Source organism: Lolium perenne, chromosome 4 (assembly GCF_019359855.2).
Source record: "Lolium perenne isolate Kyuss_39 chromosome 4, Kyuss_2.0, whole genome shotgun sequence".
Taxonomy (NCBI): domain Eukaryota; kingdom Viridiplantae; phylum Streptophyta; class Magnoliopsida; order Poales; family Poaceae; genus Lolium; species Lolium perenne.
The window spans coordinates 146,509,055-146,581,143 of NC_067247.2; the positions used below are offsets into that span (position 1 = coordinate 146,509,055).

At 45.5% G+C, this 72,089-nt stretch overlaps 1 protein-coding gene and 2 long non-coding RNA genes across 6 annotated transcripts; 2 read left to right on the forward strand and 1 right to left on the reverse strand.

Moving 5' to 3' along the window:
• The first annotated feature begins 23,879 nt into the window (after positions 1-23,879).
• Positions 23,880-29,319, forward strand: LOC127294853 (B3 domain-containing protein Os11g0197600). Its single transcript, XM_051324753.2, has 4 exons — positions 23,880-24,558; positions 26,771-27,227; positions 27,937-28,100; positions 28,820-29,319. Exons 1-4 carry the CDS (start codon positions 24,406-24,408, stop codon positions 29,099-29,101), a joined length of 1,056 nt encoding a protein of 351 aa, XP_051180713.1. The 5' UTR covers positions 23,880-24,405; the 3' UTR covers positions 29,102-29,319.
• Positions 29,320-29,934: 615 nt separating this feature from the next.
• On the forward strand, positions 29,935-31,511 carry LOC127294855 (uncharacterized). Its single transcript, XR_007847160.2, has 2 exons — positions 29,935-30,391; positions 31,162-31,511. It is a non-coding gene; the product is annotated as an uncharacterized lncRNA (long non-coding RNA).
• On the reverse strand, positions 31,501-33,912 carry LOC127294854 (uncharacterized). 4 transcript variants are annotated; one of them, XR_011742883.1, is made up of 4 exons: positions 33,457-33,807; positions 32,086-32,520; positions 31,838-31,950; positions 31,501-31,746 (listed from the first exon to the last, which is right to left on the reverse strand). It is a non-coding gene; the product is annotated as an uncharacterized lncRNA (long non-coding RNA). The 4 variants fall into 4 exon arrangements; XR_011742881.1 differs by having other exon boundaries at positions 31,502-31,752; positions 33,457-33,806; XR_011742882.1 differs by having other exon boundaries at positions 31,505-31,752; positions 31,838-31,932; positions 33,457-33,806.
• Between the last annotated feature and the right edge of the window lie 38,177 nt (positions 33,913-72,089).

Genomic DNA, 72,089 nt, shown 5'->3' on the forward strand with positions numbered 1-72,089 from the left:
CTCTTCTTCTTCTTCTTCTTCTTCTTCTTCTTCTTCGTTTCCTTCTTCTTATTTTCCTTCTCCTCGTTCCCTTCTTTAGGAGGAAGAGGCTTGAAGGGAGGCTTCTCCACATAACCTGATTTATTTCCAGAAACAATAGAAGAAACTTGGGAGGATTCCTCCTTTTCATTAATAAGTTCAAAACACACAGCGGTCCTATCATATTTTGGCAAAGTGTCAACTTCTAAAATATTTTGTATGTAAGTATTTGTATGGCAATTATCAATTCAATAAGAAAGACACCCATGCAGGACACTATTAATATCAAGAGCACTCATATCCACCAAAGAAGCTTTTCTCGATAACTCTTCACACTCCAAAAATAATGTAAGTTCATCATGCTGATTAGGAATGATTTCATCATCACAATACAAATTTGCAGCACTCATGGGGTTCGAATTATCATTGGAGGAGCATTGAAAATTAAAATGACCCACTCTATGGCAAAGTTCACAAATAAAAGGATAGAGGGCACAAACTTTTTCACCAAGATCATCTAGAGCCCTAGACCACTTTCTAGTTTTTCCATTCCTGTGATGGATACAATATTCTTCTTCAATTTTAATCTTTTCACAAGGTCTATGAACTCCACAAAAATTAACATGCTTATTGGAAATAGCATTTTCAGAAGTTTGAGCATGTTCATTGTAATCATTAATAACAGTTTCATCCTTCATGCTGATGTCTTTAAAAGGTTCATGATACATGTACCAATTTTCTTTAGGAACATTAATATGAGAAGCAAAGGCTCTATAGCAATCGACCATAATTTGAGGATCAAGACCATATTTAGCACTAAGCTCTTGAAAATCAGCGGTTTGAGCGAAAGACCTAATGCATTCATATTCATAGTTTATACCTGATTCTTTACCTTTGTCGTTCTCCCAATCTTCAGTATTCTCCTGAATCCGATCAAGAAGGTCCCATTTAAACTCTTCTTTGTTGCGCGTGAATGATCCAGAACAAGTAGTATCCAGCAAGGTTTTATCTTGAAAAGAAAGTCTTGCATAGAAATTATCAATGATGATATACAAGGAAGCTCATGATTGGAGCATTTGAGCATTAAAGACTTCAATCTTCCCCATGCTTGGGCAATACTCTCTCCATCATGAGGCCAGAAATTATATATGCGGTTTCGGTCTTTGTGAATTTCACTTGGAGGATAGAATTTAGAATAAAATAGAGGCATAATATCCTTCCAATCAAGAGAATGCCTATTCTTCAGCAATTTATACCAATGCGCCTCTTTACCAGACAGGGACATAGAGAATAGTTTCTTCCTAACTTCATCCATAGAAATACCTGCACACTTGAATAATGTAACATCCCGGTTTTAATAAAACCTAGTTAGGGTTGTTTGTGCATCATGAGCATCATGATTTCCTAAGAAAAATGCATAATGAAAATATGTTGAAAACCCTAATGTTGGTTTGAATATCTGTGTGATTTCAAATGCTCAAAATGATTCAAAAGTTTCAAACTAAAATACATTGCACTTGTGCTTTGTAAAGATGTCCTTTTTTTACTTTGAAAGTTTCAGAAAAGTTTGAATCTCCAAATGATTTTGAAACAACAAAGTATTTTGAATACAAATGAGAGTATATAAGTTTGGAAAAAAGAAGAAGAAGAAGAAGAAAATCCATTCCCTGGTTTTGGGCGCAGCCCAACTCCTTTATCCCTCTGTTTTCCTCACGCAGCCTAGAAGGTCGGCCCAACCAGCGACCCAAAATCAGCCCACGTACCTCTCTACTCATCTTCAACCTCACGATGGAAGAAGGAGCTCGCTGTCGAGCTCCCGTCGCTCGCCTGCGCCACGATTCGCGCCACCGCCCGACGACGCCTACAAGAACCCTTACGCCGCCGCCGAAGCCAACCCTAGCCCCGCCACTTCTTCTCCCTCCTCCGTTTTCTCTCACGCGCGCAACAGGCCGAAACCCTGGTCGGCAGTAGCCGCGCTCCCTCGCCGTTCCTCGCCTCCCTCTGCTCCGGCGAGTAGCCTGGGAGATCCGCCTCGCCGCCAGGACCCTCCTCGTCGAAGGAATCGACGCGGGGTGCCGTGAATCGCCGCCGCCACCCCGTTCTTCTCCGCGTCCGGCCGCCGGCAACTGGCCCGATGCCGGCGCTACCGGCCTCCCCTCCCTTCGCCGTCGCCTCCATACGCTCCGTGGTGAGCACATGGTAAAACCTGTCGGAGACCCCGGGGGTCGTAGGCTAGACAAACCCAGATCTGCATCTGGCATAAGCCTAACCTAGATCTCTAGGGCCTACAGGGTGAGAATCGGTAACACAACAGTGACTCTACGACTCAAGAAGTAATACAAGCTCATAACTGAGCAAAGAACCAAAGTATTACAAGCAGAGGTCACTGACCTGACATTTCATCAATCAACGGAAGCGGAGTTATGCTATTCTAAATAGCAAGATAGCAAAAGGCCTAAGAGGCCAGGAGCATAACGGTGACGTCCCAGCCCATAGATTCCAGGCTGCCACCTGGGAATCCCAAGCTACTCGTCGATGTCGACCTAGAAACCTTCATCTGTTGGAGAGTCTTCGTCTGAAACAAAGCATGCAAAGCTGAGTACAGGGACTCAGCAAGACTTAGTACAACCTGTTAGCAAAGCTGGTATGCGAGGCTTTATGTGGAGCTTATTTTGCGGAAAGCCAGTTTTCCTTTGTAATCAAGAGGGAGCAGAAGCTCGTCTATTCAGATCATTTTAAAAAGGGATAAGAGAGCGATATCTCTAGCTCTACTGATCATCATATTGAATCCACCAAATCTTCATCATTAGCTGAACCTATCAACTAGGAGCACCCCCTCGATACCCTGAGGAGGGATCCTTATCACACATTGATTTCAAGTTTTACGATTAGATTAAAGTTGTCTATGATCAACACGTCCTTCCCCAAGTCGTCCGTAACCGTGGACACGGCTTTTCGAAAAGATTTACCCTGCAGGGGTGTACAACTTTACCCACACGCGCCGACCGACTCTTAGCGCCGTACGTTACACACTTCCTTGGTGTGCCGGCAGAGGGTGGTCGACCAAAACCTTTCCCTTGCTTCGCCTATTCCATGAGTCAATCTAACTGGGGAACTCCGTCATCGTAGGTAGCCATTCTCCGAGGCGGTCCCGGTCATTGTGCGCAGGGGATCCAGTTCAATGCCTCCAGCATCCTTCACCCCGGCCACGTCCCTGTATGATGCACCTTTGAAAACCTTTTCCACGCCTTCGCCATGCAGAATGCCAAATGGAACTCGCAAACTAATTGACTCATGGGTAAGCTAGGCAAGTTTGGGCCAAGGGGTTCCCATGGGCCCCGTGTGGCTGTACGCTCAGTCTTGGTTCCGAAGGCGAGAACCTCAGGTCCTAGTATCGGCGAGAACGAGTCAAATCACCACATCCCCATGTGGCGGTCCATCCAAGCCTTTAAGCATGTTTAATTATCATCACTGATCTTACCACGTCATCCTGCTATACTAGGTTCATTCGCATCTCTGATTCATCAACCGGATGGATCAGAATTCGTCAACTAAGCATGGCTAAGCATATTCGATATAACGGCTCTAGCGATGCACACATAGCTCAAACCTAGTCTTGCTAGGAGCAGTGGGTCAGAGTATTTAGGCTACAAGGATGGTAAATGCAACACACATAGGATAACTATATCTGCCGATAAAACATATTGGAATCGAATGCAATATGTAGGAACCAGAAGTAAAAGCATTTCGAAATCATAATATGAACCAGGCTAGGGCTTGCCTTTGTCCCTGACAAACCAATGTGGATCTTCGGAGATCCCATGCTTGAGTTGTTCGTCGGTGGACAGACATTGATCTTCGGTGTTGTCGATCTTCATCGTCTCGGCACTTGCTCTATCGATCGCGAAGAAGCAAACACCGGAAAGGTAGGACAACAATCAACACATGGCATCGATGCAATGCGCATACAAGAATGATGATATGACATGTTAATTAGATACTGAAGTTAACCCTAATACATCATCAATTTAACTGAGGTTCGACGGGACTAGGGTTAGTAGTTCCGGAACCGCAGAGGGGTTGATTATATTCTTCTAAAACAACTAGGGTTCAAAGTTGTTTAATAATGCATGATTTTGCTACCAAAATGTAGATCTCGTTTTTCTGAAAATTTTGATATATTATACATGTTTTTCTGAACTTATATGAAATAGTTATGTATTTTACAACTTCAGATATTTTCTAAAAACGGAAAATAGCAGATGGGAAAATTACTCTTTTAAACTCTCTGAACACATGTCTCGAATTTGTTAGTAAGCACTCAGTATAGATGTTTATTACTGTATCTTTTTGACTGAAAAACACATGGGCGCATCAGCTAACTTCAAACACCTGATGGTTTCCTAAGCTCCAATTCTTCTCTTAGAAACCTGAATATAGACACTGAACTACAACTAGCACCGCTAGCACTCTCATCTTTCTGCCTTGCTGTTGAATTTCTAATTGAACCGCTCCAGGCTGTATATGCACAACCGGAGAAGGATTTTCAGTGGCCTAATCATGCAAGTGCTGAACGTACTGTACTGGTTTCAGATTTAGTTTTCTCCTCGCAGCGATAGGGACTATGTGCAACTCCAGTACAGAGACCGTGTATGTACATGGATTAAACATGCACACCACTTGAGTAGAAATAGCTCCAGCCATTTAGAAGGATCATTTTACTAAACGCGGTGATTAAACTGACATAGCGGTATCTCCTTTGCTCTATGTTTCGTTAAACTGAACTTTGGCTGTAGCTTCAAACTGAAACAGAGCACACACGGACACAATAGAGCAGGCCGTGCGGGGCAGCGCTACGGGGCGCGTTCGACGCAGTAGTTCACAAGAAACCATCTGCGGGCGGCTCTGCTTGCAATAGGGAGCCGGAGAAACTCCAGCGATCATGTCTATGGCTGCGGACAGTGGCGCACGGCGACATGAGGTTACAGGAAGAGAGGAAGAGAACGGGGAGGTCCTGGAGGACCATGTGCTCACCACGGAGCGTATGGAGGCGACGGCGAAGGGAGGGGAGGCCGGTAGCGCCGGCATCGGGCCAGTTGCCGGCGGCCGGACGCGGAGAAGAACGGGGTGGCGGCGGCGATTCACGGCACCCCGCGTCGATTCCTTCGACGAGGAGGGTCCTGGCGGCGAGGCGGATCTCCCAGGCTACTCGCCGGAGCAGAGGGAGGCGAGGAACGGCGGGGGAGCGCGGCTACTGCCGGCCAGGGTTTCGGCCTGCTGCGCGCGTGAGAGAAAACGGAGGAGGGAGAAGAAGTGGCGGGGCTAGGGTTGGCTTCGGCGGCGGCGTAAGGGTTCTTGTAGGCGTCGTCGGGCGGTGGCGCGAATCGTGGCGCAGGCGAGCGACGGGAGCTCGACAGCGAGCTCCTTCTTCCATCGTGAGGTTGAAGATGAGCAGAGAGGTACGTGGGCTGATTTTGGGTCGCTGGTTGGGCCGACCTTCTAGGCTGCGTGAGGAAAACAGAGGGATAAAGGAGTTGGGCTGCGCCCAAAACCAGGGAATGGATTTTCTTCTTCTTCTTCTTCTTTTTTCCAAACTTATATACTCTCATTTGTATTCAAAATACTTTGTTGTTTCAAAATCATTTGGAGATTCAAACTTTTCTGAAACTTTCAAAGTAAAAAAAGGACATCTTTACAAAGCACAAGTGCAATGTATTTTAGTTTGAAACTTTTGAATCATTTTGAGCATTTGAAATCACACAGATATTCAAACCAACATTAGGGTTTTCAACATATTTTCATTATGCATTTTTCTTAGGAAATCATGATGCTCATGATGCACAAACAACCCTAACTAGGTTTTATTAAAACAGGGATGTTACAGATCTATCCCCCTTAAAAGAATCTCGTCCCGAGATTCCAAGGTAGGAATAGAGAAGTAACAAGGACTACACCGATCTTCAACGATATTGTCGATACCACGACAATGTGCCTTCTTGAAGAGGTTGATCCGTGACATCACGAAGAAGCTGATCTACAACACCATGAAGAGCTCTTCATATTGCTTTCTTCACCCTAAAGGAAAGAGGGAATGGCACCAGACGGCGGATCTTTACAAATATCGAGTATCTCGTGGTCAACTCATGGAAGGAGTGTTTAAAAACAACTCTTGAGCTAACAAACATGAAACACATCAAGGTAACGGAGGAGACGGAAGAAGTTTCAATTTTTTTTGTAGGCAATTGCTCCACGCTTGATAAGAATACGAAGGGACAAAGTAGCGAGGAGTTAAGATGCCTTTGATACCATAATGAGGCACTCTTAGATAGGGTGACTCGTAGAAGCACGAATAGTTATCCAACGAGAGCAACTTTGGATTTTCCAAAATCGTAGTCACTCTTCGGGCAAGGATACACCAAACGATTGAAGCGTACCCAAATGACTGGGGCCTAGATGACTGACGAATTCACACAACGTGTGAATTGATTAGAACTTCAGGTACAAATCAAAGGAAGGGGGAAAGCATTGTCAAACGACATAGCAAGGATCACCTGGAAAGTGAAATTTCTTCTGACGGAGTTGTTATCACCGGAGAAAACGGTTTCGAGTGATTGATCGAGAGACATTTAGCAACACTGCTTCTAATGTTCTCCTTGATGTTCTAGACACCAATATCAGGCTTCAGAATAGCCTTCAATAAGTCATCAAGTGAAGGTCAGACTTCGGAATTGAAAAACATCATAAGGGTAACTCCTAGAATAAGTCACATAAGATCCTTATGGAGAGTGGTTATTCTTGTTGCTTCAAGAGATTATGGAATTGGACCTTTCGACTAATTGTGTTAACCACAACAACAATCTTGCCAGATTTAGAAAGAGACCTATGTCATGAATCCTTGAGAAGCACTAACCATCGTTGCTGCTTGAGATTCAGCTTAGGTTAGGTGTAGAGATATTTCGGACTTAGCATGTCCGAATGAAAATTTGCTACAATTACCACAAAGATAAAGCTACTAGATTCTCAAGACAGGGACTATAATGTCAAGCTCCAAAAGATCGAGCTAGATTGCGTAATACATATGGTTGCGACCGTCGAAGACAATTGCGCACATATGAACTTGCAATGTAACACAACTGACTATTGGTGGGGACATCGAAGAAGATATTGAAGTTCTTAAACTTCTTCTCTTTCTTGAACCAACCAGTCAGTAACTTGGTGTGCATAGAGGAACATTTCAAGCAAATGGAGGTAACAACCTACCACTCAAGAATATTCCACACATGCATGACCGACTTGCGACGATTCCCGAGGAAAGAAAAGGGAACTCTACTTGGATCCACGGCGACATCTTTCAGCAAATGCACGTGAACCAGAGAAGGTCACTTCCAACATCCAGAACACATACTTCATGGTGACACAAAGATGGTTCTTAAAAGTTTTCAACATTAGTGCCAATTGTTCAATATGAACCTCTGTAGGCATGGAGAAAATAAGAATGTCATCGATGGGCTCAACGATAGACTTATCAAGATACTCCAAAGGGATTCATATGTTGCATGAACGAGGCAGAAGTATTGGTCAGACCAAAGGACATGAAGAGGTACTCAAGCGAAACATCATGAGTATAAACACCATCAAGATAGTCCTTCGAAACTGAGTTTGATTTGACGATAGCCCAAACTCAAATCAAAGATTTGGGAAGATAGCATATCCATAAAGGAGATATTTCCTTACTTCAACACTAACAAAACTAGACAACCCTTTTAGAAGGATCAAGTCGGATAGAGCTCTTGTCTTACAACTGTCCAAGTTGTTGCTTAAACTCAACCGACTAGTCCAGGATATCCAGTACGGTTTCTTGGAGAAGGAGGGATTCAGAGAACCCACTTACTCACGAACCTGACAACACGGTCATGTGGAAACATGGCGATTCTTCCAGAAAGACATCCAGAATATCACGTACCACCGATATATCACTTAGTTCGTAAGGGAAGCTTGCTTTACAGAGCAAAGGATGTGGTCTTGAGAGCTTCGGCGTGAACCTAACTCTTTGACCGAAGAAGGTTTGCCTAGATAGCAAACTAGGGAACACAGTCAAACTTTGCTTAGTGATCGGTTAACCAAGGTATGACGCAAATGTCCTTGGATTTTAAACCAATAAGAATTACTTAGAATCTCGGATGGACACAACAATCCATACACCCCAACATTCCCAAGCACGGACAGCTCGGAGGAAGGGCGAGTAAAGATATGTAAGAGCATCACTTCATCAATAAGGCCATGAGACTTAGCACGACCTATAGATATAAAAGAGTGTGATACTCAAAGGTAGAACATAACAGAAAGTGGATAAACCTCACATTCTGCGAATTACAACACTTCGACCGGGTCCTAGAAATGGACGAGGTACTGGAGTTTGTTTCTCCTGACATCTCGTAGTGAAATGTCTTTAAAGACCACAGGTGTAACATGCACTAGAAAATTCCAATGCACAATTACCACTTGGTTGCTAACTAGCAGACAAAGGTCGTTAAGAAACTAGGAGGAGGAACATGATCAAAATTAGAAATCCTGAGATGTAGATGCATAAGTTAACACTCTTGTGAAACTCATGCAGAAAAGAGAGGTGTGATAGAGTCACGAACATAGATGTGAGACTCACAAAGAGCACTCTTGTCGTGATCCATTTGGTTCCACTACAGAATCTCTGCCATAGCTAGTGGTAGGGAAGATGTTTTGTTGCCGCAATTCAATCACGACAATAAGCAAAAGCTTGAAGGCTAGCTGGATTTGAAGTTAGCCATCCTGATGTATGGTTTGACCAGTGACAACAGGGGTCAACGGAATGGATCTTGGCTTAAAGGTCAGCATCATGTACTAAGGTTCAAAAGAACCCAGCACAATCCGGGACCTTCGGTTCAAGTCCAAGAGTTAAAATACGGAGAAAGGAGTAACTACTATCTGAGTGACATAAAGGACACTACGAGGTAGTAATCACAAGGTAACTTTCGAGAAGCCATACCTAGCTTTAGAAGTAACCAAGAAAAAGTAAAGGGAAGGAGGCATCCAAGGTAAGAAGAAACCTTGAAGCCTAAAACAGAATTATGTGAAATCCGCAAAGTGAAAAGATCATGAGAAACAGATTCCTTGGAAAGGATTCAACTGAATGAGAACATCAACTGAATGGAAGGAACAAGATTCAGATCAACTGGTGCAACTTTAGGAACACCGAGTTAAGCAACCAAGTACGGAGTACTTTTAGAGAAAACAACCCAAACCCGTAGTTCCTAGATATTTGGAAATAACATGGTAGAGGTAAAAACTGTTTCAATCAAAACAAGGTAAGATGACTCAGCATTAGAGTGACACCAGGTAAGGAGTAAAAAGAATCCTATTCAGATGTTTTTGCAAATAATTTTAGGTTTCAAATAGTTTTCACAACTACTAGACTCAACATCGACCAATAGAAAGGGTTTCCTACAGGCAGTCCTGCTCTGATACCAAAACCTGTCGGAGACCCCGGGGGTCGTAGGCTAGACAAACCCAGATCTGCATCTGGCATAAGCCTAACCTAGATCTCTAGGGCCTACAGGGTGAGAATCGGTAACACAACAGTGACTCTACGACTCAAGAAGTAATACAAGCTCATAACTGAGCAAAGAACCAAAGTATTACAAGCAGAGGTCACTGACCTGACAAATAACCCGCATAATTCATGTAAAAACAGTAAATGATCTCCAGGATGGACAGTTCCATCCCCTTCATAGCGGTTATCCACAACACGTTCAATAATTTTCATAGGTATTTTATATGGAATACTTTCAACAGGTGGATTTGGAATATCACAAGCATCATTCGAATTACCACATATTGGAGACAAAGCATTATCAAGGCAAAATACTTCTTCCAAAGCTGAGGAGCAAAAAGTATTTTTAGATAAACTAGCTTCCCCAAGCTTGGGTTTTTCCATAGCATTAAAAATAATGGTGTCCAAAGAATTTATACTAATAACATTACTACCACTATTATGCAGACAAACTTCCATAGGTGTTTTAATTTTCTCTTCAAACACCTCATGTCCTAACTCAAGATAGATATTATAAAGATCTCTAATTTTTTTGTTGTTTTCCATTAAGCCTAACTAGTGAAATAAAAACAAGAAACAAAAAGATGCAATTGCAGGATCTAAAGGAAATAGCTTCAAGCACTCACACACCGGCAACAGTGCTAGGAAAGCTTAGTAGTCGGAGGATGTGAATACCTTTTACCTTACCTCCCCGGCAACGGCGCCAGAAAATAGCTTGATGTCTACGCACGCTTCTATTCCTGTAGACAGTGTTGGGCCTCTAAGAGCAGAGGTTTGTAGAACAACAGCAAGTTTCCCTTAAGTAAATCACCCAAGGTTTATCGAACTCAGGGAGGTAGAGGTCAAAGATATCCCTCTCAAGCAACCTTGCAATTAAGATACAAGAAGTCTCTTGTGTCCCCAACACACCTAATACACTTGTCAGATGTATAGGTGCACTAGTTCGGCGAAGAGATAGTGAAATACAAGTAATATGGATGATTGTAAGTAGTAATTGCAATCTGAAAATAAAAATGGCAGCAAGCAAACATGTAGCAGAACTTATTGGAAACGGTGTTTCAATGCTTAGAAATAAGGCCTAGGGATCATACTTTCACTAGTGGACACTCTCAACAATGATCACATAATTGAATAAAGCTACTCTTAAACACTCTCTTGTTGGATAACAAACACCATTCATTGTGTAGGGCTACAAAAGCACACCTCAAGCCGGAGTAAACAAGCTCCACAACGTCCGGAGTTCATATTAAAGTAACCTCTAGAGTGCGTAATAGACCGTTGCAATTTAGACCGAGTACTAACATGGCATACACACTGTCACCAATAGCTATGAAAGGGGGAACAGATCACATCAATACTATCATAGTAATAGTTAACTTCATAATCTACAAGAGATTACAATCATAACCTACGCCAAGTACTACATGATGCACACGCTGTCAACTTTACATCATGGAGGAGGAATAGACTACTTTAATAACATCACTAGAGTAGCACATAGATTAATAGTGATACAAAGCTCATGATCACATAAAGATCACACCATGGGAGAGAGAGATGAACCACATAGCTACCGGTAGAGCCCCCAGCCTCGGGGGAGAACTACTCCCTCCTCATCATGGGAGACAGCAACGGCGATGAAGATGGCGGTGGTGTCGATGGAGATGACTCTGGGGGCAATTCCCCGTCCCGGCGGCGTGCCGAAACAGAGACTTCTGTCCCCCGAAACTTGTCTTCACGATGGCGGAGGCTACGGAACTCTTCGTGGAATATCGTCGATTGTCCTAGGGTTTTCGGAGACGGAAGAATATATAGGCGAAGGGGCGGAGTCGGAGGAGCCAGGGGGTGGCCTCCCCACCTGGTGGCGCGGCCAGGGAGGGGCCCGCGCCCAGGTATGGTGTGGGTCCCCCTTGGCCCCCTCCGGCACTTTTCTGGCTCTCTGGGTCCGTCTCGGTAAAATAGAAGGTTTGGCTTTTGTTTCGTCCAATTCCGAGAATATTTCCTGTGTAGGATTTCTGAAACCAAACACAATTGAAAATAGGAACTGACGCTTCGGCATCTTGTTAATAGGTTAGTACCGAAAAATGCATCAAAATGATATAAAGTGTATATAAAACATGTGAGTATTGTCATAAAAGTAGCATGGAACATAAGAAATTATAGATACGTTTGAGACGTATCAAGGCCGACGCGTGTTTATGTTTCTCTGTAGGTACTGTCTATTGTGCGCAACTTCAGTAGTCTACGTGTTTCGAAAAAAAAGAAGAAAAAAAACTTCAGCTCTATCAATATGCAGGCAGTATTGTCGGTGGGGAGTAGAAAAAAATCTTGAATCGGTTAGTTCATAGAATTTGAGAATTCTTTAAAACAATTAATCCTGTTGAGATTGGTGGCTTCTCAGCGCTCGGCTGATGGCCTGATGATGTTTACATTGTTGTGTGGGCCTGCGGTGATATGTTCCTCCCGCTGCTTCCTTTGCCGATGCCGCTCGACGTGTGCCCCATCCCGGAGGTGGGCCCTTGCAGCGTCGCACCCCCATCCACTCCCCAGACCAAGCCCCGCACTCCATTTTTTTCCTCTTTCTCCTTAACGGCAGGGCACTCTAGGGTTTCTGGCCGGCGCCTGTCCAGTTAAGGTCGCCGCCCAGTCATCGGATCGGAGGTCCACGGGTGAGAAGGGAGTGGAGGAGGAGGGAGGTGCGCTGGAGGCCTTGAGCGCCTGCACGGCCGCTGTCCTTGGCGCCGGAGGGCTTGAGCTCCCGGCCTCGGCCGCCATCCACGGCTGCTTGTCTCTCTGCCAGTACGTATGTATTCGGTCATGGCAGCCTTCAGGCCCATCAATAACTGCAACGGCGCCGACGAAGATGAAGCCATCGCCATAAGGATCACAGCCACAATATCTGTTCGACGGGACGATTACAATGCAGTTCTGAAGGCAAACAGTACGGGCGCGTTTGGTAGCCTGCATGCGATTCTTGCACCATTGGCGCAGCGAGATGGGCCTCCCTACGCGTCGCTAGCGGGCCATGGGCCATGAAACGCGGGTCGTTTGGTAGCCTGTGCGGCCTTTTACGCGCCGGAGAAGGAAGCCAGGCCTATCGTTTGGTTGCCCGTTTCCAGCCCAACTTGCACGCAGGAAAACATGAATAAACTGTTTGGTTGCTCAAATCATAGTTCCATATCCTTACCACAATTCAAATAGGGTGAGATTACCATGCCATGGCATGTTACATACGATCAAAGGCCACTCAGAAGAACAAGATCCTCACGATCACCATGATGAGGAAGAGATGGTGTAATCTTTGACCCGGCTAGAACGTACCTCCAACGGTGGTCCTTGTAGAGCATGTACTTCCTCCGGAGGCAGCTGTTCTAATGGAACTACCTCATCGATGGCCTGATCTTCCAGGAACTCCTCTTCCAGGAAGGTGAGGTACTCTTGCTGTGCCTCCTCCAATGTTGCATACCTCGGTAGCTGTTGTTGGAGTAGCCACTGACCTGATCTTGACACACCCTCCATGAGCTGTAGATTCCTCGAACCCGTCCGCGAAACACCACATACCACTAGAACGACATCAGAAAAACAAGTAATCGATCACAACCATGAAAGCAATTCAGAAAAGAGAAATAGAACAACACAAGTGTTGACAGTAAATGATAAACTAACAGGGGCATGCATGATCATCCAAAAGTGGATCACAAGTTCATCCTACACTACCATGGTGTCACCCTACAACCACAACAAAAGTGGGTGTCATCCTAATGCCGCAAGTTCACCATCACCTGAGGGGTTAGTATATACCACCTCATCATAGTTACAAAAGGGGGCCATCAAATGTTTTTCATCCATAGCTACTGCCAGAATTTACATCATCATCATCACCAGCTCCATGCATGCATCCCTGAACCACCCCCTCAAGGGCACCACTGCACCTTTGAGTGGTACTTGCCAAGGTAGTTGCTCAGCCAGAGGATGTGGTGTGGCTCGATCATGCCGACGAAGCTGCAACCCTGGGCCTTGTGGTCGACGAGGTGGCACAGGGCGGCCATGAGATCATCCTCGGCGAAGCCAAGCATGTCCATGACAGCATTGTACATGTCAAGGTGCATGTCTGTGGGCTTGTTGTCCCTGATGGCCTGTGCGACGTCCTTCATAGCAACAATCATGTTGGTGAAGGCCACCAGCTCGTCGTCGGTGAAGGCGCCTCTCTTCCTCTTGCCGGCGGTCACCTTCTCAGGCGCGTCGGCAGCCTTCTTAGCATTGAGGTTGACTGTGTCGGACTCCTGGGTTTCAGCATCCTTAGGTGCAGGATTTGCTGCAGCCGAGCCTAGGGGCTCACTGGATCCCATGGCGTACTTGCCGGTGGCGAGGCCGAAAGAGAAGATGGTATGCATCTCGTCGTAGTTGGAAATGGGCACATTCAGGAACTCCGCGTACTTTGGGTGATCCTACGATACGAAGGGACAATGATGTTAGTTCTCCTAGTGGCTGATCAAAAGAGTTAGTGAGGTGGACTGAGTTAGTGAGGTGCTCACCGCGACGTGCCCGCAGTAGTGCTCACCCTCAAGGATGATGCATTTGGTATCCTCGCACCACTGAGCCCTGCTTAGATCGCGAAGCTTGCTAATGGTGAGCCACCTCTGCCTCCACTCCCTCAGGTGGTTGTACACTTAAGTGGAGCACACAGAGATACCACAGTGGTCAAAAAGGCCCTTCACCACATCATTCAGACGGACTTCCTTGAATCCTTTGTCAGTTCTCACTCCGCTCTAGATCAAGCCGCACATCTTCTCCAACACGAAGCTAGACATGAATGGAAGCCATTTCATGGTGGCAGTCCCTTTCTGCCCGGTCTTCAAGGCCCTTTCCGCTTCCTTGCGGTTCTTGTTCTTCTTTGTGGCGGCCAACCTAGCTGCGACCTCTGCCGCTACCTAAACCACGAGGTCAGACACAGGCAGAGGGGTGACCGCCACCTTGGAGTCATAGGCGGGCTGTGAATCGGGAACTTGCGAAGGAATCTGAGAGTCCCCAACGCAGACAAGCGACTGGCTAAAGTCATCACAGAAGGAGTCCTACACACATCGTAGTACATATAACGTGAGTCTACTTGGAAGCAAAGACATATGAATAGCACAAACCATACCAACAATCATCCTAAATCAGACAATCAGTTCATTGCAACTGTGAATAGCATAAACCCTTGCAAGATCATGGTAGGTGAGCATATTTGGGACAAAGTAGCAATCAGAAATGTCGAATCCTAGCAAGATCATGATACCTCACCACAATTTGAACTAACCCCTTCTACAAGACCAAACCCTAGACAAGATCTGACTACTCCTAACCTAGATCTTAACATTACCGCGGTACCGGGATAAGGAATGCCTTACAGTCATCGCCGGAGGCGAAGATGCGCTGCACCAGGAAGTAGATGAAGCAGCCCAGATGACGCGCCGCAGCCGCTGCAACCGTCACCAACCGGAGATGCGTGCGCCTCTTACCTGCTTGTCGACGAGAGGAGGAGCTCGAAATTTGGGGGGACAGTGGAGGAGGGGGTAGAAATAGGACATGGGGCGTGGCGGAAGGTGACGAAATCCTTCCCGCCCCCTTTTCGCTTTTCGCCGATGCGCGCCGCAGCTCCCACCATCTCCATTCTCGTCTCCGCGCGTGCGCCGAAGATTTCCTTTTGCATCAGCCGGCGTGGAGATTTTTCTGCACCGCTGGAAACTGCCGAACCGAGTGTTCCTCCAGAACCTGGCCCGACGCTGCTTTGAGAAAAGGTTCGTGCAAAAACACGGCTCAACCGACCGAAAATTACTAACATGATGCGAGGCAAGAAGCATGCATACCACCAAACACGCCCTACGTCTCTACGTAGTTGCAAGACGCTGGAGTACATAGGAGGACGTCAGGCGGCCTGAACAAACAGAGCAAAGCTAGCTCGATTTGCAATCGGTCAATCGACATTTTTTTTCTTTGCAATTGCGTAACCTGTCTAACTAACTCGGCCTGCCCACAGCCTAGGATAAGAGTTGGCCCGGCCGGTCATCTCTTCTTGCAGGCTGCTCAAATCTCTCCCGGTGGGCTCCATCTTGGACTCTAAATTTTGAGCGATGAAGTATAGTTTTGGAAGTGCAAAATAGTAGTTTTTTTTAAAACATCGTATATACGCATGCGTTTACATACACGTACATACACTCACTCTATGAACGCACACGCGCACAACCTACCTCAATGAGCTCCTCTGAATAACAAAGCCAGCAAATTGGATCTTAAATTGACGAAGTCATCACAAACGTCTCGTTGTCGACGAAAATGTCACTTCCTACTAAATGAATATTCCACCTTTATGAGACACATAAATGTTAAACTTGTGGTTTGAATTCTAATAGCCTTGAGGTACAACCACACTCTTACCTTGTCCAAAAGCTTTCTAGACATGTCAAAATGCCAAGCTTTTATAGGGAAAGAGGTAATTAATAATCTCATCCCAATGTTCAGAATGACATTTAACAAGTTCAGTTCTACTCCCTCTGTCTCGGTTCACAGGACTCAAATCGTTTTGCATCAGGACCAAGACGTTTTATGATTGGACGCTAAAAACTCTCTCAAGCACTGCATGCATTTAATTAGGAGAAGTAACACCGTCTAATTACTCCTCAATTAGCTGCCACTCCTCAGCTATTAGATATGCATGCATAGGCCAGTGGTGTTTTCCATCCACATGCAGCTAACCCCGCATGCAAACTTGTCTCAATTCCCACCTCAACCAAATTATTTCTACTCCTTAATTAGAGGGGGTTACTGTACCTAATTAATTGCATGCATGCCTTAGAAGTGATACTAATGTGGGACAATATTTATACTCCCTCCGTCCCGGTTCACAGGGCTCACTTTGAAAAAACATTTGTCTCTCCGTCCCGGTTCACAGGGCTCACTTTGAAAAAACATTTGTCCCACATTAGTATCACTTCTAAGGCATGCATGCAATTAATTAGGTACAGTAACCCCCTCTAATTAAGGAGTAGAAATAATTTGGTTCATGCTGTTGAGGTGGGAATCGAGACAAGTTTGCATACGGGGTTGGCTGCATGTGGATGGAAAACACCACTGGCCTATGCATGCATCTCTAATAGCTCGGAAGTGGCAGCTAATTGAGGAGTAATTAGAGGGGGTTACTTCTCCTAATTAAATGCATGCAGTGCTTGAGAGAGTTTTTAGCGTCCAATCATAAAACGTCTTGGTCCTGATGCAAAACGATTTGAGCCCTGTGAACCGAGACGGAGGGAGTACCAACATATAACCATGATTTACGGATTTAGGTAAGGACTCTGATCTGTGGAAGAAATGTAGGAACCTACCTTACGAAGAGTAGATTGACGGATTCATAATATGTCCAATATAATTTACCAACAACATATAACCACTTACTAATACACGGTCTGTCAGGTGCAAATTCATTTACCAAGCTTGGTTAAATTGTGGAATGTAGGTTTGTTTAAATAACTACTGCGTATGTCTTAGCACGATGACTTTTTAGGGTACAGAAAATTTCATGATTTAAACATTGTTTTCTGATTCCACCGAGTAAACACCCCATGACTAACACATATTTACTACAATAAACTAGTAGCAACACACAGGTACGTGTGACAACTTTTGGTGTGAGAAATTCCTTTTACGTCTTTGTAAAATACTCTTTTCGCTGCAACGACACGAACACGTTTTCTAGTCTTTTGCTAAATCCTTAAAAGAGTAGTTGCGCTCGTTAGACAAGACGAGCACATGGCACTCCACATGCCACAACGGCACACCATATTTTCCTTGAGCATTTCCACCAAAAAAGAAATCCTCAATCCACTATATAACCCTTCAGGGTGCTTACCGAATACGTACAAGCTTTGGTGGAGCTCCACAAATTAATTGGAGGCTCTCAAGTAAACTCCACGAAGGTCACAAGTTTAAGAAAAACTCCTCTATTATTTGAGCTGCAAAGTAATTTTCACCAAGGCCACAGACCTATAAAAGGCCACACATCCACAAAGCCCCCGATGCCACAAAGTCCAACAAGATGTCTAGGGTTCCAAAATCCAAAGAGGGACACACTTCGTTTACAAGCAACCAAGAGCAATCACGTAAAAACTCTCACTTCATCGAATATCCCTAGCGAACTCAAACCGACGCACCTTATAACATGGCAAGAACAATCCTTCGCTCCCAAATGTTAACAAAGTTACAAAAACTTACGGAGGGTGGGTGGGTGGGGGGGGGGGGGGGGCAAGGGAGGAAATCCACAAAAAACTTTAAGATCTAGATCTAGTAATTTCCCGTCACTAAGAGAATGTTTTGATTGGTGTAGTAGATCTAGATATCCTCTCTCTTTTTCCTCAAAATGATTAAAAAATTATGGGAGGAATTAGGAGATAGGAACAGATCTTCAAGGTCAATAATGAAGGAGGGAAAATGAGAAGAACTATAGCCCATGAGGAAGACGTAAGGGCTTAAATAGGTCCTCATGAAATCTTGTTGTTATGTGCAGATTCGTGCACGACTGATACTACCGCTAGGGAAAGCGGTAGTACTGATCTGGGTGTTAGTCCTTGTCAACGCATGCGGCTACCGGTACAAGTACCGGTCGAGATACCACGACTTTTTATGCGAGTTTCCTGTCCCCGACGGTACATGAGCGGTACCAAGCTCGGTACTTCTGCGATCTTGTGAGACCACTAAGTGGAACAATGGTTGGTACTACCACGAGCCATGTAGAACATGTCCTAGTGATACTTACGGGCCAGGTACCGCCCAGGGTACAGAACCAACTTGACCATCGGGACGGAACCGGAGTTGTATCGTGGGTGGTACCATGGGCGGAGCGTAGTGGAGGCGGTGGAGGCGAAAGTGGGCTGCTGCCCCCCCCTTTCTAAAACGCAATTTACTTTCACTAGGTATTAAGTCCATCAGCACACCTAGCAGGCGAGCCCAATTTTATTTTACTTCCCATTTTCCCAGTTCGACCACAGAAGCGAACTGCGAACGGACACCATCGCGGTCGTGGCCACCAACCCCGTGGCGAGCTAGGTCTCCCGTTGATCTCTGTATTCGCCCCTCGATCCTCCTCCCGGCGCCGCACTCCCGCGATCCAACATCTTGGGCGGCTGCTGCTCTGCCAGGCCTTTGCGCCCATTGCCCCACTACACTACTTGCGCGCGCGCACACCACCTGGCCACCGGCCAACTGTGAGACGCCATCGCCCAGGTTAGGTACGTGTTTCTGATTTCTGATTTTTTTTTCGTTGAGAAGATGCACTGGTACTCTAGAAGCCCATTAATCCACGGATTGCTCAATTGATGCATCTTTTTTTATTTAGGTACCAATGGGGAAACAGCAGAAGATGCGGTCTTGTTTTTAAAGAAAAAGAACTGAAGAAGCTACTGAACTTAACATACACCCGTTTCAGATGCTATGGCTACGGTGGATTATGTAAATCTGATGGAAAATGAACATGGACAGGAAAATCAGAGTCAAGATGAAGTTTAGTAAGAAAATTCTAGCATCTAAGAAGAAGATCAACAAGCAAATGGACCATACTACTTGGTTTTAAATTTTTGTAGCGAGATCCCGCATTACGCCCACAAGTCTAACAAATAAAACGGAAATTTGCTTCAAATATTCCATATGAAGATTTAATTGATGATTTCAAAGCTAAGAAGAACCAAAGAACATTTCTCTAGCTAGTTAATGGTCACACCTAGTTGTCTTTTGGTCAGTATTGCGGTCTTATCTTTTGGAGTATCTAAAATTGCCAAGTATATTCTAACCTTCTAACCTGTTATATTTGCGTGAATAAGATTCCTATATATCATCATGACATTGCCATCTAGTCTAGTAGTATCTCACATCTGTTATATGACTTGCCCCATTTTTGTGCTTGTTTCATGTTTTCTATGGAATTTGCCCCTCTTGTATTTTGTTCACGCTCCGCCACTGGGTGGTACTATTGCTCCTAGAGGAGCAGCGATAGTACCACAGTAGTGGTTCCAACGTCTGGGTACGAGATGGATGGGCAGAGGTAGTACCTCCTCCATGGAGACAACGGTACTACCGGTGCCATAGCAAAACTGCATAAACAGAAATGTAATGTCTTGAGATAGGAAATCAAATTTAGGTGAAACCAATTTGGTTGGAAGAGGACGAGAAGAGCTAAATGAAATATTGAGAACAAGTGGGATATATTTTTCAATGAATTTAGAGGTGAAACCTGAAAGTGCATGGAGCCCCCATGTGTGGTTTTGGTAATTAATGGTAATTCCTATCGACTAATGTTTGCAGTGAGTTATATACATGTGTAGCAGTTGTCCTTGTCCATAGGAAATTCTTGAACCATATGGTGGCTTCAAGGTTGCAATAAGAAGAAATTGATGAAGAATATCAAGTGACAATTATGTATTAAGAATAAGTTTGAGTGAGCTCTCATGTGTATGCTCAAGACATCAACAAGATAAAGAAAGAAGAAATGGTGTGCAAGTTCAAGATGAGCCCTCTCGAAGAGATAATAAGCTTGAAGCTTTTCATCCATATGGTGATCATGGATATATGAAGATGCGCCGAAAAAGTTTCCCCATAGTGGAGTATTGTGGGAGCAATCTGCAAGACTTCATCAGGCAAGTACATTCAATAAAAGGTGTTCCATCTGGTTGCAGTCAAAATTTTCATCATCAAACTCAAGTGAAATACGCAAGGTTAAAGTTTTCTCTTGATAGGGCTTCTTTCTTACCGGTCTCGTGGTTTAGTTGGGGAACGATTGACAGGATAGTTGTCGTACTATCAAGAGGGCTCCGGAGTGAGTAACTCGATCGTATCGTTCGGAAAGAGCTCAAAACTTTGCATCCTTGCATCATCTTTATCTTATCCATGTGGTGTTTTAGAGCTTGTGGTTATTTCCATGACAATCTCTAGTTCATCGAGAACGGATTTCACATGTTTTACTTGTTGCATTTTCGATATTGGATTTTTTTCTCGGTTTATCATTTTGAGAGGTTTCACTATAAAATTCATATAAAATAGTCCCCTACTTGTTTCCATATATTCAACAAAATTGGTGGGGTAGCACTTGTCGCCCTCTTTCCAACAAAATTGGTTTGTCTCGGTTGGAGTTCCCAAACTCTAGAGATTGAGGTTTTAAGTTTGCATTCTATTTGGTTTAAAAGAAAAGAAAAACGTGTCGGCTGCCTATGAGCTGGCCGGCATTACCGCCCTTGTTGGGCCGGCTTTACCACCCAACCCATGCTCACACTTCCAGCTCCCGTGCGCGGCACTGCCAGGCGTCTTAGGCCAGCGATACCAGGCCACCGAGGCCGACACTACCGGGCCACCCAGCTCCTCGTGCTCCCCCGCTCCAGGCCACCTCCCACTCCCGCCCGCTCGTCACTCCCCTGCCTAGCCCCGATCCCCTGCGCGTTCGGTGCTCTCTCGCGCGCCTGCCTTGCTGCTGTTGTTGTTTGTCATGCAGGGGGTAGTACCGCCTTAGATCACCGGTACTACGGGCCCATGCCGGATCTGGCTAGTCCAACAGGGAGAAAACTGTGTGCATATTTAAATCCTCTCTTCTCTCTCTTTTGCATTAATTCTTCTTTCTCCCCAAGCTCTCCTCCACTAATACATTTGGGAACTTCCTCCCCCTCAAATCTCTCCATGGTTCTTGCTCATATTTGAGGAAAAGAGAGAGGAGATCTAGATCTCTGTTTCCACCAATCAAATTCCCCTCTTTATGAGGGAATCCCTAGATCTAGTTCTTGGAGAGAAATTTGGTTCCTCTTCCTAATTTGTTGTTCCTCTCTAATTCCCCCAATATCTTGTGTATCTTTTTTGGAATTTGAGAGAGAACGATTTGAGCATATTTGTGGTGTTCTAGCCATGGCATTTGGTGCATCGGTTTGAGTTCTCCGCGGTGATACATGGATGTGAAAGTTTGTGAGATTTTCCTTCAGCATATGATGAAAGGCATGCAAGGATTTGAACTCTCTCCGAAGGATATGATCAATTTTATCATTCGAGAGCCTTCTTGATAGTACGGCTAACTATTCTAAAACCTGGTCTCCCAACAACAACAAGTGACCGGTAAAAGAGAAAGTCTATAAAAAAACAAACCTTGATCCTGCACATTCCACTTCAGCTAGATGATGGAGATCTTGACCGCTTGAAGATGGAACATATTTCTTGATTGTGCTTACTTTATGAAGTCTTGCGTATTGCTCCCCCATAATCTTATGGGAGAACTTCTTCGGCATATCTTCATGTATCCATTTAGATGGCAAAATTTGTTTTCATACATCTTCTTCAATGCACACAATTTCTTTTTTCTTCATATTGTTGATGTCTTGAAGATACTCATGAGAGTTTACTTTGTCTTCTCTTCAAGACATACTCGACATTGGCTCAAACACTTCTCATGACGAAACTTTGGATATCCCTTGATCACAATAGTCATCATTTCGCTTCATCTTTCAACCATGAAACAAAGATATGGTTCAAGGATGGTCTATTTAAAAATCCTACAAACATAACTCAATGAACACACTAGTCCAAGGGATTGTCATCAGTTACTAAAATCACACATGAGGACTCCATGCACTTTCAATCAGACCTAGGTGTAGGAGTAGGACAGTGCAGAGATCCGTCGTGTCGGTTTATAAAGGTTAGGCCATGGATCCCGGAAAGGAGGGGATTCAATGAAGGTAGTCTCTGGGTCAGAGGAAGCAACAGTGTTGGGACCTGCACGCGTCGTGCGGTGTTTGTCTGCTTGTCCAAGGCTATTGTGGTATATAGGAGGCTCCAGGCCATGCACTCGTCTCTCTCTCTCTCTCTCTCTCTCTCTCTCTCTATCTATCTATCTATCTATCTATCTATCTCTCTCTCTCTCTCTCTCTCTCTCTCTCTCTCTCTCTCTCGTTGTTGGCTGACTCCAGCCTCTCTAGCCCCCTCGATTATTTTCATTGGTCGGCTTAGCGCTGCCTAGGTGTCCTCCTTTGAACCCTCTGTTTTGATCTCGGATTCGTGGCCTCCTCCAGTCTCCATCGACCCCCACTAGATCTAGGCTTTCGGTGTGGTGCTCCTCCATACTGCTCTGGTGATACTAGCTAGCCTCAATAGTGGTGACACGGGTTGTAGCCCGACCTTCTGTTGTGTTCACCGACGATGGCAACTGTCCTAGTACCCTTGTCGTGGCAGTGCTCCATCTGGTAAGTGGCAGGTTTAACTCCGGTGTTCTCCTCCTTCCTCTGGCATTGCTCCACGAGTGTCGCCATCGAGCCCGTTTTGTTGTCTCTATTTGATCCGCACGTCATGTTGTTTGTCCATTCTAGACCATCGACCGTGGATTCTACGATTGTTTGAATTTGGATTCCGATTGAACTTGTTTCAAATTGGATATGTTTAAACGTGGTTCTAGGATTTTGTTTTGGAAATCATGGTTTACACAATGCCACGGAGTACCGTATCCACTTAGTACTTTTTTAATATTAAAAGCTTGCCGTTTATTACATTATCCTATCTCGTTTACACACTGCATGATCATCCTAGTCTATGCATGAATACATCCAAAAACTAACACAATTAAATCTTGCCAACTTTGGCAATCTTTTCCACCTAAATGCATGGCAAAAAATTGCAACGTTCTTTTGCATCAAGTTCACACGGTCTCAGGTACTAGAAGACTGAAGACGTTTTTTCTTTTGAAATTTGAAGACTGAAGATGTTTATCTTTTTCTCAACGGAAAAACGAAATACATCATAAATACCGCCAAATACGAATCCACTAGTATGTACGCAGTCGTCTCCAGTCTCCACTCCCCAGTCTCACCTTTCTCCTGTCGGAAGCCTGTAGCAGAGCACGGACGGCGGAGGGGATGAAACCGTTCCTCCCGGCCACCTTGCTCTCTCGCAGACCGCAGCTCTTTGGAGCTGCTCGAGCTTGGCAGGCAGGACCTGGAGGTGTCGGATCCCGGGAGGGAGCAGCTTCTTCGAGGCGGCCCTGACCTGGAGGAGGCTCGTAACCGGAGGTGGCGCAGCTGCTTCTAGCGGTTCTACCGGATCGAGGTCAGCAGCTCGTAGCCGGAGGCTGTAGGCGTGCCAATGCGCCATGGAATCGTTGCGCGGTGCCTTCGTGCATCCGCAGTTCGTCGACTCGCCTCCCCTTGGCCTCCACGGAGACACAATACGTAAGTAAATTTCCTTATTGCTTTGTTTCTCTCGTCTGCTGCTCTAAATTTCCACGGCCATACTCTATTTCTGCCTGTAATCTGTATCGGCACTCGGCAGATTACCGACAGGAGTATAAAAGAAAGCAGCGGTGCTGCCTTCGTCAGAAAATACTCCATTTCTGCCTACAGGTTCAATCTTAGAGTTCAGGGCCTTCACGTAGTACTTCTGTTGAACTCAAGTGTTTGTGAAAGACGACAGAATGACCAAGAAAGGGATGTAGCTAAAATCCAAACAGATTTTGGAGTTGTAAATGGGAAACGACCAAGAAAGGAATGTAAGCTAAAATCCACACAGATTTTGGAGTTAAAAGGGCAACGACAAAATGAGTCAAAAAAGGAATGTGATAAGAAAAAAATACTGTCAATGGGCTGTCAATGGGCTGTGTCCAATCTAGAGCGTGTCTCTTCTCTCTCAAGACTCCAGCCACGGCTTTATAAACCTCGACGACGTCTCCTCTTCCCTCCCTCCCTGCCTCGAAAGAAATCATTTTCGCTTGGCGTATCCATTTCTCTGGACCTCTAGATAGCGCTGTAGAGTTAGAAATGGCCGGGCAGCAGGATAGGGAAGAGAGAAGGGCGGCCATGGCGGGAAGACAGAACGGGAACAGCAAGGAGAAGGGGAAGGAGGTGGAAGGCAAGAAGGTTGGACATCAATTCTGCAGCGTGTTCTCAGCCAAGGAATCCGGGGAGCGGTTGGTGAGGGTTTTTGAATCTCTGGTTAATCTTTGTGCCTATGTTTCTCTTCATTATATTTTGATTGTCTGAAAATTGAAGTAGCTGCACATTCGCGCAGTCGTATGTTTCAGCAGGAAAATGAAAACAGAGCACGAATGATTTCCTCTGAATCATTATTTCCTTGCAATCTTTGATAGTTTGGTTGTCTTTCATGAGGACGGGATGATTTGATTTTGATCTGTGCTCTTTTTCCGTTTTCGAAATGCAATATGTGGTGTTCATGTCGATTGTTTTCATGTAGAATAAATAGATCTGATCTAGCTAACATAGCATTCTCCATGCTTATACTTTTGTCTGATTTTGTTTCGTTTTCCCTGCTTAATTATCAGGGTTAGCAATAGTCTCCTGATTGCAGTTTTGATCTGCTTACTGCTTACTCATTTGTAGGTATGCTTACTGCTTACAAATTGTACAGAAATGTTTTCTGTTAGTCCAATATACAACAAGGTGCTTCTATAATGAACTCTTTATAAATATTTTGTGCAAACTGTTTTACCATCCCCAAGTCATTGGGTTAGTTTACTGACATTAAGATTGCCCAACAAAAAGTGGTATACTTTTGTGAGTTTGGTGGGGATAATTATATACATGATGCTTGTTTGAATATATAGATGATATTTGATTATTTGTCCTTTCAATTTTTACCTTGATACAACCGTGACACCCACAGATATGTGCTTTGATGTGTAAATAAGACAAAACATGTAACATGCTTTGTCTTCTACATCAGAACTCAGACAACCTTTATTAGATCACATAATATACTTTTTTGAAGAAAAATGTTAGATCATAGAATTGTTAAGAAACCACATTGTTTTTTCTTCATAATCAGCAAACATGAGTATATCTAGGGCGAGGGTTATCAAATATTTGGTTAATCTTTATCTGATGAATTTGATATGTTTATGTTTCTCTTCATCAGATTTTTATTGTCTAAAAATGAAGACTCTTGTTTTGAATTTGTGCTCATCTGCCCAGTCGGTATATTTAAGTAGGAAAGTGTACAAATATCCACTCTCTCGTGACATTAGAATTTCCTTCATGAATTTTTATTCTTGAGTTTAAATGTTTTTCTATTTTTGTTAGCTCAGTTGTCTCTAAGGATGGATTATCTGTCTTTAATTTGTGGTCTTTTTTGTGAAATAGAATTTATGGTCTTCATGTTCACTGTTTAATTGGAGCATAAACATAAGAGATCAATATAACACATCATTGTCCATGCATACACTGTTGTCTGCTTTCGTTTGGTTTGACCTACTTAGTTATATGGTTAGTAACGGTATTCTGTTCATTTGCCTTGATTTCTTGATCTGCTTAAAACTTGTACATGAGTGTTCTTTATTAGTCCAATATATGATAGAATACTCCAAAAATGTTATTCTTCATTCGCATAACATCATCAGGTCGTTGGATCTGTATACCAAATTAAGTTTTCACAACTGAAAGTGGTTTACTTCATGTGATTTTAGTAGAGATAATTTTATACCTAATGTTCATTTGTTTGAATATATAGATGATATTTCTCCTTTCATTTTTACCTTGATATGTCTGCGACGTCGACTGATATCTGCTTTTTTTTGAGTTGATGATATCTGCTTTCACACGAGTAAACAAGATAAAAGCAATTATGTGAACTATATGTTGTGTCTTCCTTATCTGAAATTGAGGCAACTTGTATTAGATCGCGTAATTGTTAATGCACTCATATGTTACTGATAATTATGGGAACACATGGGTATAGTTGTTGTTACTTGAATAGCCAGGGCCACGTCTTGAAAAAAAGGGAGCCTGTGCTAGCAGGTATACACGCGTGCTACTCAGATAATCTCAGGAGAGTGAATCTAAATTCTGTGGAATTCAAAGATTATAGTTATGATACTTTATTGGTTATTTGAAATGGCTTTAGATTTTAACTTGTTTAAAGTTGTTCACTTTAGTCGGTCATATACATACCCACATGTTATTAGTACATTTTCATATTTGAGGCTCTTATTTCGGAATTGCTTTACTAGTCTAGGACAACTTGGTGGCCTTTTAGTTTGACACATGATATAGCATATCATGATAGTTTTTTCTTGGAGTTGTGGTTGTTGCATATGTATTTCACATTGTTAACAAATTTTCATGCGTAACTTTGACAAAAAAATAATTTCTTTTTTGTTATGTATTGTAGAGAATTCCACCATCATTCAGCCAGCACCTTGAGAATTTGATTGGACTGGTTTTCCTATTCGGTCCAAGTGGTAACACATGGCTTGCAGAGCTTGCTTCAGACACCGAAGGGTTCTTCTTTGAAAATGGGTGGAAGGGTTTTGTTACGGATCATTCCATAGAGGAAGGACACATTTTAATCTTCCGTCATAATGGATTCTCACATTTCTCAGTGGCCATATTTGATGAAATGTTTATTGAGAAGCCGTCAGCTTTTCATGCTAAGCCTTCCTACAATCTGGTTGCTACAAGAGAAAGTGAGGAGGAGGACAAGCAAATATCGGTTGTCCCCCAAGAGGAGAATAATGGTGCCAAAAATAAGAGGACTGCAGAAATAGATGCAAGCAGCTCGAAATTGAGGAAGTGTTCTAAGGGAGCATCAGCTGGTTACAAGTCAATAATTGTTAACAGTACAGAAGGTAAACCCTCGTTGATTTAAAAAATGGTTTTACCTGTATTTACTCGGAATTGTGTTCATAAAAAATGACATGTAGTAGCTGGTGACAGGTGGTCTGCACAATATATTTAAAGTGTTAGAGCAACAAGCCAATAATATTATGTAGAGGGCATATTCGATTAGTAACTCTATAGCCATGCCGCAGACGTGGTCAGCCATTTTAAAATTTTGATGTATGATGATATTGTGTAATAGTTGCATAAATTATTTTCCCCATGCGTGACATACTTACATGTGTAGTATAGTACAATGCTTATTCTCTATTAGTTGCCATGCATGGCCATTATTTAGGAGGCTTCTGTTGTGTCTGACTTTGGTACTAAATGCTAGAAGAGATCCATCCCTAGTTGTAGGTTAGATGCGGCTTGTATCATTGTCATTATATTTCTTTTATCTCTAACAATCATTGTCCTTTTACTGGTTTTGGAAATTATTGTTTTACCTAGTACATATTGAAAATTCCATGGTTTCACACCATTTCCCTCCAAGCTTACTCTTCATTTCACAGAACCGTTTTATGGAAGAAATTATCTCTAGCAGCTAATCCTTCAAAGTCATTAGCGATGCTCAGATTTTCTTCAGCAAGTTTGCTACCACATATGTTTAGTAAGAGATGCAATTCTCAGTGCAAGATTTATGTAAGTAATTCAATTATATATTGCACTTTCCAGCCATCGTGAAATTTCGAAGAGAACAAGCAGTAATTTCGAGAAGACCACCAGTAACTGAAGAGCAGAAGAACTATGCTCTTCAAAGGGCAAAGCAATATAAATCAAAAAACCCTATAGCTCTGCAAATAATGAAGGAGACTTATGTCTACAAGACATATTTTATGGTAATGTTACTTCCCCTCATATTCTAATATTTATATCAAGTTCAAAAGTGTTGATTTTTTATTATGCGTTTACTCAATTCTTTAGTCCCTGTATCGAGTAGGATTAATTCTCGCAATTACCTTGTTTCTTTATTGGCTGAGTGTTAGAAATTGTCATTCAGAAAGTTGCAAGCTAATCCACTGTTTTGAAGTTTGAACATCCTTTTGCATCATTACTGCTGATTTTTCCATGAATTACCATTGATGATGCGATAACTCAAGTAATAAACTACCTTGTTATTGTCGTGCAAAAGGTTTATGATCCTACTACTAGTGTCAGTAGACTAGAGAATCAGGTTGCGGAAGAAATATGGGAGCATTCTATTTCCTTGTTTAAATTCTGGAAACAGTAACCCCCGCCAATGTAGTAAACAGACAAAAGCTGGACTGAATTAATTAACCTCATAATAGGGAAATAGTTAATTTTCAGATTCTTTCATTTAACTAACGATTCGAGGTTCCAAATATATGTTTTTTTAAGGCTCCAAATATATGTATGTTAACTTGTTTTCTTATTTGCACTGTTATGTCTTTTCTGACTTATGGACAGCATCGACCAATCATCCTCTTGTAAATGCAGTGTGTAAAATAGTAGTACTTGTTCCAGAATATGTGTTCTGACAAGGAAGCTAAAAGTAGTGTGTATTATCGTTTTCCTAAATTACTACCTTGTCTTGCAGATTATTCCATGTGAGTTTGTTAGGGACTATCTTCCCCACTCCGACAAGAAGCTGACACTCTTGGATCAACTAGGAAAGACTTGGGAAGTTAGCTATGTCTATTTCAGCGAGCGTCGTGTTGGTGCTTTCAGTGGAGGCTGGGGCAAGTTTTCTCTAGGTAATCATCTGGAGGAGTTTGATGTATGTGTCTTCGAACTCTTCTCAGAGGACAACATAAAAGTGCACGTCTACAGAGCTAACGCCATGCTAACTGAATATCTCGTAGATTCTAGCAACAAATAACAGCTGCAGTTCCATATTGACCTGCGCTCTAGTAGTCAACAAGGGGACTATTCATATGCTGGCTAAGAGATATTTGTGACCAAGTGGATCCCAGCTAAACACAGGTTTTGCTTTCATTGAATTGTTGGATGACTGTTTTGTATCATGTTGTATCGGTGCAATTGATGCCATTCTATTGCTGCAGTATATGTGAACAATACATATTAGTACTTTGTCGCTGTATTGGTTTCAATTGATAGGCTTACTGTTATATGGATCCACAAATAGGAACCTTTTTATTTTGCTTGAAGGAATACAACTATTTTGGCCCCATGGTGCTCATAATTGGTCCAGTTTGGCTTTATCTCAAAGGGAACAAAGTAATGGTTTGGCCATTTTTATTACAACAAAATTAGTAAAACAAAAAAAGAGGAAAATGTCGATATCTCAGTCTTATAGTACTGTTTTGGTTACAACTATACAAAATTCCAGACATAACCTTTTGTAAAGAAACATCTAGAGGCGGTGAGACTAACTGGGATGAAGATTTTATTTTATAATTTTTTAGTTTAATAAAAATGGGTTGATCAGATTCAGAAGTTCCTCCTATATTTTTCGTGTTTGATATAATATTGGAATATAGCTCACCCCAGCTATCTCAATTTTTTGCAACCTTTGGGAGAATGGCGAGGATGCATTAAAATATGACTCCATTATAGACCGCCACGGGACAAGGTCTACTTAATATGAGTAAAACATAATGTCATTGTTGTAAGTATAAATAGCTTGTGACTTACAAAAACTTAAGAAATATTACAAGTTTTACAGTGATTGACATTTTTAACAACCATCCATCCACCTCGATCCAACGGTAATAAAAAGACGGAACCAAATTGACGGAACCAAAAATGTAGGACCGGAACTAAAATCTGTGGGACCGGAACCTCCGATAAATTTTACGAACTTTATAAAAAACGAGCGTCCTTTTAAACGGATGAATCATCAGATAAGACTGCACGCATCTTAAAGCAACCAATTAACATATCTGCACACATGTCATGTAAATTGAGGCATATTGTATTCACCGATTCATCCTCTCGTCTCTATCTCCCTTCTTACCGTTCATCCTCTTTTAATCTCTCATGGCCTCTCTCCGACGATCCCTGGGCGGCGACGGCTAGAGCTCCGAGGGCGGCGGAGGCCGACGGGATCGAGAACGGCCAGAAGGAGATGGAGCGGCATCTCTCCCCGGCGATCTCTGCACGGCAGCGGCTGGAGCACCGAGGGCGATGGCGGAGCTAGGTGACGAAGGTGAGGGCGGCACCACAACTTCTGATCCGGTATGGTCCTCTTGCTCTGTATGAATTGCTTGAAAACGATCACGTATCCCCTCTCCTTTTTCCCCTACCACACCCTGCCCGCGATGCGAGGGAACCTCCATCCTGCCCATGACCCAACGTGATTCCTCCGCCGCCGTGAACGAGGCTGCACGCAAACAAGCTCCCGCCTCCATTTCCTATCGCCCAGGACTGAAGCAGCGCCATATCCCTGCCACTATTGCGGACCTAGCTGGGGAAGCCGCACTGACGCCCACGCGCCGGTGGGAGACGCACCAGCCGCTGTTGTACTTCCTCTTTCCATGCTTGCTGTCTGCCATCCCCAATTCGCTGTCGTTAACAGTGGCCTAAACCAATTTTGTTTCTCGAATCTTGATTTAGATATGAGCACAATTAGATCCAATGTATTTTGAACCGATCCTTTTTGGACAGGTCCTCACATATTCAGTGTGTTTGGTGAATGACTCTACGTGGTAGAGTACAGTACAGCTGTTCAGCAGTATATGAAGAATTAGCTTCTGCAATTTACTTCTGAAATTCCAGATGTATTTGTTGACCTCTATTCATCTCCACAAATATAAAAGCAGTTTGAAATCTTTTTTTTGCGTGTTTTTTTTCGCGGAAAGCAGTTTGAAATCTAATTAGCTTGAAGTTCAGTTAGTACTCGATCTGATATATACAACGCTTGTCTCCGTTGGGTACTAATTCTTTTCCGTTGTCTTATTTTGCCATGTGTTCGCACAGCCAGCTGGAAGAGTCATCCAGATTTTCTCCCCGGCGAGGAGGTGACAGGGCGGCGGGGCGGTGTTTCTCCCTGGTGACCCCTTGGCGACAGTGGCTAGAGCACCAAGGGCGACTACGGCTGGAGCAACGAGGGCGGCAAAGGCAGACAGGATCAGGAGAGGCAAGGAGGAGACAATTGTTGATGGCAGTCATCCAGATTTTCATGCAACCATTCGATATATTTTATCCTTTTATGCTTAATATGTACTACTAACAAGGTCAGAACATCTCAAGTTTGTAGCACATGCTCTAAGTTTACACGTATAGAAAAAAACACATGAAGTGCTTGAACACAAGACTTTTCTGTAACATCCGAAACTAGCCTATCCTTTATTGGGTGCAAACAGAAAAGTCTTGTTGAGCAGCGACCGTCTTGTTGAGCAGCTCCCGGAGCGAAAGTGGAGAAGTCACGGGAGGGCTACACTTGAACTCTTGACACACATGCGCCACCGCTGGCTTCTACGCTGGGCTGCCCCGTGCCATCTACGCGATGTTTGCATTGTTTCACTCCCAGAATGACATGTTCCTGGGGTCTATCTGCATCAACTGGATCTACGAACAACGTGTTGCTAATCAGTAAATATGAAGTAGGGTGCTATGTTGAACGCATAATACAACTAATTAGCACATCACTCACTGTTCTCTTTGATCATATGATGAGAAAGCAGCTGCATTCATGTTTCGAAATTCTTCAGAGATCCTTTTGTCCCCCACCAGCACCATTTCTATCTACTGAAATCACACTTCAAGCTACATAAATCAAAATGCATAATCTTTTATGCTACTGTGAAGTGTAAACCTCATGTTCTGAAACCAAATCACTGTTGTAGTGTAGTGCATATAAACGTAGACTAGATAAGTACACTAGAAGATGTTCAACATTACGTTTGTAGCCTTTAGATTTTGCGGCATCAAATATACTGGGAAATCTGATCATGTTAATCGCTGCCATCGAGTTTCCAGAGGGTTCTGCACCATCATAGTCTTCTTTAACATCATCATAGTCTTCTTTAACACGCAAAAGGACAGAAGGGTCTTCTCCGGGAGTATTGAAATAGGTCTCTCCTTCTTTGTCCAACAGCAATTCATCCTGGTAGTGTTTGTAATTATGGAAAAAGGCCTAATCATCTAAAAACGCTGGTCATTCCGATAACTATGATGTAACCTTTAGAGTTTATTATTTACAAAGTTTGCTGCCTTTTCCACAACTTGAGGATATTCTGCTGGACAAGTTTTCTCCTTTGCTCTTTTCCGATCAGTTTTTCCATCACATGTATTCAAATGCACCTGTCGTAGAGTTTGCTCTCGCAGCTTGTTGTCCTACACAACAGAAACAATAATTAATGGCACCTACAGAAGAAAATTGGACAGATTTTCTACCTCTAATTGAGTTATGTACTAAGGTTAATCATTTCCTGTACAGGCACGATTCTGAATCGATGTTAACCTGAACCTCTCAGTCTAGCAAGGTATCAATCTGACTACTATGTGAATGCCTCCGTTGCTGGCATTCATGTAACTGAACCATGTGTTCAGAATAAAAGCTACAGTACTTAGGATCTAAACTAAGTGCTGCCTAACTGAAGCGCATGTTTAAAGTTTTCCCTAGTAAGATGGGTTTGTCTCTTCTGGTTCTATTATTCTGGTTGAAAGTTAGCCTCTCTTATGTGCATAAGCAAGTCGGCCTGCCTGACGTTGCATTGCAACTTCGCAAGTAACTAGGTGAAGGCTCCATTTGGTATTTGTTGTGGCTTGTGATGACCTTACTTGATTGGACTGATTATCGAATCTTAGTGCTTGGCAGGCTGGATTTCCTTAATCAAATTGATATTTAATGTATTATTGCACTAAAAAATACTAGATGAAATGTCAAAAACATTTACTGGGTAGCACAATTTATCAAACTTTAATCGGTTTTACCAAACAGATCAAAATAAGCACATGCATCAAAATGACCACAAACTGAACAATGCCCAGACTGAAAATTCCAAATAGGAACATCCATGCTCCAATTACATTTTTTCCTCTCTGGACAAGCACCCTTTTTACCCAACATGAATTCCTAGATCATTTGAAGCCTACATGTCTGGAGGATATTTTTTCAGTGTATGGCATATCGCTTTTGCCAACTGAAGGCCTGAACGAGATATTCAGCTTATAGCTTGCATTTGCATTATGCAGTAAACAGTTTTTCAAGATTATGCAGTGGATTCACCGTAAACAGATTATGTTTTAAGATTTTCACAGTAAACTGACCTCCCAATTGATGCAGTGGAGTCCGATCCCGCGGGCGACGAGGGCCGACTACGATACTGATGTTGTGGCTGGCGGCTCCGATCCCGCCGGTGAAGAGAGCGGCGGCGGCCGGGATCCGGCGTGATGAGGAGAGGGCGTCGTACCACCTGGCTACAGCGGGTGGACCACAGGAGTGAGGCAGCGGGAGGGGGATACGGAGGAGGGGTGATGCGGCGGCGGCGGGAAGGAGGGACGGTGGAGGGATGATGGGGCGGCTGGCAAGAGGATGCGGCGGCGGCGGCGGCGAGCAGGAGTTCGCTCGTCCTGGTTAGGCAGGGAGAGGAAATTTCTATTTTAACTTGAGAATCTTTTTTTATCTATGGGAGTCAAACGACCGCTAGCATGTACGGTTTCTAATTGAAAGCATCATAATACTTACAACTCGTTTTAAACTCGTTTTAATCAACGGTCACAAAAATTCTGAATTGACGGAACCGGAACGGAGCCAAGGTTCCGTGCCAATCACCGTAAAAGAGCTCAAGAAATATACTTCTCTGATCGTTTGCTCAAAAGTAGTAAGACATAATGCACAAAAGATATAACAATGTCAAATGCTGATACATCTCTCCACATTTAGTGTGGACGTTCTCACTTTCCGAAGAAAACAAATCATTCCTAGTTGCCATTTTTATTGACCCCGCTTAGTTTTATGACCTTTTGTAATCTGCACGAAGTTAACATTTGATTGGTTCAGACTAAAGAGCCTATCCTCAAATAAAATTATTGCTGGAACTACGATGGTAACAGTCACCAACCCATCTACTTGTTATTGGACGACGAGGTGGAACTGTGTTTGGGGCTCAACGGCCCTACGGTCGATAGCTTAAGTGTGTTGAGAAATAAACATGTGATTAATTGTATTGGGAGGGATGCTTTCTAGGAGGTTTCTGTTGGGAAGAGGTGTCTCCCCAACACACCTCTTCAGCCCGTACATAAGTGGGACTCCCATATTGCAATCAAAAGAGATTCATTTGTTTACTTCTTTATGTCTCTTCTCTTGATACTACAACACGTTATTAGCACGTAGTCTCTGCCTTAGAGCATTTGGCATTGACATTTCGTTGTCCGATGGAGCAAGTGGCCATGCATTCACGAGAAAGGGAAGGAAATTGATCATGGAGATGGAGACATGCAGAAAAAAAAATTGATTGGAATGGATCAATTAGCACAGGATGCACCCATTCAATCTTTAGTGCATCGATTGATTATTTCACCGGTACACTTTGATTGAGAATTGAAAACTGATCGCAGCACTGTTTCACTTGAGTTTTCAGCATGGAGGCGGTTCACTGACGAGAAGAAGCGGCGTTGATGCGCAAATGCCAACCGCAAAACGGACCAAGACGGCCACGGTGCGATTGGTCTTCGCTCTTCACGGCAGGTGGCGCGCGGCGGGACGGCCGGCGCTCCGGTGCTGCCCACGACGGCACAACGCAGGATCGGTAAACAGCACCCTCCGCGACTGTTGGTTCTTGGCAACCGCAACCCAACACGGCGCCTGCGACCGCAACTGCCGACACGACGGAAGGCGACTACCGACGGTGAAACGGTGCCATCCATCAGCGACGGCAGCCGTGACCGGAACTTCACGGAACTTCAACCGGCCGATCACTTCAGCCCGACGCGGCCTCATCTCCAAGAGGCACGTAGCGAGGCGTCGGCGGACATCAGCCCCGGCTCGCGCTCTCGTGACGGGGCGGTGCCTGAAGTTCCTAAGCTAGGCAGCGGCGGCGGCCAAGGGCCTGCACGACACTGCTTCGCCCTCGGGGCAGCGGCAGACGACGGACTCCCAAATCGCATCCTTTCAATGCGGCGGCTCGTCGCCTATGAAGTCGTACAGCCAACGGAAGCCGCTCCGTGCGGACTCCCCGCAGCGACGCCTCAGCCTCCTGCGTGTTGGCGGCGGCGATCCGCGGATGGCGACCGGCGGTGGAGTGGCCGGCAGCCACGGCCGAAGGGGATAGTGGGGGAGCGGTTTCTGGTCGGGAACGACAACCGTTGCCCCCCCACCCTTATCCATTCCCAGAGGCGGTGGTGCTGGGCTGGCCAAACCAGCTGGGTGGGCCAAGGCCCAAGTGCTGGCCCGCCTGAAAAAATAAAGCAGAATCGAAAAAAGTGGCCTCAGCCACTATATTGGGCTGTAAATTCGGCCCACTATGCTATATTTTTTGTTTTCTCTTTTCTGATTAAGCTTTCACCTGTTCAATTTTTGTATATAATGTGTTTGTTAGAAATGTCAAACACATCGGTGGCACCGATAGCATCTCCGTTATTTGAATAGAATATGGAACTTGCTTGCAAGTTTGGGAAATATTAGGTAGCAAAGTGTATGATACTTGCATAACTATCTCAAGTTTATACTTGTGAATTAGAAGGTAATTGATAAGAGTGAGGTCTACACTACATAGTAGTGATTACCTCCATGTGTTTCAAGCAAAAATGAAAGTGCAATAGTTATGGCATGGTATCGTAGCAACGAAATAATTTTCGTTTAAAACTATTGATGAAGGTTTTCCAAATGCTTGGCAGCTTCATAGCATTTGTCGTTGGTTGTGACTTTAGTGTCACATACTCCATCAAATGTGGAACCAAGACATTAGCGATGATAACATCGCATGTTATGCTATGAAGAGAATTGTGCAAACATACTTTCATAATTTGGTGATTACCTCCCATGCACACATAACTTATGAGACGCCATCATAGCTATGAATTAATTTTCATGCACAACTGAGAGGTTTAACACCATTTTATGGTGATTACCTTTGTGTTATAAATAACATAAGGTTGTGGAGGCTATGATCGATGAGAATGTCCATAAGAGTGAGGCGCCACTAGGTGATTGACTACCTCCATGTGTTTTAAGGAAATTCAAGGTTTATCCCTTTTTGAGGTGACTAAATTTAATTTTAAGATCTACAACACATTGTGGTGTTCTTGTGGAAGGCTTGACCTATGGGTCACTAAGAATCACCGTTTCCATGAATATGCTTAGCCATAGCATTTTCATCCTACCTAATTTACTGATGGTAAATTAATGCATGAATATTTCATGCAACATATGGCTGACCATTTTCGAAAGGTAGTGCGATGAGATGAAATTATGAGAAAGTAATCATTTAACATGGGTCCTGGAAAGTGATGATTTTGTCGACCCGTGGCCATGTCGCCACAGAAACTCCACATGTAGATAATGACATGGCTATTTATAAAATAACATAATCGCAATGACTTGATTCTCAAATTGAGTAATTAAATGGATGATGCTTATCCATTTGTCCTTTTGGGACTCCCTTAAGGGGAGATATATTGGTATAAGCATCGCACGAATGACCATTGATTCGTGTTTGGGATTTCAAGTCCGTTGATGCTTATCAGTCTTTTGTCTATAACTCAACAACAAGTTGAGATATATGATAAGGTAATTTCAGATACATATTTGATTGTAAGCCCTTATTGCACTTTACATTCTCCTATGATGGTAAATATAAATACCATTAGTATTTCAGAGTGAAAATCTGATGAACTTCTTACGAAGGATCGTCATGTTCAATGGGTGTGATACCATTGCCTGAAATTCATGCTTGTGCCCTTAGTGTTAAGAAATTTAGTGGTTAGAGAACCACTAAGAATTGAATGTAAAGTGAATGAAAAATGACAATAGAAAAGGAGTATATCTCTCAAAAAGGCATGGATCATTTAAGAGAAATGATCTCTATGACAACTCTCAAGTTTGTCAAAGGGGTGGTAGTACGAAATATCGTACCAATGGTTACCAATCTATCAAGTATTGGATTGAATCATACCACCAACTCCTTATCGGAAAAGGCAAATGAGTTCAATGGGATAAGATTTAAGTTCAACTTCAAAGGAACAACCATAAATATTCTGGTACTGTAGATGGAAAATTAACTCCGCTACAGTGATGATATACTTGTGGATGGTTATTCCCAAGATGTCCTGGAGATCTCGTGTAATCTCCTAGTTATCCCAAATATCATTAGCCTATAATTGCGCTACTACATGTAGTATAATTCACAACATTATGTCCCGAGGACATGATAGTTGAGAAAATTGAGTGTATGAATCATTTCATACTCAACTTTGTTGCGTACACAATAATTTTTCCTCCTTTATCATCATGGTATGGGAAGTTAGAGAAATTATTGATAATTATGTTGGCCAACACTTGACTGTTACAATATTTCCAACAATCATAAGATTTTATGTGCACTCGACGTGCCATAGGGGAATTAATTTTAAGGCACTCTCACCTTAAAATTCAGAATGAGCCACACACTACTCTTGAAAGTATTCAAGAATGTATGTGAATAAATCAACCATTGTGTGGGTTATGTTGGTGCTTCGTGGTTGCACAGATGCATCTTGAAGATGGTCTTATGTGTGTATCATTCACACAAAACCATATGAATACTTAATTAAGTGCTCAAATTGATGAATTTAGAGCAGAGTGTCCTAACATGGGATAATGCCATTTGAATGGAATTGTCGTTGAATTTGATTCACGAACATTCATTGGTCATATTCAGTATATTTTATACATACCCACAATGGTTTGGCTAGATCTCTTCTGAAAGAGAGTCAAAGTTGCATGGCCAATGTTACAGAATTGTGATTTGCCAACATTTTGTTGATGGTAACATGCAGAATCACACGCCGCATGTTTAATACTGGATCCCCTTGCAGTTTGTACGTGGAAATAAGATTTACCATCTGCGGTAATAGGTTGCATCCGATATCACCACCCCGGCGTATGTCATGGGCCCTCACATATATTTGGGATCTATGTGAGAAATAACTGTGGTATGATTGTTAATTCGTCGCATACCTTAACCTTGAAAAGGGAGTTACTTGCATCATGTACGCTGATTGCTTTTGCAATAAGGACATTTTATAGTATTAGGGGGAGATGTGTACCATACAGAATGCCAGGAAATGGCTAAGAAATGACGTAGACATTTGATCCGCGTACTTAAGAATATGACCTAAAGGTTCATGTTATGAGAAATTTGCATTTTATTGCAAACAATCATCCAATATATTTACTAGTGACAAAGGTGTCATTTTTTTCATGTATCAGATTGAGTGGATGTACCTAATAAACCACTCGTCTCCCCATATGAGAGCAAGAGGAGGAGAATTCTGATCATATGAGACTAAGTTCTCTTTGTTTTTGTTGGAACAAAAGAGATGGTCTCCCAATCACTAAATGTGGTTCAACCTGAGGTTGAATGACACCTGAAGGATGTGTGTCATCCAGGACCCAACATAGTGCGCACACATTTTTGTGTGCTGGGATATCGAAATACCTTGACTCTGTTGTTATGGGAAGTCACAACGAGTTGAGAGGCACAATGAGAATTCCACAAATGATACTGATTCATGAGAATCGTATATGAGAAAGTCTACATATGTCGACATATAAATCTTCCAGGGAATTGCTAAAATCCTTTTGGGCCCTGAACCAAAATCATGGAGAGTGTTGTTGCACTTATATTGGTTCAAATGAAAGGAAGCAATTGAGGAAGAATAGAGCTCGCTCATCAGATAGAGATATTTACGATAGTAAAACCTTCTGTCCATAAGTATCTTCCATAGAGAAGAGAGAATGAGGTGGTGATAAAGCGAGGCTTTTGTAGCACAAGGGTTTTTCGCAGAAACCTAACATTAGTCATGATGTGACATACCTTCTTGGTATGAGTGGAATTATGTTTCGATACTAAATGTCATTGGCAGTACAGATCCATGTGGTTGATGTATGTAGTTGTGCCTACATACTCCCCCCGGTCACTCGATCTGGATTTATATGTTAAAGTCTTGAAGGACTTAATATTCTGAATCCAAAGGAAAATTGCAACATGTGTGTGTGAAACTTCTGAAGTCATTCTATGACTTGAAGTAGTCGGAGATAATTGTGTGGTACAACCGACTGTGTGAGTTCTTCCACGATAAGGATAACTCTAATGTCAATGATTGTTGATATGTACTCATGGCTAAATCCTTAATTGGATTTTACGTCACCTAAGTGGTGTGTATGATCTTATCATCAATGTCTTTATGCGAGACATTTGAGATACACACAATCATTTTAAGACGGAGATTTGGGTCAAACCAAATATGCTTAAGTTTTTAACTTGAGCTTATTCCCCCAGAAATAAATGTATATCAGTCTTCATATATCCCGAAATATTGAACAAGTTCAATACGGATATATATTATCAGAGACACATATGGTCATATTATACGTAATATGGGATACCAATCTTTGAAAAAGTGAGACGATGGTGAAGTGATATATGGAGCTGAAGTTTCATATCCACCATCGAAGCACTGAGATATCTTGCAAAATACGTCAGGCCTGACATTAAGTTTGTTGGTAATTTATTGAGAGTGAAATCCCCCGAAAGGTATAAGGTTTGTGTATGGATTATTCTAAGATATATCCAAGGCACAAAACTCTTGATTAATTCTAGTATGAAAATCAAGATGGGACCAATGCATGATATTTGATAGTGGCTAATTATCTGATCCCAACAGTGCCATATCAAAGACTGGATTTACTGGAAGAGTATTCAGAAGCAAGTCTTCAGAATAGACTCTAAATGGGTCCTTCCGGTGATCATTCTGCATAAATTATATGAACCATCACAAGATGTGTATGAATTCGCAGAATGATTGGCCACATTATCATCCGAATCACCTATCATTATCTGTCAAGGTAATGTCACTTGTATTGCTTATGAGTTATATTTATCCTCATAAATAACAGAAATGTAAGAGGGTAATTTACAAACAAAATATTATGATATTCACAGTATCTCTACCAACAGTTGTATTCCCTAATTAAGTATGTGGAATTGGCATGAGACAACCTTTAGGTTTGCAATGTTGAGGGAGAGTGAACTCCCTAGTTATAACTCGTTGATGATCTTCCGATCACTGATATTATACTCTTTTTCCTTTTATGAGTTTTTCCTAAGGTTTCTCATACAAGGTTTTTAATGAGACAATATAATACAAGTGCGGACTTATGCCATATAGTTTCTCCTTATATTTTCCCACTGGGTGTTTAAAGGAGTTTTCGGTGGCATATCGTTATAATATTACTCCTCAATTTTTCCCACAGGGTTTTTTAGGAGGAATTTTTGGATTGCAGTATACAGATGATGAATTGATCAAGGGGAGTATTGAGAAATAAACATGTGATCAATTGTATTGGGAAGGATGCCTCCCAGGAGGTGTCTGTTGGGGAAGAGGTGTCTCCTCAACACACCCCTTTAGCCTGTATATAAGTGGGACTCCCACGTTGCAATCAAACAAGAGATTCATTTGTTTACTTCTTTGTGTCTCTTCTCTTGATACTATGGGTGTCATTGGTAGACTGGGTGGACACAGAAATTCTCATCTCAACCCAGATTTTTCCAACTTTAGTTGTTTGGTAGGTCGGGTCGGCTCAAGTGGGCAGTGCCGACCTCGTGCGAATAAGGGCTCTCAGCCAGGCCGGGTTGTGAAGCTCAAATCGAGCTTCACAACCCAGACTGACCACATCCCGCAAAACACTGTAGCACCACCCCGCGGTCCCCCAGACCCCCACCCCCACCTCTTTGTCTCCCTCATTTCCCCCATCTTCTCTTTCCCGTATGGCCATCTTCCTCTCGCACCCCAGTCTCCTTGGGCCAAGCAGGAGCAAGACCACGCCGCCGCCTCCCTCCCGTCCTCGTCTAGCGTCGGCCGAGCATTAGCACGACCAAGGGCTGCCTCCCTGCACCGCCAATCGCCGCCAACGGCCGCCAGGATAAGCTGGATCGATGCGCCACCAGGACGTGCCTGAATCCACGCGTCGCCTCGCACGGCCGCCTCCATGCACCTCCAACCGCCTCCAGGATGAGTTGGGTCGACGCACCGCCTCCCACGGCCGCCACGACGCGCCTGAATCCCCAAGCCGCCTCCACGAGCCGCCTCCCACGGCCGCCCCGACGCGCCGCCTCCCACGGCCGCCACGACGCGCCGCCTACCACGGCCTCAACGCGCTGCTCCAGGAGCTCGCGCAGGCACCCTCCGACCCGCCGCCGCCCCACGGCCCGCCACCGCCGGCCAAGAGGCTCCCAGCAGGATGTTGTGTATATAAGGACCCGATTGCTTTTTATTGTTTTTGTTCAGTGGCTTTTGTGTAAAGGTTTGGACCTCACTGTAATTTCTTAGTTTTTGAGCCAATCTCACCTCATACAAGCTACCAAACAGAGTACCAGTTGAGCTTCTCTCAACACATACGGGCTAACAAACACAACACAGAATCTCAAATCAGCTTGTATGACATGAGATATCTCAAGTGGGAGAGTGAATTCCAAATGACCGTCTACCAAACACACCCTACAACAACGTGGACGGGCAACCTTAGGACGCGGTCAACCGCTCAGGCGAGCGATTCGATCAGTCCCGACCAGGTGAATTTCCCTCTTTGGCGAGGTCAGCAATTCTGTTTTGATCTCTACACCGAAGCTTTCCGTTCAATCCTTCCTCCCGGCACGCGTTGGCAAAAATTCGGGAACAACGAGCACAGTGAGGGCACTTACCAACTCAGCTTCTTTCTGTATGCGTTGGAGGATCATTATTTTTATACCATATTATCAAGATGGTAGAAGCAACAAAGCAAACTTTATTGTACAGCAAATAAATCTGAACCAGTGTTAGTCGTAACACGAGGCTCGCCGTCTGACATAGGCATCCCCAATGGGCCTGCCGAAGATGGTACCCGGGGTTTATTGAAGGCCCATGACCCGAAGATTATGAAGCCTGAAAGCCCAGTCAGGAGATAGTTTGGAAACATAGAGTTGTATTAGGAATATCGACTTGTAACTATTATGAGACAGACTCAGATAGTCTCCCGGACTTTGTAACTTGTACATCACGAAACCCTCGGCTCCGCCTCCTATATAAGGGGGAGTCGAGGGACAAAGAAAGCATCGATTTCATTGTCAACACAACCCTAGTTTTCGTAGGAGTCGAGTACTTTTCCGGCTGAACCTTCGAGATCTACTTGCCCTTTACTTCCCTGAACACCCTAGTCTACAATCTGTAGGCATTGACAAGTCGATACCTTGTCAATTTGTGCCGTCTGTGGGAATTGAAGGCGACAAGGATCTGATCTCGATGACACGCTCAACATCATCGACATCTTCAGTGGCAAGCAACACAATGGACAGAGGTAAATAGATCGAAACTGATCTAGTCGATTTTGTTCCTCACCCGCCCTCCCGTGTGGATGCATATGCGTATTTGGAGGAGCCTATGGAGATGATGTTCGGGAAGTTCCACTTCCGAGTCGGAAAGGAGGGATCACATCGTTTCGAGATTCCGGTTTCGTCGAGATCGTCGGTGGCCAATGATACGTCTCAAACGTATCTATAATTTCTTATGTTTCATGCTTGTTTTATGACAATACCTACATGTTTTGTTCACACTTTATATCGTTTTGATGCATTTTCCGGAACTAACTATTGACGAGATGTCGAAGGGCCAGTTGTTGTTTTCTGCTGTTTTTGGTTTCAGAAATCCTAGTAAGGAAATATTCTCGGAATCGAACGAAATCAACGCCCAGCATCTTAGAATTCCACGAAGCTTCCAGAACACCCGAGAGCCACCAGAGGAGAGCCACAGGGGGCCACACATGGGGCTGGCGCGGCCAGGCTAGGGCCCGCGCCACCCTGTTGTATGGCGGCTCCGTACCCCCTCCGACTCCGCCTCTTCGCCTATATAAAGGTCCCTGACCTAAATCTTCGATACGAAAAAGCCACGGTACGAGAAACCTTCCAGAGCCGCCGCCATCGCGAAGCCAATATCTGGGGGACAGGAGTCTCTGTTCCGGCAACCTGCCGGGACGGGGAAGTGCCCCCGGAAGGCTTCTCCATCGACACCACCGCCATCTTCATCAACACTGTTGTCTCCCCTGAGGAGGGAGTTGTTCTCCCTCGAGGCTAAGGGCTGTACCGGTAGCTATGTGGTTAATCTCTCTCCTATGTACTTCAATACAATGATCTCATGAGCTGCCTTACATGATTGAGATTCATATGAGCTTTGTATCACTATTAGTCTATGTGCTACTCTTGTGATGTTATTAAAGTAGTCTATTCCTCCTTCACGGTGTAATGGTGACAGTGTGTGCATCGTGTAGTTCTTGGCGTAGGCTATGATCATAATCTCTTGTAGGTTATGGAGTTAATTATTACTATGATAGTATTGATGTGATTTATTCCCCCTTCATAGTGTAAAGGTGACAGTGTGTATGCTATGTTAGTACTCGGTTTAAATTGCAAAGATCTATTATGCTCTAAGGTTACTTAAATATGAATGCCGAATGTTGTGGAGCTTGTTAACTCCGGCATTGAGGTGCTCTTGTAGCCCTACACAACGAATGGTGTTCATTATCAAACAAGAGTATATGTAGCACAAAGGAAGAGAACTTATTTATTTATGTGATCAATGTTGAGAGTGTCCACTAGTGAAAGTATGATCCTTAGGCCTTGTTTCCAAATACTGCAATCATCGCTTGTTTACTGTTTTACTACATCTTTACTTCCTGCAATATTACTACCATCAACTGCACGCCAGCAAGCACTTTTCTGGCGCCGTTACTACTGCTCAAATTCATTCATACTACTTGTATTTCACTATCTTTTCGCCGAACTAGTGCACCTATACATCTGACAAGTGTATTAGGTGTGTTGGGGACACAAGAGACTTCTTGTATCGTGATTGCAGGGTTGCTTGAGAGGGATATCTTTGACCTCTTCCTCCCTGAGTTCGATAAACCTTGGGTGATCCACTTAAGGGAAACTTGCTGCTGTTCTACAAACCTCTGCTCTTGGAGGCCCAACACTGTCTACAAGAATAGAAGCACCCGTAGACATCAAGCACTTTTCTGGCGCCGTTGCCGGGGAGGAAAGGTAAAAGGCACTCATACTCCGGTCCCAGGTAACTAAGTACTTTTCTGTTGCCGTTGTGTGTGTTCTCGAAGCTATTTCCTTTAGATCCTGCAATTGCATCTTTTTGTTTCTTGTTAAACACTAGTAAGGCATAATGGAAAACATCTGTGAGCTTTTTAAACTATTTCCTGAGTCAAGACATGAATGGTTTAATGCGAAAATTAAAAAACCTATGGAACCTTATTTGCATGCTAGTAGCAATGATATTAGTATGAACGCTTTGAACACCATTGTTGCTAATGATATAGAAAATCCTAAGCTTGGGGAGGTCGGTTTTGATGAAAATGATCTCTTTAGCCCTCCGGGTATTGAGGAGAAAGTTTATGTTGATTATGATATGCCTCCCATATATGATGATTATAATGATAGTGGTCTTTTGGTGCCGCCTACTATGGAGGATAAGTTTAATTATGATTACAATATGCCTCCTATATTTGATGATGAGAATAATAATGATAGCTACTTTGTTGAATTTGCTCCCACTACAACTAATAAAATTGATTATGCTTATGTGGAGAGTAATGATACTTTTATGCATGTGAATAAGAATGCTCTATGTGATACTTATATTGTTGAGTTTGTTCATGATGCCTCTGAAAGTTATTATGAGAGAGGAAAATATGGTTGTAGAAATTTTCACGTTACTAAAACACCTCTCTATATGCTGAATTTTTTGAAGTTACACTGGTTTTATCTTCCTATGCTTGTTACTTTGCTCTTCATGAACTTATTTATTTACAAGATTCCTATGCATAGGAAGCATGTTAGACTTAAATGTGTTTTGAATTTGCTTTTTGATGCTCTCTTTTGCTTCAACTCTTATTTCTTATGTGAGCATCATTAAAATTGCTGAGCCTATCTTAATGGCTATAAAGAAAGAACTTCTTGGGAGATAACCCATGTCTTTATTTTGTTACTGTTTTGTTGAGTCTTGGAAGTTGTTACTACTGTAGCAACCTCTCCTTATCTTATTTTATTGCATTGTTGTGCCAAGTAAAGTCTTTGATAGTAGGGTTGATACTAGATTTGGATTACTGCGCAGAAACAGATTTCTGTCTGTCACGAATTTGGGCAGGATTCTCTGTAGGTAACTCAGAAAAATCTGCCAATTTACGTGCGTGATCCTCAGATATGTACGCAACTTTCATTCAATTTGAGCATTTTCATCTGAGCAAGTCCAGGGCCTCTAAAAAAATCGTCTTTACGGACTGTTCTGTTTTAACAGATTCTGCCTTTTATTACGCATTGCCTCTTTTGCTGTATTGGATGGATTTCTTTGTTCCATTGACTTCCAGTAGCTTTGGGCAATGTCCAGAAGTGTTAAGAATGATTGTGTCACCTCTGAACATGTGAATTTTTGATTATGCACTAACCCTCTAATGAGTTCATTTTAAGTTTGGTGTGGAGGAAGTTTTCAAGGGTCAAGAGAGGAGGATGATATACTATGATCAAGAAGAGTGAAAAGTCTAAGCTTGGGGATGCCCCCGTGGTTCATCCCTGCATATTTCAAGATGTCTCAAGCGTCTAAGCTTGGGGATGCTCAAGGCATCCCCTTCTTCATCAACAATTTATCAGGTTTCTTCTCTTGAAACTATATTTTTATTCGGTCACATCTTATGTACTTTACTTGGAGCGTCTGTGTGCTTTTATTTTCGTTTTGTTATTTTCATTCTCTGAATAAATGCTTGTGTGGGAGAGAGACACGCTCCGTTGGTTCATATGAACACATGTGTTCTTAGTTCTATCTCTTAATGTTCATGGCGAACACTACTAGGAAAAGGCCTAGCCGTAAGATGGGTGTTAGTGGCGCACCAGGAGGGCAGTGCGCCACTACTACTTAGCAGTGGCGCACCGAAAAGTGGTGGGCCACTATAAAAAATGTAGTAGTGGCGCACCTCTTCTGTGGTGCGCCACCACTAAGTTTGACCATGGGTTTGACCCAACCTTGTACATAGCAATGGCGCACCATGTAGAGGTGCGCCACAGCTATTTTATGTAGCAGTGGCGCACCTCTACATGGTGCGCCATTGCTATGTAAAGGGGATGATGGACATGTTTGGGCATCACTTAGTAGTGGCGCACCATGCTTGGTGCGCCACTTAGATGCCCATGTAATATGTCATCTAGGTTTAGTGAAATTTTAAAAAAATGAATTTTGATATATTATGCAAAATGCCGTCATCTTTCGGTAAAACGGGATTTCTGGTTGCATACGACCTCCGATGAAAAACTTTTTTATATCAAAATCTATCTACGCGAAATTTCCTATTCAAATTCAACGGCCGTACGTTTGGAGAAAAAATGAATTCGTCAATTGGAAAATAGAAACAGGACTTTTTTCAGGTTTTAGATTTTGGGAAAAAATAGAAAAAAAGTAGCGGTGGCGCACCCATGCCTTGGTGCGCCACTGCTAAGCTTCCCGCCCATGAATTTCAAAATGGCCGGGATTCAAAGTGGGAGGAGATAGCCACTTACCCCCTCCTCCCTCCTCCCTCCTCCTCCACACATTCTCCTGCTCTCATTCTCCTCTCCTCCTCCTCCTCTCCTCCTCCTCCTCTCCTCCTCTCTTCACCTCTCCTACCCCTCTCGTCCTCTCCTCTCCTCCTCTCTTCACCTCCGGCGACCTCCGCACTATGTCGACCTCCGGTGACCTTACTCTCCGACGACCCTCCGATGACGATCCTCCGGCGACCCTCCGGCGACCCTCCGGCGACCCTCTGGCCTCCATTACCTCTAGCCTCCGTCCTCTTGTTCATCCTCTTCTACATCCTCCATCTCCTCACCTCTCTTCACCTCTCCTTCCTCTCTCATCCATCCTCACCGGCGGCTAGGCTAAGAAAAATGAGATTGAACATTGCACAAATAATTCTAGCAACAAAAACGAGAAAAAATAACGAGCCAAAAAAATTCGAAAAACAAGTGCCAGATCCAGATCCAGATCCAGATCTAGAAATTTCAAATTTTAGTAGTGGCGCACCTTGTTTCTGTCCAGTGGCGCACCTCAGACATTTAGGAGTGGCGCACCATGAAGCTAGTAGTGGCGCACTACCTGGTGCGCCACTGCTAAGCCAAATAGCAATGGCGCACCACTAGTGCGCCACTACTAAAAGTTAGCAGTGGCGTGATTGTAGTGGCGCACCAGCAGTGCGCCACTGATGGGGAATAGTGGTGCGCCACTGAATAGCCATTTCGTAGTAGTGGAAGGTTGAAACTGCTTCGTTAATTGCTATATGGTTGGAAACAGGAAATGCTTCATGTGGTAATTGGTATAATGTCTTGAATAATTTGATACTTGGCAATTGTTGTGCTCATATAGATCATGTTTAAGCTCTTGCATCATGTACTTTGCACCTATTAATGAAGAACTACATAGAGCTTGTTAAAATTTGGTTTGCATGATTGGTCTCTCTAAGTCTAGATATTTTCTGGTTAAGGTGTTTGAACAACAAGGAGACGATGTAAAGTCTTATAATGCTTACAATATGTTCATATGTGAGTCTTGCTGCACCGTTTTATACTTGAGTTTGCTTCAAACAACCTTGCTAGCCTAGCCTTGTATTGAGAGGAATTCTTCTCGTGCATCCAAATCCTTGAGCTAAAAACTATGCCATTTGTGTCCACCATACCTACCTACTACATGGTATTTCTCTGCCATTCCAAGCAAATACTTCATGTGCTACCTTTAAACAATTCAAAAGCTATTATCTCTTATTTGTGTCAATGTTTTATAGCTCATGAGGAAGTATGTGGTGTTTTATCTTCCAACCTTGTCATTTACTTCTGACAGACTTTCACCAATGGACTAGTGGCATATCCGCTTATCCAATAATTTTGCAAAAAGTGCTGGCAATGGGGTGCCCAGCCCCAATTAATTAACTTGCATTAATAATTCTATTCACATGTTTTGCTCTGATTCATCAGTAAGCAACTTAATTTTGCAAATAGACACTCCTTCATGGTATGTGAATGTTGGAAGGCACCCGAGGATTCGGTTAGACATTGCTTGTGTAAGCAAAAGGTTGGGAGGAGTGTCATCCATAAAAAAACTAAACTAAAGTACATGTGTAAACAAAAGAGAAGAGGGATGATCTATCTTGCTGGTAGAGATAACATCCTTCATGGGAGCCGCTCTTGAAAGTCTGGTTGATAAGGTAGTTAGAGTACCCATTACCATTCGTTGACAACAACAAACACCTCTCAAAACTTTACTTTTATGCTCTCTATATAATTTCAAAACTTGAAAAGCTCTAGCACATGATTTAATCCCTGCTTCCCTCTGCGAAGGGCCTATCTTTTACTTTATGTTGAGTCAGTTTACCTATTCCTTCTATCTTAGAAGCAAACACTTGTGTCAACTGTGTGCATTGATTCTTGCATGTTTACCTATTGCACTTGTTATATTGCTTTATGTTGACAATTATCCATGAGATATACATGTTACAAGTTGAAAGCAATTGCTGAAACTTAATCATCCTTTGTGTTGCTTCAAAGCTTTTACTTTGAATCTATTGCTTTATGAGTTAACTCTTATGCAAGACTTATTGATGCTTGTCTTGAAAGTACTATTCATGAAAAGTCTTTGTTATATGATTCATTTGTTTACTCATTGTCTTTACCATTGCTTTGAATCGCTGCATTCATCTCATATGCTTTACAATAATGTTGATCAAGATTATGTTGGTAGCATGTCACTTAAGAAATTATCATTGTTATCGTTTACCTACTCGAGGGCGAGTAGGAACTAAGCTTGGGGATGCTTGATACGTCTCAAATGTATCTATAATTTCTTATGTTCCATGCTTGTTTTATGACAATACCTACATGTTTTGTTCACACTTTATATCGTTTTGATGCATTTTCCGGAACTAACCTATTGACGAGATGCCGAAGGGCCAGTTGCTGTTTTCTGCTGTTTTTGGTTTCAGAAATCCTAGTAAGGAAATATTCTCGGAATCGGACGAAATCAACGCCCAGCATCTTAGAATTCCACGAAGCTTCCAGAACACCCGAGAGCCACCAGAGGAGAGCCACAGGGGGCCCACACATGGGGCTGGCGCGGCCAGGCTAGGGCCCGCGCCACCCTGTTGTGTGGCGGCTCCGTACCCCCTCCGACTCCGCCTCTTCGCCTATATAAAGGTCCCTGACCTAAATCTTCGATACGAAAAAGCCACGGTACGAGAAACCTTCCAGAGCCGCCGCCATCGCGAAGCCAATATCTGGGGGACAGGAGTCTCTGTTCTGGCACCCTGCCGGGACGGGGAAGTGCCCCCGGAAGGCTTCTCCATCGACACCACCGCCATCTTCATCAACGCTGCTGTCTCCCATGAGGAGGGAGTAGTTCTCCCTCGAGGCTAAGGGCTGTACCGGTAGCTATGTGGTTAATCTCTCTCCTATGTACTTCAATACAATGATCTCATGAGCTGCCTTACATGATTGAGGTTCATATGAGCTTTGTATCACTATTAGTCTATGTGCTACTCTTGTGATGTTATTAAAGTACTCTATTCCTCCTTCACGGTGTAATGGTGACAGTGTGTGCATCGTGTAGTTCTTGGCGTAGGCTATGATCATAATCTCTTGTAGGTTATGGAGTTAATTATTACTATGATAGTATTGATGTGATTTATTCCCCCTTCATAGTGTAAAGGTGACAGTGTGTATGCTATGTTAGTACTCGGTTTAAATTGCAAAGATCTATTATGCTCTAAGGTTACTTAAATATGAATGCCGAATGTTGTGGAGCTTGTTAACTCCGGCATTGAGGTGCTCTTGTAGCCCTACACAACGAATGGTGTTCATTATCAAACAAGAGTATATGTAGCACAAAGGAAGATAACTTATTTATTTATGTGATCAATGTTGAGAGTGTCCACTAGTGAAAGTATGATCCTTAGGCCTTGTTTCCAAATACTGCAATCATCGCTTGTTTACTGTTTTACTACATCTTTACTTCCTGCAATATTACTACCATCAACTGCACGCCAGCAAGCACTTTTCTGGCGCCGTTACTACTGCTCATATTCATTCATACTACTTGTATTTCACTATCTCTTCGCTGAACTAGTGCACCTATACATCTGACAAGTGTATTAGGTGTGTTGGGGACACAAGAGACTTCTTGTATCGTGATTGCAGGGTTGCTTGAGAGGGATATCTTTGACCTCTTCCTCCCTGAGTTCGATAAACCTTGGGTGATCCACTTAAGGGAAACTTGCTGCTGTTCTACAAACCTCTGCTCTTGGAGGCCCAACACTGTCTACAAGAATAGAAGCACCCGTAGACATCAGCCAACTCCGATTTGTCGGGGTCATCATCATTGTTCAAGCTGGGCGTCGAAGAGATATCGTCGCCACGCTTCGTCGAGTCCGCCTCAAGCAGAAAACTCGTCAAGATCTTTGGCAGCGTGTCCATCGGGTCGTCTGCGGACTCCAATATAAGCAACGACTCAGACAACATCGACAGCTTCGATTTCATCGACAAATCTACTTTTGTTCAGGAGGTCTTCGCCGATCTAAGCGACGGTGTCACCAACCCTGACGAAAGTCAAAATCCAAAATATCATCAAGTCTACGTAATTGGAGAATCAAGTCGCCCGCAGGAGGAGACGTCGGAGGCTTTTGATGATGTGGGAAATCCATACATCGATCCCGCTGATCTCATGCGAGGTTTGGGCACCAAGTATGTCGGGCATGCAACGCGACAGATGGTGCAACTTCCGCAAGCAGCCTGGGACAGAGCGGCAAGAGCCATGAACGACACAGAGCCGATGAGTACGACTGCAACAGCCGAAGAGTTGCAAGCGTACCAATACAAACTTGCCCGTGCTGGACGAGAACTTGAAAAACAGAAAATTGAGCTTGAAAAAAGGAAAGCCGCCGCTTTCGCGTCAAGCAGGCGACGAACTTAGTTGAGTTGACAGTCAGGAACTTCGGGAGATAATCACAGAGACGCTCGTAATAGGGGAAGATCGCGGCTGCAGAACATACCTGAAGGCGAGAGGGAGCATCTGATCCAGAACCTCGACATGTCTTTTATGTCAATAGACACGAGAGGAAATATTATTCCTAAAACACCGGAAGCTGGATATATGGCGAAACAGGCCTTTATACTGGCAAACAGGCCACCCCCAGGAGATCCAAGAGAGGCATTGTATAACATGGCTATGGCAGGAGTTTGAGTCATGGGGACAGCGTTTGCAGGAACAAGCACACCTCCCGAAGGTGCTGCGAGACAAAATAGTCCACGACCTACAGGAGCAGTACAGGATCCCCCAAGAACATCGGCAAGAGATACGACGACACAGGCGCAGGTCGACAGGGCGCGTCAAGAAAGGAGAGAACGTCGGCAGTCACTAGAGGTTGACGAGGAGGAGATGTGCGGACTCCCCTGTTTCACTCGACGAGTTCGCAAAACGCGAGTTCCATCTGGTTTCAAATTACCCGATAGTTACAAGAAGTTCGATGGCTTGCAAGATCCGGAGGATTGGCTAGTCGACTACTTGGAGACAGTAAAGTTGACGAGTGGAACAAAAGCAACTGCCATGCAGAGCATCTAGGTATACTTGAGTGGAGCAGCACGATCATGGATTAAGAAGCTACCACCTGGATCCATCGACAGCTGGGAAACTTTCGAGGACATGTTCGTGAAGAATTTCCTATCCACATGCAAGAAACTTGCGTCAATAGAACAATTGAGAGCCTGTCGACAGAAGTATGATGAGTCGATGAGGATGTACATCCAGAGGTGGAATATTATCAAAAACTCAGCAGAAAACATATCTGACGAGAGAGCGATAGATGCTTTTGTCGCTGGGATCCAAAGAAAAGATTTCATTGAGGACTTGGGAAGGACTAACCCAAAAACCATAGCAGCATTGATGGAAATAGCAAATCGCTGGGCAGATGGATAAGATGTTGTTCACAATAAACGGCATAGGTCACCTGAGGAGAATCGAAATCGAAATATTCAAAATAGACGACAATTGTATCGCCAATACTCCGACTATGACGGTCCCGTCCAAATATCGGCTGGCTTCCGAGGAAATAGCCGAAATAATAATCGAGATGATTATCAAAAAAGTGGTGAACAGCGTAGCGATTACAGGGATAGTCCACGCCCCAACAGGCAAAATAATGGTCCAAGGTTCCAGAGGCCATACATATCTCCCGAAGATATGATGAAAGGACCATGTCAGATGCATTTTTATCTCGACAGCAATGGGAAGAGGCAGTCGGGACATCTGCAGAAGGATTGCCGAACGTTCCAGGCGCTGAACAGGTTTGCGGGGCATGCCAACGCACAGGCAGCAAATAGAAACCCTCAGGGGCCAAGGAGTGAGATACACCTTCCACCTCCTCCCGCAATCACAGACGAAAATCGACACCAGTTGCAATTGGCGGCAACTCCACACCCGCCTCCCTATATCAACACCAATGGTGCGGTCTCGATGATCCAGAAAGCTAGGCCATCCAATAGAGCTCAGAAAGTAATTTCGCGACAAGTTTTCATGGCGGAAAAGATGCCTCCACCAATAATAGAGTATCTGAATTGGTCGGGACAAGACATTGGCTTCACCATAGAGGACCACCCGTAGCAAGTCCCTCGACCAGGGAAATTAGCTTTAATCTTACCAGCAGTGATCGCAGGATTCGATGTTTCACGAGTATTCATAGATGGAGGCAGCAGTTTAAACCTCATGTACGAAGATACATTGAGGAGGATGAATATATCCCTGGCGAACTTAAAACCAACGGACACACGTTTTCATGGTATCACTGTAGATAAGCCAAGTTATCCACTGGGGAAGATCAATCTCGACGTTCAGTTTGGAACCCGAGAAAACTACAGGATAGAAAGGCTGGAATTCGAAGTCATGGATTTCCCATCACAGTACCATGCTCTATTGGGACGACCCGCGTATGCCAGATTTATGGCGGTACCACATTACACATATTTGTTATGGAGACTCCCTGGACCCAAAGGCCCAATCACAGTAAAAGGCAGTTTTGCGCTAGCGGATAAGTGCGACAAGGACTTTCATCGGCTGTCAGAAACTTTCGGGATGCAGGCAGAGTATATGGTGTCAAGGCTCACAACTAATTATGATGTGTTGCCGGATGGAGGGAGGCCACTAAAGGAGCCAACCTTTGATACAACCAAAAATTCCAAGGAAGTGCAGATTCACCCGACAGATCCCAAGAAGACGACAGCAATCGCAACAAACATGGACCTCGCATAGGAATGCGCGCTCATCGAGTTCCTCCGTGAGCGCTGGGAAATCTTCGCATGGTGTCCAGCAGACATGCCAGGAGTACCCAGGGAACTTGCCGAGCACCCCCTTAATTTGGATCCATTGGCTAGGCCAATCAGACAACCTTTGCGGCGTTTTTCGGAACCAAACCGCAAAGCTATGCTGTCAAAAATTAATCGACTCAGAGAAGCTGGATTTATCAAAGAGATACCTACAGAAGCCACGTGGGTAGCTAACCCAGTATTGGTCCCGAAGAAAAACACAAAGGTCCTTCGCATGTGCGTCGACTTCACGTGTCTCAATAAACATTGTCCAAAGGATCACTTTCCCCTCCCAAGGATCGATCAAATTATCGACTCCACGGTAGGCTGTGAACGTCTTTCCTTCCTGGACACATATTTTGGTTACAATCAGATTCGACTAAAAGAAGAAGATGAGGTCAAAACAGTTTTCATAACACCCTATGGCGTGTTCTGCTATAGAACAATGCCCTTCGGGTTGAAAAACACGGGAGCAACATATCAGCGGATGATGCAAAAGTGCCTTGCTACACAGATCGGCAAGAACGTTCAAGTATACATTGACGATGTCATCATAACAATAAAGACAGGGTCAACCCTGATTGATGATCTCAAGGAAACTTTCGACAACCTCGATAAATTCTGCCTCAAGCTGAACCCGACGAAGTGCTCTGTCTGTGTTCCTGCGGGAGAGCTTCTCGGGTTTCTGGTGTCAGCAAGAGGAATTGAGGCTAACCCGTAGAAAATTCAGGTCATCGTGACAATGCGGAAGCCAACAAAGTTAAAAGAAATACAACAGCTTGTCGGGGGGAAGACCCCGGGTAGGGCAAAGGACTAAGAACAACCGGCTCAAGGCATGTCGGCCCGCGGCAAAGGCCAGCTGAGGAGCAGCCGGCTGGAGCCGTGGCCGGCTGCCTTGGGAGCCGGCTGGTTCAAAGTCCACGCTGGCCTGGTTGCAGCCGACTGCGCTGTGGTTGGGCCGGCTTCAACTTGCCATATCCGGCTTGGTTTGTTTCTCCCTAACATGGTCCGGGTTGGTGAGGCTTGCAGGAGAAGGAACTGGAAAGGTATTCCGGCTCCTAAAGTCCGCGATGATCTCACCTTCCGTAAAGGGCGGGGCACTGTAGAGCAACAGTGCCACGCCGGACAGGGCATCATGGCGCCGTACAGCTACAGGTCATGATGGCGACAGGGACACCTCCTCTCCATACCGCTGACTCCGGCAGGCGGATGGGACAGGCCATGAGGCCTCAACGGCTCCTGACGCCAACGCCTCAGGAAGGAGCAGAAGCCGAAGCCGGCCAACCGGCCACTAGGTCTTAGGGACTCTTATGTAAAGTGCCAGCGCCTATATAAGCTGCATTACCCCCCTCGTGCGGGGGACGATCGATCATTCCACACTCATTCTAGTCTTAGCGCTGCCCTGTGAGAGAGACCATCGTCTTCCTTAGCCTCCCAGGAGGAGCCGGATACAGCTCTAGGAGCACCATTGTACTGTGATACATCTTATACACTCATAGCAGGAGTAGAGGTGTTACCTCCATCGGAGGGCCTCGAACCTGGGTACATCGCCGTGTCGCTCGTGCCCATACCCGCATCCGGATACCACCGTAGACCCGGTAGGAACCACCTTCTTTAGCCATCCTATGGCATATGCCGTGACGATACCACGACATTTGGCGTCCACCATGGGGCCTTCAGCGTCTGCGGCCGGTGTCTTCATCCGGACGGGCCTCACCATCACCACCGGCGAGCGAGTCGCTTCAGGCTTGGTCTGGAGATTCGGCTCCCTCGACTGCGTCAGCGACAATGCTGGCTGCTTTGCCGACCGGCCCTTCCCAGCCGGCGGCAGCGTCATCTCCTTCGGCGGCTTCGACGTCTACGTCGCCACCGTCGCACCGCCGCGCTACCCGCAGCGGGTGCTGCGCTGCGCAAGCCCTCCTCCCGGAGCCGGCATCAGCAACACCGCCGCCAGCTCCTGCATCATGCATGAAGTCATGGCAGCCGGCGACGACGCCGGGGCCAAGTCCACGCGCGTCCGTGGTCCGGACCTGGAGTGCCCCACCACGGCCGGCGCGTCTGCCTCGGGCGCAAAGGCGCCACCACCACCATCCCGGCTGGAAGAAGTCCGGGCGAAGCTGAGCACCCCGCTCACGACTGGCAGCGACCCCACCACCGTCGAGGCGGACTTGGAGGCGTGATACGTCTCCGACGTATCGATAATTTCTTATGTTCCATGCCACATTATTGATGTTATCTACATGTTTTATGCACACTTTATGTCATATTCGTGCATTTTCTGGAACTAACCTATTAACAAGATGCCGAAGTGCCGCTTGTCAAGTTTTCGCTGTTTTTGGTTTCAGAAATCCTAGTAACGAAATATTCTCGGAATTGGACGAAATCAACGCCCAGGGTCCTATTTTGCCATGAAGCTTCCAGAAGTCCGAAGGAGAGACGAAGAGGGGCCACGAGGGGGCCACACCCTAGGGCGGCGCGGCCCCCCCTTGGCCGCGCGGCCCTGTCGTGTGGGGCCCCCGTGCCGCCTCTTGACCTGCCCTTCCGCCTACAAATAGCCTCCGTGACGAAACCCCCAGTACCGAGAGCCACGATACGGAAAACCTTCCAGAGACGCCGCCAACGCCAATCCCATCTCGGGGGATCCAGGAGATCGCCTCCGGCACCCTGCCGGAGAGGGGAATCATCTCCCGGAGGACTCTACGCCGCCATGGTCGCCTCCGGTGTGATGTGTGAGTAGTCTACCCCTGGACTATGGGTCCATAGCAGTAGCTAGATGGTTGTCTTCTCCCCATTGTGCTTCATTGTCGGATCTTGTGAGCTGCCTAACATGATCAAGATCATCTATCTGTAATTCTATATGTTGCGTTTGTTGGGATCCGATGAATAGAGAATACTTGTTATGTTGATTATCAAAGTTATATCTATGTGTTGTTTATGATCTTGCATGCTCTCCGTTACTAGTAGATGCTCTGGCCAAGTAGATGCTTGTAACTCCAAGAGGGAGTATTTATGCTCGATAGTGGGTTCATGCCTGCATTGACACCTGGGATAGTGACAGAAAGTTCTAAGGTTGTGTTGTGCTGTTGCCACTAGGGATAAAACATTGATGCTATGTCTAAGGATGTAGTTGTTGATTACATTACGCACCATACTTAATGCAATTGTCTGTTGCTTTGCAACTTAATACTGGAGGGGGTTCGGATGATAACCTGAAGGTGGACTTTTTAGGCATAGATGCAGTTGGATGGTGGTCTATGTACTTTGTCGTAATGCCCAATTAAATCTCACTATACTCATCATGATATGTATGTGCATGGTCATGCCCTCTTTATTTGTCAATTGCCCAACTGTAATTTGTTCACCCAACATGCTGTTTATCTTATGGGAGAGACACCTCTAGTGAACTGTGGACCCCGGTCCAATTCTCTTTACTGAAATACAATCTACTGCAATACTTGTTCTACTGTTTTCTGCAAACAATCATCTTCCACACAATACGGTTAATCCTTTGTTACAGCAAGCCGGTGAGATTGACAACCTCACTGTTTCGTTGGGGCAAAGTACTTTGGTTGTGTTGTGCAGGTTCCACGTTGGCGCCGGAATCCCTGGTGTTGCGCCGCACTACATCCCGCCGCCATCAACCTTCAACGTGCTTCTTGGCTCCTCCTGGTTCGATAAACCTTGGTTTCTTTCTGAGGGAAAACTTGCTGCTGTGCGCATCATACCTTCCTCTTGGGGTTCCCAACGAACGTGTGAGTTACACGCCATCAAGCTCTTTTTCTGGCGCCGTTGCCGGGGAGATCAAGACACGCTGCAAGGGGAGTCTCCACTTCTCAATCTCTTTACTTTATTTTTGTCTTGCTTAGTTTTATTTACTACTTTGTTTGCTGCACTAAATCAAAATACAAAAAAATTAGTTGCTAGTTTTACTTTATTTGCTATCTTGTTTGCTATATCAAAAATACAAAAAAATTAGTTACTTGCATTTACTTTATCTAGTTTGCTTTATTTACTGTTGCTAAAATGGCTAACCCTGAAAATACTAAGTTGTGTGACTTCACAACCACAAATAATAATGATTTTTTATGCACACCTATTGCTCCACCTGCTACTACAGCAGAATTCTTTGAAATTAAACCTGCTTTACTAAATCTTGTTATGCGAGAGCAATTTTCTGGTGTTAGTTCTGATGATGCTGCTGCCCATCTTAATAATTTTGTTGAACTATGTGAAATGCAAAAATATAAAGATGTAGATGGTGACATTATAAAATTAAAATTGTTCCCTTTCTCATTAAGAGGAAGAGCTAAAGATTGGTTGCTATCTCTGCCTAAGAATAGTATTGATTCATGGACTAAATGCAAGGATGCTTTTATTGGTAGATATTATCCCCCTGCTAAAATTATATCTTTGAGGAGTAGCATAATGAATTTTAAACAATTAGATACTGAACATGTTGCTCAAGCTTGGGAAAGAATGAAATCTCTGGTTAAAAATTGCCCAACTCATGGACTGACTACTTGGATGATCATCCAAACCTTCTATGCAGGACTAAATTTTTCTTCACGGAATTTATTGGATTCAGCTGCTGGAGGTACCTTTATGTCCATCACTCTTGGTGAAGCAACAAAGCTTCTTGATAATATGATGATCAACTACTCTGAATGGCACACGGAAAGAGCTCCACAAGGTAAGAAGGTAAATTCTGTCGAAGAAACCTCTTCCTTGAGTGATAAGATTGATGCTATTATGTCTATGCTTGTGAATGATAGGACTAATATTGATCCTAATAATGTTCCGTTAGCTTCATTGGTTGCACAAGAAGAACATGTTGATGTAAACTTCATTAAAAATAATAATTTCAACAACAATGCTTACCGGAACAATTCTAGTAACAACTATAGGCCATATCCTTATAATAATGGCAACGGCTATGGTAATTCTTATGGGAATTCTTACAATAATAATAGGAATTCACCCCCTGGACTTGAAGTCATGCTTAAAGAATTTATTAGTACGCAAACTGCTTTTAACAAATCTGTTGAAGAAAAGCTTGGGAAAATTGATATACTTGCTTCTAAAGTCGATAGTCTTGCTGCTGATGTTGATCTTTTGAAATCGAAAGTTATGCCTAATGAAAATTATCATAATAAAATTGTTACTACAGCAAATGCCATTCAAGTTAGAATTAATGAGAATATAAGATTAATGGCTGAACTGCGTGCTAGGTGGGATAGAGAAGAAAATGAAAAACTAGCTAAAGAGAAGAATGTAGCTAAAGTTTGGACTATTACCACCACTTGTAATGCTAATGCTACACATGTTACTGCACCTCCTACTAATAATAATAAAAGAATTGGTGTTAGCAATGTTTCCACTTCTAATGCAAAGCGCGAGAAACTGCCTGAAACTGCTAAAACTGCTGAAACTGCTTGTGATAAAGCTGCTGAAATTTTTTCCAACATTGGGGATGATGATCCCATTGCTTTAGATTATAATGGTTTGAATTTTGATGATTGCCACATCTATGAAGTTATAAAGTTCTTACAAAAACTTGCTAAAAGTCCTAATGCTAGTACTATAAATTTGGCTTTCACGCATCACATTACAAATGCTCTCATAAAAGCTAGAGAAGAGAAACTAGAGCGCGAAGCCTCTATTCCTAGAAAGCTAGAGGATGGTTGGGAGCCCATCATTAAGATGAAGGTTAAAGATTTTGATTGTAATGCTTTATGTGATCTTGGTGCAAGTATTTATGTTATGCCTAAGAAAATTTATAATATGCTTGACTTGCCACCGCTGAAAAATTGTTATTTGGATGTTAATCTTGCTGATCATTCTACAAAGAAACCTTTGGGGAAAGTTGATAATGTTCGCATTACCATTAACAATAACCTTGTCCCCGTTGATTTTGTTGTCTTGGATATTGAATGCAATGCATCTTGTCCCATTATATTGGGAAGACCTTTTCTTCGAACTGTTGGTGCTATCATTGATATGAAGGAAGGTAATATAAAATATCAATTTCCTCTCAAGAAAGGTATGGAACACTTCCCTAGAAAGAGAATGAAGTTACCTTTTGATTCTATTATGAGAACAAATTATGATGTTGACACTTCGTCTCTTGATAATACTTGATACAAACTTTCTGCGCCTAGCTGAAAGGCGTTAAAGAAAAGCGCTTATGGGAGACAACCCATGTTTTTTACCTACAGTACTTTGTTTTTATTTTGTGTCTTGGAAGTTGTTTACTACTGTAGCAACCTCTCCTTATCTTAGTTTTGTGTTTTATTGTGCCAAGTAAAGTCTTTGATAGAAAAGTAAGTACTAGATTTGGATTACTGCGCAGTTCCAGATTTCTTTGCTGTCACGAATCTGGGTCTACCTCCCTGTAGGTAGCTCAGAAAATTAAGAAAATTTACGTGCATGATCCTCAGATATGTACGCAACTTTCATTCAATTTGAGCATTTTCATTTGAGCAAGTCTGGTGCCATTTTAAAATTCGTCAATACGAACTGTTCTGTTTTGACAGATTCTGCCTTTTATTTCGCATTGCCTCTTTTGCTATGTTGGATGAATTTCTTTGATCCATTAATGTCCAGTAGCATTATGCAATGTCCAGAAGTGTTAAGAATGATTGTGTCACCTCTGAATATGTTAATTTTTATTGTGCACTAACCCTCTAATGAGTTGTTTCGAGTTTGGTGTGGAGGAAGTTTTCAAGGATCAAGAGAGGAGTATGATGCAACATGATCAAGGAGAGTGAAAGCTCTAAGCTTGGGGATGCCCCGGTGGTTCACCCCTGCATATATTAAGAAGACTCAAGCGTCTAAGCTTGGGGATGCCCAAGGCATCCCCTTCTTCATCGACAACATTATCAGGTTCCTCCCCTGAAACTATATTTTTATTCCATCACATCTTATGTGCTTTTCTTGGAGCGTCGGTTTGTTTTTGTTTTTTGTTTTGTTTGAATAAAATGGATCCTAGCATTCACTTTATGGGAGAGAGACACGCTCCGCTGTAGCATATGGACAAGTATGTCCTTGGTTTCTACTCATAGTATTCATGGCGAAGTTTCTTCTTCGTTAAATTGTTATATGGTTGGAATTGGAAAATGATACATGTAGTAATTGCTATTAATGTCTTGGGTAATGTGATACTTGGCAATTGTTGTGCTCATGTTTAAGCTCTTGCATCATATGCTTTGCACCCATTAATGAAGAAATACATAGAGCATGCTAAAATTTGGTTTGCATATTTGGTTTCTCTAAGGTCTAGATAATTTCTAGTATTGAGTTTGAACAACAAGGAAGATGGTGTAGAGTCTTATAATGTTTTCAATATGTCTTTTATGTGAGTTTTGCTGCACCGGTTCATCCTTGTGTTTGTTTCAAATAAGCCTTGCTAGCCTAAACCTTGTATCGAGAGGGAATACTTCTCATGCATCCAAAATACTTGAGCCAACCACTATGCCATTTGTGTCCACCATACCTACCTACTACATGGTATTTTCCGCCATTCCAAAGTATATTGCTTGAGTGCTACCTTTAAACAATTCAAAATTTATTACCTCTGATTTGTGTCAATGTTTTATAGCTCATGAGGAAGTATGTGGTGTTTATCTTTCAATCTTGTTGGGCAACTTTCACCAATGGACTAGTGGCTTCATCCGCTTATCCAATAATTTTGCAAAAAGACCTGGCAATGGGATTCCCAGTCCCAAATTAATTAATAAAAATAGACACTCCTCCATGGTATGTGATTGATTGGACGGCACCCGAAGGATTCGGTTAGCCACGGCTTGAGAAAGCAAAGGTGGGGAGGAGTGTCATCATAATAAAACTAAAATAAAAAGGCACTCCTTCATGGTATGAGATTGTTGGCAGGCACCCGAAGGATTCGGTTAGCCATGGTTTGTGAAAGAAAGGTTGGAAGGAGTGCCACACAAAAATAAAATAAAATGGGAGCCGCTCTTTGAAGGTTTGTCTGGCAAGGGGGTTAGAGTGCCCACTACCATTCGTTGACAACAACAAACACCTCTCAAAATTTTACTTTTATTGCTCTCTATATGTTTTCAAAATCAAAGCTCTAGCACAAATATAGCAATCGATGCTTTTCCTCTATGGAGGACCATTCTTTTACTTTCAATGTTGAGTCAGTTCACCTATTTCTCTCCACCTCAAGAAGCAAACACTTGTGTGAACTGTGCATTGATTCCTACATACTTGCATATTGCACTTATTATATTACTCTATGTTGACAATATCCATGAGATATACATGTTATGAGTTGAAAGCAACCGCTGAAACTTAATCTTCTTTTGTGTTGCTTCAATGCCTTTACTTTGAATTATTGCTTTATGAGTTAACTCTTATGCAAGACTTATTGATGCTTGTCTTGAAGTGCTATTCATGAAAAGTCTTTGCTTTATGATTCACTTGTTTACTCATGTCATATACATTGTTTTGATCGCTGCATTCACTACATATGCTTTACAAATAGTATGATCAAGATTATGATGGCATGTCACTCCAGAAATTATCTGTGTTATCGTTTTACCTGCTCGGGACGAGCATAACTAAGCTTGGGGATGCTGATACGTCTCCGACGTATCGATAATTTCTTATGTTCCATGCCACATTATTGATGTTATCTACATGTTTTATGCACACTTTATGTCATATTCGTGCATTTTCTGGAACTAACCTATTAACAAGATGCCGAAGTGCCGATTCTTTGTTCTGCTGTTTTGGTTTCAGAAATCCTAGTAACGAAATATTCTCGGAATTGGACGAAATCAACGCCCAGGGTCCTATTTTGCCACGAAGCTTCCAGAAGTCCGAAGGAGAGACGAAGAGGGGCCACGAGGGGGCCACACCCTAGGGCGGCGCGGCCCCCCCCTTGGCCGCGCGGCCCTGTGGTGTGGGGCCCCCGTGCCGCCTCTTGACCTGCCCTTCCGCCTACAAATAGCCTCCGTGACGAAACCCCCAGTACCGAGAGCCACGATATGGAAAACCTTCCAGAGACGCCGCCAACGCCGATCCCATCTCGGGGGATCCAGGAGATCGCCTCCGGCACCCTGCCGGAGAGGGGAATCATCTCCCGGAGGACTCTACGCCGCCATGGTCGCCTCCGGTGTGATGTGTGAGTAGTCTACCCCTGGACTATGGGTCCATAGCAGTAGCTAGATGGTTGTCTTCTCCCCATTGTGCTTCATTGTCGGATCTTGTGAGCTGCCTAACATGATCAAGATCATCTATCTGTAATTCTATATGTTGCGTTTGTTGGGATCCGATGAATAGAGAATACTTGTTATGTTGATTATCAAAGTTATATCTATGTGTTGTTTATGATCTTGCATGCTCTCCGTTACTAGTAGATGCTCTGGCCAAGTAGATGCTTGTAACTCCAAGAGGGAGTATTTATGCTCGATAGTGGGTTCATGCCTGCATTGACACTGGGACGATGTGAGAAAGTTCTAAGGTTGTGTTGTGCTGTTGCCACTAGGGATAAAACATTGATGCGATGTCTAAGGATGTAGTTGTGGATTACCTTACGCACCATACTTAATGCAATTGTCTGTTGCTTTGCAACTTAATACTGGAGGGGGTTCGGATGATAACCTGAAGGTGGACTTTTTAGGCATAGATGCAGTTGGATGGCGGTCTATGTACTTTGTCGTAATGCCCAATTAAATCTCACTATACTCATCATGATATGTATGTGCATGGTCATGCCCTCTTTATTTGTCAATTGCCCAACTGTAATTTGTTCACCCAACATGCTGTTTATCTTATGGGAGAGACACCTCTAGTGAACTGTGGACCCCGGTCCAATTCTCTTTACTGAAATACAATCTAGTGCAATACTTGTTCTACTGTTTTCTGCAAACAATCATCTTCCACACAATACGGTTAATCCTTTGTTATAGCAAGCCGGTGAGATTGACAACCTCACTGTTTCGTTGGGGCAAAGTACTTTGGTTGTGTTGTGCAGGTTCCACGTTGGCGCCGGAATCCCTGGTGTTGCGCCGCACTACATCCCGCCGCCATCAACCTTCAACGTGCTTCTTGGCTCCTCCTGGTTCGATAAACCTTGGTTTCTTTCTGAGGGAAAACTTGCTGCTGTGCGCATCATACCTTCCTCTTGGGGTTCCCAACGAACGTGTGAGTTACACGCCATCAAGGCGCACCGCCAGCTCCTCCTCAAGCAAACTGAAGAACTGGCCGCTGCCAAGCGCCAGTGGGAAATCACCCAGCGCGAGTACAACCGCGCCCACGGCCTCACTCCAGGCGGCGACAACCCTAGCCGAGCCGGCCTGATACGCCGCAGGGGCCGCGACCTAGGCGCCGAGATCGAGCGCGACGGCGCGGAAGCGCCGGCTCCGTCAACGGAGCTGCCCCTCTTCAACACCCCCGACAAGAACATGCTCGCGGCCGAAGCCGCCGTAGAAGAGCTGCACCACCTCGAAGGCGAAGTGTTACGCCGCCAGAATGAGCGGGTGACTGAGCTGCTGAAAGTCGCCAATCGGCAGTCGAAGGACCCCAGGTACGCCCACGCCCCGAGAGCTTCTCACGCTCGTGGTACCGCAAGCAACGCCAGAGACGGTGCCAGGGACACGGCCGAGTCCGCCTCCCCCGCACCAAGCCGGCACCATGACTCCCGGGCTACGCATGCAAGCTCGAGCCGGACAAGCCGCCAACCGAGCGGCAACAGCGGCCGCAGCCGGCCTTCACCAAGCCGGAACCAGGAGCAAGACTCCGAGCAGCCGGCGCACAGACGCCAACACCGGCCGGCTCCAGAAGCAAGCGGCGCTCGCCAGACGGCGCGCTCCCGGCTGGGCCCACGCATCGAGCCGGCTAACGCCCGAGATCGCCTTGACCGGCTAGTCGAATCCCGCATCGCGGAGAAGAGGGGCCAGTCGGCCAAAAATGCTTCGGGCCCCGCATCGCCAACGAGCCCATGATCGACGGCTTCCAGCTCCCGCGCGACACCCCCAAGTACGAAGGCACCGCCAAGCCGGAGGACTGGCTGCTGGACTACTCCACCGCAGTCGGCATCGCCAGAGGCAACAAGCGCTGGGCGGTACGCTACTCCCCCCTGATGCTGGTCGGCTCCGCCCGCACCTGGCTCAACAACCTCCCAGCCGGCAGCATCAACGGCCGGCTGGACTTCGAAGAAGCTTTCATTAGCAACTTCACCGGCACCTATCGCCGGCCGGGTCGCCCCCAACAGCTGGAGATGTGCAAGCAGGGCCCGAACGAGACGGATCGCGCGTACCTGACGCGCTGGTGCGAGATGCGCAACTCCTGCGAGGGCGTGCACGAGATCCAGGCCATCAGCTTCTTCATGGGAGGCTGTCGGCCCAACACCATGTTGTGGCACAAGCTACACCGCAGCGACCCCAAGTCGGCCGCCTTGATGGCCATTGCCGACAAGTATGCACTGGCTGAAGAAGCCGGCAAGGCTCCAGCTGAAATTTCGCCGGCACCGGCCAGGCGGGACAACAACAAGTCGGCCGAGCACAAGCCGGCCGAAGGCGCCTCCCATGGCAGCCGGCGGGACAACTACCGCGGCAAGCGGCACAGCGACCAGCCGGACCGCCGGTACGGTTCCGCCCATGTGGCAGCCGTGTCGGACCATGCGGCGGCTGGCGGCAGCCGGTGCCAGAAACAGGACCGGCCGTGGAAGCCGAAGTACACATTCGAGCAAATGCTCGACTCGCCGTGCAAGTACCACAGCGGCAAGAACCCCTCCAACCACACCACCCGCGACTGCCACTTCATGAAGCGGCTGACAAGCGGCGAACCGCTTCCGCCTCCACCCCCGCGTCCACCAGCCGGCGGGCCGGGTGGCCAAGCCGGCGCAAAGAACGCCAACCTCGAGCACCACGAGGCTAACCAAGTGCACCATGGCCGCTACTTGGCCGAAGATGCTACCTACATCATCTTCACCTCCGAGCCTGAGGACAAAACGAGCCAGCAGAGCCGTTCCCTCGAGGTCAACGCGGTCATACCGCCGGTCCCCCAGTACCTAAACTGGTCAGAGAAGGCCATCACATTCGATCGCCGTGACACACCGGCTGTCCTGCCAAAGCCGGGCAGCTACGCCATGGTCTTCGACCCCACCATCGGCACAACCCGGCACAGCGTGCGCTTCTCGCGTGTCCTCATCGATGGGGGCAGCAGCATCAACATCCTCTACCGCGACACCGCCTGCAAGCTGGGCATCCAGGAGGCCGAGTTGCGCCCCACCCCCACCATCTTCCATGGCATCGTGCCAGGTCACTGCTGCCAGCCGATCGGCCGGATCACGCTGGAGGTAATGTTCGGGAAGCCGGACCACTTCGCACCTAGAAGATCGAGTTCGAGGTGGTGGACCTCGTCAGTCCCTACCACGCGCTCCTAGGCCGCCCGGCCCTGACCAAGTTCATGGCGGTGCCCATTATGGGTACCTGAAGATGAAGCTGCCTGGCCCAAAGGGGGTCATCACCGTAGCCGGCGACTACCACCGCTCCATGGACTACGCTACACAAAGCTCAAAGATGGCCCAGACGCTGGTCATCGCCATCGAGAAGTAGCTCATCCACGACGCTGTCGCCTTGGCCAAGGCCGCACAGTCGGACATGCCGGCTGTAGGCAACCCGGCTGGGACGACTCACTTCCAGCCGGCCAACAACACCAAGAAGATCCTGCTCGACCCGGCGCAGCCGGACAAGTACATCACCATCGGTGCCGGCTTGAGCAGCAAATAGGAAAGCGAGCTCACCAGCTTCCTCCGTGAGAATCGGGACATCTTTGCATGGTCTCCAAGGGACATGCCGGGTGTGCCGAGGGAGTTGACTGAGCACCACCTCCACGTCAGGCCAGATGCCAAGCCGGTGAAGCAACCCCTTCGCCGCTTCGCCAAAGAAAGAAGGAAGGCCATCGGTGAAGAAATCGCCCGGCTGCTCGCAGCCGGCTTCATCATGGAAGTGCTGCACCCGGACTGGTTGGCGAACCCGGTCCTGGTTTTGAAGAAGAACGACTCCTGGCGCATGTGTATCGACTACACCAGCCTCAACAAGGCATGCCCGAAGGACCCCTTCCCCCTACCGCGCATAGATCAAGTCATAGATTCGACTGCCGGTTGCGAACTGTTGTCTTTTTTAGACGCCTACTCAGGCTACCACTAGATTCCTTTGAATCCGGATGATCAAATAAAGAATTCATTCATTACCCCGTATGGGGCTTACTGCTACACAACTATGCCATTCGGCTTGAAAAATGCAGGCGCCACCTACCAAAGGTGCATGCAAAAGTGTTTGCAGGATCAAATCGGCAGAAATGTTCACGCATATGTGGATGATGTCGTTGTGAAAACCAAGGAGATGCCTACCCTCCTTGATGACCTGAGAGAAACCTTCACCAATCTGCGAAGATTCCGGATGAAGCTCAACCCGGCCAAGTGCACGTTCGGCGTGCCAGTCGGCCAACTCCTGGGCTACCTCGTCTCTCAGCGAGGAATCGAAGCCAACCCGGAGAAGATCAGTTCCATAGAGAAGATGGAACTGCCGCAGTGCCTCAAGGACGTCCAGAAGTTCACCGGCTGCCTGGCCTCCTTGAGCTGCTTCGTCAGCAGGCTGGGGAAGAAGGCACTGTCCCTGTACCAGTTGCTCAAGAAGACAAACTCCTTCAGCTGGACGCCGCAGGCGGATGAAGCCTTCCGTGACTTAAAGCGCATGCTCTCAACTGCGCCCATCCTAGCATCGCCGGCTTCGGTAGAGCCGATGCTTTTGTACATCGCAGCCACCAACCGAGTGGTTAGCGTCGTCCTGGTGGTGGAGCGCAAGGAAGCCGGCAAGGAGCAGTCGGTTCAGCGCCCAGTCTACTACCTCAGTGAGGTGCTTTCCCAGTCGAAGCAAAACTACCCCCACTACTAGAAGGTCACCTATGGCGTATACATGGCGGCCAAGAAGCTCAAGCACTACTTCCAGGAGCACCCCATCAAGGTGGTAGCCACAGCGCCCTTGGCAGAAATCATTGGCAGCAAGGACGCCAATGGCCGGGTTGCTAAGCGGGCCCTGGAGCTGGCGGCCCACTCCATCCGCTACGAGCCAAGAACAGCCATCAAGTCACAGATCCTAGCCGACTTCTTCGTCGACTGGGCAGAGATGCAGTACCTGCCGCCTGTGCCGGACTCCACGCACTGGATACTGCACTTTGACGGCTCGAAGATGCGCACCGGCTTGGGAGCCAGAGTCGTCATCACCTCTCCTAAGGGGGATAGGCTGGACTACGTCCTGCAAATCCACTTCGCTGCATCCAACAATGTGGGGGAGTATGAAGCGCTCATCCATGGGCTCAAGCTGGCCAAAGAAATTGGCGTCTGTTGCATCCTCTGCTTCGGCGATTCCGACTTGGTCGTGCAGCAGGCGTCTGGCGACTGGGACACGAACGATGCCAACATGGCATCGTACCGCTTCCACGTCCAGCAGCTAGCCGGCTTCTTCGAAGGGTGCAAGTTCCACCACGTGCCAAGGGCCAACAACGAGGCGGCTGGCGCCTTGTCCAAGATAGGCTCAACCCGGCAGACAATTCCGCCGGGTGTGGCTCTACAACACCTGCGCAAGCCATCCATCACACCGTCACCGGACTCGGATTCAATATTCGTGCCGGCTGACCCGGGGGCTTCTCAGCCAAACCCGGGGGCTTCGCAATCAAAGACGGGGGCTTCTCAGCCGAACCCGCCGGCTCCACAGCCGAATTTGGGGGCTTCTCAGCCGAACCCGGGGGCTTCCCAGCCAAAGTCGGGGGCATCTCAGCCGAACCCGCTGGCTCCACAGCCGAACCCGACGACCATGCAGTCGAACCCGAAAGCTCCGAAGATGGAGGCCTTGATGGTCAGCGTGTTTGAAATAAAATGCGTACCATCATGGGCACAAGAATTCCTCTCCTACCTCACCGATGGTGTGCTGCCCAATAATAGGGTTCAAGCCAGGCAGATTGAGAGAAGGGCCAAGGCCTACACCATCATCAACCACCAGCTGTACAAACGCAGCGTAAGTGGGGTGTTCCAGCGGTGCATCGAGCCGGCTGAAGGGATTGAACTCCTACGGGAAATCCATCAGGGAGAGTGCGGCCACCACGCCTCCTCTAGAGCCATAGTGGGCAAGGCCTTCCGGCACGGCTTCTATTGGCCGACTGCGCTAAGAGACGCAGAAGAACTGGTGAAAAAGTGTAACGGCTGCCAGCGCTTTGCCAAGCAAAGGCATACGCCGGCTTCCGCCTTGAAGACCATCCCCATCACTTGGCCTTTTGCCGTCTGGGGCTTGGATATGGTGGGCCCATTTAAAACAGCCCGAGGCGGCATGACCCACCTCTTGGCGATGATCGACAAATTCACTAAGTGGATTGAAGCCAAGCCAATCAAGAAACTGGACGGCTCCACAGCCGTCACATTCCTCAAGGAAATCATTGTGAGATACGGCTACCCCCATAGCATCATCACCGACAACGGCAGCAACTTCGCCGAAGGCATCTTCAAACGCTACTGCGGGGAGATGGGGATCCGAATGGACCTATCATCCGTGGCACATCCGGAGACCAACGACAAAGTGGAGAAGGCAAACGGCTTAATCCTAGTCGGCATCCGGCCCCGGCTGGTGGAGCCGCTCGAGCGAGCAGCCGGCTGCTGGATAGAAGAGCTGCCCTCCGTACTCTGGAGCCTGCGCACCACGCCCAACCGCTCCGTCGGCTTCACACCATTTTTCCTCGTATACGGGGCCGAAGCCGTCCTGCCGACTGACATCGAGCACGACGCGCCAAGGATCAAGCTATACACAGAACCTGAAGCTAAAGAGGCTCGTGAAGATGGAGTCGACTTGGTCGAAGAGGCCGGCTGCTGGCTCTGTCCAGATCAGCCATATACCAGCAAAGCCTCTGATGCTATCACAGCCGGAAGGTGCAGCCCTTAGCATTCCGAGAAGGAGACCTAGTGCTCCGGCTGATCCAACGGATAACCGGACAGCATAAACAAGCCTCCCCATGGGATGGTCCCTTCATCGTGAGCAAGGCGGTAGGCAATGATTCCTACTATCTCATAGATGCCCAAGAGGCTAAGAAAAACAAAGCGAACAAAACTGACGAGGAGACTAAACGTCCCTGGAATAGTGGAATGTCAAGTTGCTTCGTCCATTTTACACTTGAGAGAAGGAATGTATGTATCCCTTGTACTCCTTTTGTAACCCATGCCAATGAAAATGTGCGCCAAGAGTGCCGGCTTCAACAAGTTTTCACGTACTCTACCTCGTTTTCGCCGATTGGCTAACACCCTCTCACGCGGCCGGCTCAGTACCGTGATCCGGTTTCTCGACAGCCGGCTTCCGATCCAGCTACAGACCGCAACCCAGCTGTCCGGCTGGCGGGAGTAAGTGCTTAGGGAGCCGGCACGCGAAAAACGACCAAGGGAAAGAATGAAGGCGAATTGACTTTGTCAAACTTTTCATAAAAGTGCCGGATTGTCGAACTCGGCTCGTTCGACTGAAATACTATCGGCCTCACCCCGCGGCACGCTCTTGATCCGGCGACGGACCGCAAGTCGGACGTACGATCGGCAAGGGCAAAGCCAAAGAGTGGGGCGGATGGGAAAAAGCGAACAAGCCGGAAGAAAGCAAGCCGGCACACAAATGACTAACAAACACATTAAAGTGTGCCTTAATAAAAGGATAATAATATTCTTACACATGCACCCGGCATTCTGGGGATTTAACAAATTGTTTGGCAAAAGCAAGTTTACGCGCAGATACATCTAAGCGCCGGCTGGATCAGGACCAGCCGGAGGAGCGTTTGCAGAACCGGCCGTCGGGTCCGCCTCGGGCGTGTCCGCTGCCTCATCATCTTCCGCCTCCTCCTCCTCCTCGTCATCAGACGGTGGGTTCGGATCCTCGACGAAGACGCCCTTGTCGACGAAGTCGGCAATGGCGCAGGCACGGTCAAGCTGGGCGGTCTTGTTTTCCGCCGGAAGGTTGTCCTCCACGTCGGCCCGCCGACACTCCAGCTGGTCGAGGCTGACCTCGTCATACCAAGAAAGCACAAAGGAGAGAGCCATGTCGGCTCCGGCACGCGCAGCGGACTCCTTCCAGTCGAGGAAGCGGTCAGGCGCCGTCTCCAGCCACTTGATAAGGTTGGAGAGCTCCCTCGGCAGCGTCTCAGTCGGCCAAAGCAGCCGGTACAGCTCCTCGGCCGCCTTCCTCAGCTCCCAGCCCAACTTGGTGATCGGCTCCACGCGGGCGGCCATGGACGCCAGGTAGTCATCCATGGAGAAGCAGTCCGAGCTCTACTCGCCAGTGGCCCGCCGGCGTTCATCTCGCGCCTCGCCGACTGCCGCTAATGCCGCCGCTTGCGCCTCAGGGAAGGCCGCTGCAAAGAAAAAGCATGTTAAAACCTTCTCAAAGCCAGGGAAAAGACGGAAAAATGGAAATTTTCGAAGTTTAAGAAGAAGACTGGTGGCAGCCGGCAAGAACCGACTGCCCCCAGCCTGAAGATGGAGATTATCGAAGTCTAAAAAGAAGACTGGCGGCAGCCGACAAGAACCGACTGCCCCCAGCTCGAAGATGGAGATATCGAAAAAGCGAAATGGTTTCAGATGCCGCCTGCCAACCTAAGCCGGCAGCCGACAGCCGAAAGCCGGCAAAGGGAAAGGAAGAAAAAACTAAAGACTCACCCGCCAAGCCGCGGTCGAGCGCGCTAATCTCCTCCACCCACCGCTTGGCGGTGGCCGACAGCTCCTCGGACTTGGAGGTCACCTGATTTCGAAGCTCCAGGCGCTACCGATCCACCTCCTCCAGCCGCTTGCTAAGGGCCTCCACCTCCTCTCGCCCGACCTGCTTCGCAACCTCAAGCTCGGTGATGTGGTTGGCCTCAAGCCGGCGCAGCCGCGCCAGCTCCCCTGCAGTCTCCTGCGCCTTAGTGGCGGCGTCTCGAACCGCCTGCTCACTCTCAGCACACTGAGCGCGGGCGGCCCGGAGATCCTCCTCCAGCTGAGGGACCCGGGCTGCGACGGCTGCATGCACAAGCCGTCAGCCGGATGAAATCAGAGAAAGAAAAAGCAAAGTCAAAAGGAAAAAAGTCTTACCTTTGGTGGCCTCCATCTCACGAGCCATGTTGGCTAGCTCGTTCTTGGCCTTGTGGTAGCTGACCACGACCCGGTTGTACAGGGCAGTCTGCCTGTCCGACACCGTCTGAAGAAAAGACGGAAGATAAGTATTTAAGTGAAACCCGGACCGGCTCCAAGCAGCCGGCCCATTTCTCGGAGGGCTG

What these genes read in the sequence shown, in the direction of transcription:
- LOC127294853 (XM_051324753.2), top strand. Translation starts at nt 24,406, where the DNA reads ATGGCCGGGCAGCAGGATAGGGAAGAGAGAAGGGCGGCCATGGCGGGA. An exon ending in AATTGTTAACAGTACAGAAG is followed by an intron (nt 27,228 to 27,936) that starts GTAAACCCTCGT and finishes TGCACTTTCCAG; the next exon opens with CCATCGTGAAATTTCGAAGA. An exon ending in TCTACAAGACATATTTTATG is followed by an intron (nt 28,101 to 28,819) that starts GTAATGTTACTT and finishes CTTGTCTTGCAG; the next exon opens with ATTATTCCATGTGAGTTTGT.